General features: G+C 33.1%; 8 protein-coding genes across 8 annotated transcripts; 6 read left to right on the forward strand and 2 right to left on the reverse strand.

The window, feature by feature from the left end:
• Positions 1-1,127: 1,127 nt before the first annotated feature.
• Positions 1,128-4,004, forward strand: TRIADDRAFT_13008 (uncharacterized protein; the record flags this gene model as incomplete). The annotated part of the gene is made up of 9 exons (XM_002112575.1): positions 1,128-1,342; positions 1,544-1,721; positions 1,785-2,006; positions 2,495-2,607; positions 2,727-2,811; positions 3,164-3,282; positions 3,403-3,469; positions 3,532-3,791; positions 3,881-4,004. Coding segments are annotated over 9 exons (1,383 nt in total), but the record flags the coding sequence as incomplete, so codon positions are not given.
• An 818-nt stretch (positions 4,005-4,822) lies between these two features.
• Positions 4,823-11,079, reverse strand: TRIADDRAFT_25768 (uncharacterized protein; the record flags this gene model as incomplete). The annotated part of the gene is made up of 28 exons (XM_002113012.1): positions 4,823-4,958; positions 5,074-5,174; positions 5,246-5,347; positions 5,478-5,582; positions 5,728-5,814; positions 5,927-6,019; positions 6,105-6,193; positions 6,287-6,343; positions 6,420-6,491; positions 6,571-6,634; positions 6,749-6,823; positions 6,898-7,044; positions 7,162-7,210; positions 7,288-7,352; positions 7,505-7,701; positions 7,782-7,850; positions 7,974-8,070; positions 8,145-8,300; positions 8,440-8,520; positions 8,623-9,045; positions 9,183-9,329; positions 9,422-9,505; positions 9,611-9,701; positions 9,807-9,913; positions 10,105-10,239; positions 10,402-10,484; positions 10,745-10,830; positions 11,027-11,079. 28 exons carry the CDS (start codon positions 11,077-11,079, stop codon positions 4,823-4,825), a joined length of 3,051 nt encoding a protein of 1,016 aa, XP_002113048.1.
• Positions 11,080-25,246: 14,167 nt separating this feature from the next.
• TRIADDRAFT_25445 (uncharacterized protein) lies at positions 25,247-35,092 on the forward strand (the record flags this gene model as incomplete). The annotated part of the gene is made up of 3 exons (XM_002112576.1): positions 25,247-25,347; positions 30,155-30,291; positions 34,971-35,092. Coding segments are annotated over 3 exons (360 nt in total), but the record flags the coding sequence as incomplete, so codon positions are not given.
• Positions 35,093-37,783: 2,691 nt separating this feature from the next.
• On the forward strand, positions 37,784-38,884 carry TRIADDRAFT_24941 (uncharacterized protein; the record flags this gene model as incomplete). The annotated part of the gene is made up of 1 exon (XM_002112577.1): positions 37,784-38,884. A coding segment is annotated over one exon (1,101 nt), but the record flags the coding sequence as incomplete, so codon positions are not given.
• Positions 38,885-40,717: 1,833 nt separating this feature from the next.
• TRIADDRAFT_56813 (uncharacterized protein) lies at positions 40,718-45,366 on the forward strand (the record flags this gene model as incomplete). Its single annotated transcript, XM_002112578.1, has 12 exons — positions 40,718-40,738; positions 41,106-41,344; positions 43,054-43,135; positions 43,436-43,532; positions 43,732-43,801; positions 43,876-43,903; positions 44,086-44,187; positions 44,293-44,347; positions 44,446-44,510; positions 44,594-44,680; positions 44,769-44,866; positions 45,300-45,366. The coding sequence occupies 12 exons, from the start codon at positions 40,718-40,720 to the stop codon at positions 45,364-45,366; spliced, it is 1,011 nt and encodes a 336-aa protein (XP_002112614.1).
• A 488-nt stretch (positions 45,367-45,854) lies between these two features.
• TRIADDRAFT_56814 (uncharacterized protein) lies at positions 45,855-50,856 on the reverse strand (the record flags this gene model as incomplete). Its single annotated transcript, XM_002113013.1, has 16 exons — positions 45,855-46,027; positions 46,441-46,588; positions 47,133-47,240; positions 47,560-47,625; positions 47,742-47,834; positions 48,010-48,102; positions 48,233-48,415; positions 48,524-48,737; positions 48,950-49,027; positions 49,223-49,281; positions 49,423-49,535; positions 49,600-49,728; positions 49,860-50,038; positions 50,225-50,357; positions 50,526-50,654; positions 50,769-50,856. The coding sequence occupies 16 exons, from the start codon at positions 50,854-50,856 to the stop codon at positions 45,855-45,857; spliced, it is 1,986 nt and encodes a 661-aa protein (XP_002113049.1).
• Positions 50,857-54,816: 3,960 nt separating this feature from the next.
• On the forward strand, positions 54,817-55,857 carry TRIADDRAFT_56815 (uncharacterized protein; the record flags this gene model as incomplete). Its single annotated transcript, XM_002112579.1, has 1 exon — positions 54,817-55,857. The coding sequence occupies one exon, from the start codon at positions 54,817-54,819 to the stop codon at positions 55,855-55,857; it is 1,041 nt and encodes a 346-aa protein (XP_002112615.1).
• Positions 55,858-69,125: 13,268 nt separating this feature from the next.
• Positions 69,126-70,776, forward strand: TRIADDRAFT_24886 (uncharacterized protein; the record flags this gene model as incomplete). Its single annotated transcript, XM_002112580.1, has 8 exons — positions 69,126-69,222; positions 69,309-69,393; positions 69,499-69,675; positions 69,788-69,834; positions 69,959-70,077; positions 70,152-70,280; positions 70,355-70,489; positions 70,588-70,776. Coding segments are annotated over 8 exons (978 nt in total), but the record flags the coding sequence as incomplete, so codon positions are not given.
• Positions 70,777-72,089: the final 1,313 nt, after the last annotated feature.

A 72,089-nucleotide genomic window follows, 5' to 3' on the forward strand; every position in this document is an offset into this window, starting at 1 on the left:
TTTACTGATCTAATTATTATTTAATTACTATATGAACATGAGTATCAAAATTTAATGGTAATTATTGCTGATATTTTTACAAAAAGGCTCCAATGTATTGGTGGATATTGTTTGTAAATATTATCTGTTGATTCACTACTGATTATATAGACGATCATAATTGATAAAAAACGAGTATGCAGTTGAAATATTTTGGCATTTAGACTTCAAATCGTAAACATACAATTGTTAGACCTAACCATTAATTTACCATCCTTTGATTATATTTCTATCATGGCAAAAATAATATAGTTCTGTTTTACTTCAAGATCCGATTATTTGAGCAAAGATAATCTATCAAATGCAAAATTGATAGAGCTTTAAATGCATTATCATTAACCAAGCTAATGAATTAGAATAATGGAGCGATAATATTTTATCGTAATCGTTTGCTAAATTCTCATATCTCATCATCTATTTCAATGGCGAAGTTATCTATACCTGATCGAGTGGAAAATAATTTTACCAGACGTTTTCTCATAGTATTTGTTCATTAAACTTTCAGGATTAGCTCGTGTATATGTGAGAATTTCGAAGTACAACAAAAGTCTTGCCTGACTACTCTACTTTATAGGTATATAGCTTTAAAAATAATATTTAACTCATTGACACTCGAAGGTAATTAATTATATACTTTTTTTCATTTAACGATTACATTTAAAATCTCAATATGTGTGCATGTATATGAGCGCATTTTCTCGTAATAAAACTGTTCGGTCTATGCTTTTTCAATACTTGTTTTACGATACTAGTTAACAGCAACTATGAAAACAAAAATTTATTGATATTACGATTATATATTAATGCATCACTGTATATACCTGTAGTATATTAGTTGCCATGTTGATTACAGACTGCATCTCTTGAATAGTTGCTACTAACACTTTAGAATTCCTACCTAACTTAAATGACATTTTATCCGATATCTGCAGCTTAGTTTGGGTATTATAACAAAAATTTAGCTTCGTGTTCCATAATTTAACTATATTCAACTTCTTACTTTGCATAGAATAAAAGGCGCCGATTCTAGTACAAATTTTAAAAGTTTGTTCAAGTTGTGAAAGCGTAAAGATACTAACTACATCAAATCAATTGTTGATATCATGGGAGGCAAAGCCTCTATTCCTAGCCAACATAATCATCTTTCCAGTCAATCCTACGATTTCGCTCCAGCAAAGTTTCGTTATAATCGACCAGAATTCTTACGCTTAACAGAAGAAGATTTACAAAAATCTAAAGATCGTACTTGTCGTGAAATAATATCACCTAGTTATCAGTTACCGCGCTTTACAGGATTCGCTGAGTAAGTAATAACAAGATATAAATTAATTAATCTTAATTCTCTAGCACATTATATATTATATTAACCTGACGATCTTGCTATAAATGCAACTAATAAATATCATTAATTGCATAAAATTAATTGCATAAACTCAATGATACTAGAATATATCGGCATTCTTTCACCTAAGCTAACCTTCTATGTTATTTGTCTTTCCGATAGATGCATTAATTCTGGTAAAAGTCATTTAAATGAAGATCAAGCTGCCGTCGGTATTTACATGCTTCGTCTGCAGACATCCTTGAAATTACAATCGTTAAGTAACAAAAATGTAATGAAACTTGTTTATGACACATTGTATAATTATGATATCCTTGCAATGAAAGCATATAATACTTCTGTATGAAGATTAAAGGTCTAAGAGATAAAGTAGAAAAATAAAATAGTTATTTTCTCCCTTTAGCTGTCTCGAATCTTACCCTATCAATATTTTGCAATCTTTGATGGCCATGGTGGCACCGAGGCGGCGATTTACGCTGCAAATTCACTCCATTTAATAATTTATCAAAAATTAACAGAAGCTCATAATTTCTATGCAACACTACCATCCATTAATTCTGAATTATCTACTGTAAAATTGGAAGCATTGATTATAGGAGCAATAGAAGAAGCTTTTCGAGAGCTGGTAAGTTACTTATCGTTGATTAAAATACTGCAATCGGTCAACGCCGTGTTACTTTTTTAACGCTTGAACAGAATATTTCAGTTTCAATTTGCTTTCATGTTTGTGATTCATCTGCTATTAAATTTTGAGATTCTAAAATACAAAATATCTTCAAGGCATTTATTGATGTTCCGATTAGTAGCACTCTTTACCCCTTCGATTAATCTAATTTAGGAGATGCAATAATTTCAACATGAAATAATAACTACGAAATTATTCGTATCATCGTTACGAAAGCTATTTGAGATGATCGCAAATCTACATTACATCATTGAGTAGAATGTATGCCTTATTGTCCTATATTAGCTTCTGAAACTGAAGTAGCATAGTGTGAGATCTCAGCTAATATCTTAAAGTTGAGCTTTAGTTGTTTAAAGCTTTCCAAAACTAAGTTTCAAATCGTCACTAATTAAGCTCTAACCTAAGGTATCCTCAACTTTATAATTTAGGATCAACAAATTGGCAATGAGCGGCAGTCTTGCTCTATCAGTGGCGGCTGCACTGCCATAATGGCACTCTATTTTGAAAAGCATTTGTATGTAGCTAATGCAGGCGATTGCAGGTAAAGTGATCATAATGCGAGTAAACTTCGCACATTGTAATTAAATGTTACATCCATAATCTGGATATTATTTACCATTGAATTTAATACTTTTAACTATATCTGGTATAATCATCTAGGGCGCTAATAATAAAACAAGGCATTATGGAACAACTATCAACGGACTTTAATCCTATAACAGATAGACAGCGATTACAATATTTAGTAAGGATGCTTGCAAACTCTTAAACTTATCACAGATAATCTTTATAGGACTTGAATCCTGTATGATTTATTCATGATGGAACTATTAATCATTCAATTAAATGGACATGGTTATTGTTACTAATCGATAGTATTTGTTTGGAATCCGTTAAATTATATGATCATTCAATTTAAAATTCCTCGTTAATTTTAGTTTAATTGCTTGCTATTTTTCAATTTTGTACAGAGTGTACTGAAGTAATCTATTTGTTACACTTTAATGGCAGAAGTATGCAGTACCGTCTCTTAAAAGAGACTACCATTTGATTAAAAAATCGCTCAATAGCGTAATTTAATTCGTTTCAATATCTAGGCATATCTACAACCAGAACTACTTCATGCCTATTACAACAGATTGTACTTTAAGCAACGCATACGTAAAACTGATGTGGGTAAACCAGTCGTATATAAAGATATGGATATGGTGGGCTGGTAAGTTTTATAAACTTAGCTAATAGATAAATTTCTAGCCATATTTAGCGTAAGATGGTACTCTCATACAAGTATGCAATAGTTATAAATATCGATGTTAACCTCAACAATTAACTGTAGGGGTACAAAAATTGCCAGTGAAGAAGATTTCGAACTTGTTCCTATGATACGAGGAGGCGGAAAGCAGGTTGGTGACATAAATATCCTTTGCGTTACTATAACAACTTTAAATTAATATTACTCGAACAGTGTCGTTTATTAGATATTATAAGCACAACCCGAGGATTTGGTGACTTCGATTTAAAATGTCAAGAAGGAGGACCATATTTAAAGCCGTTCTTAACCTCATGTCCCGAAGTGAAGTCACTAGCATTGGATCAGGATAGCTATGGTCCTGATGATATTTTAATTTTGGGTTGTGACGGTTTATACGAAAGTCTAAGTAATGAAGAAATTGGGAAGATAGTTCTGGATTGTCTTCAGAAATGTGGTAGAGAAGATAATTTTAGGTAGAGATAATATAGTCAACCGTAATCTCGACCATTGTGGCAAATGTAAATTCAACTCATAATATTTCTTGTTCCATCCATGTTCCAAGATATGCAAAAGCTGCGAAAACCTTAGTCGAAACTTGTCGAGGAATGTATGATGGCCGTCATTGGATGAAAAATGATGTAGAATTAGCTTCTCAAGATGACATTTCCGCCTTCATAATTCCGTTAATTAATGAAGATCATCTTATGGAAATCAAAGAAGCGAACAACAATAGTACAGGTATAAATCATTGAAAAAATAAATGTGCAAAATTCTTCGACGCAGGTGTTAGTGGATTCCCTGTTTCAGCTTCAATCAAAGCCAGGCTATTAATTGTATACATTCATCATATCTTTGTGTGTGAATATTGTTATACTGGTCTACAATCATTATTTTTAAGGAAGAGAAAGTTTCACCACTAGTCTTGTTTATCATTTATACGTATATATACATATATACTAAATAATAACTGTACCGAATAATAAAGGCACTGTATCTCATTGGTATTTTAGTTAATTCAAGGTTGAATGGCCTTAAAAATATCAGCAAGGGCGTCTTCAACTATAGATACCCTACTGAGTTAACACACTTACTAGTCTCAAAAACATTTAGCAAGTTAAGTTAAAGTCTTTATAATCTATTAGAAATAGCAATCAACAAAGTAAGCAATGTGACTTTAAATAATTGCAATTGATGCTCAGATAAGATTGCGTATGGAATATTGTCCCATATCTAGCCTTGGTTACTAACACCAACTGTAAAGCATATCTAACAAAGTTATACTTCCAAATTGGATTACTAATAAATTTTTATTTAACTATAATTTTAACAAAATGTCTTAACTGTATGTAAATCAAGATAGAATTATAATTTCACCGTGAGCTTATTATAAAGCAATACTACTATTACATCCAAAAAAGGAAAGGATTCAAAACTACATACAAACATGGAACTAAATAAGTCCTTAAAAATATTATATTGCAACAATATCTGTTTTGCTAGGATTTTAACGGAAATTATATTTTATGTATGGAACTTCTACGTCTTCGCCATCAGTGTCATTGCAACATATCTCGAAAACAAGAGATTTAACATGGGACCGAATACGATGCTTCGAAACCTTTTGAACAAGTTCCGTCATTCTATTCAGTAAAAAGAAGTGTAGATTTAACTTATAGTTTTAAAAATTTTCTTTTAATGTCAATATCAAAGGTGCACATCGAGATTTCTATATTGCTTCACATATGAAATACTTACGGAAGAGGTAATCGCTCTTGCAATTTAGCCTTGGGAGTGAAAAATGAGTAAAGCATTGAAACTCCTTGAGACAGCATAGTAATCTCTAGATTATGATGTTTCTGTAGGTGTAAAAATATACAACGATCAGTAACTTAAAAAACTACCAACTTTTAGTATCAAATCGAAGAACCTTAAAGTATTCTAGGAATTCAGTAAGTGTCATTTCTTTCCCATCATCCTTAATACCATTAACTTCAAATCTATCCCATAGAGTAAATTCGACATCATTGTACTAAAATAGATTAAAAATTTTCCAAAATTAGATACCATAAGGGCACAGAGGCTAACATTTTCTAGTCAGTTAAGCTAAAAAAATTGTTGACATTCATACGATAATAGAGCAGCTGCCTAGATAAACTTACTTTATTTATAGGGGCAGCAATAGGTTCTGAGAATCCAAAGAAAGGCAAAGCAAGATTTAAAAAGCCATTCTTGAACGAATCAATGTCCTTTAAGCCCATTACGATCTTATCATAACAAACATTCAGGACAGAAAGAATTATACTTTTATTTGTAAAGACGTACGTATATAAGGCAACAGATACATGAATCTACTTTTATTTATCGCTAATGAAAAATTATTTCATGCTAACTACAGAAACTAAATCTTACCTTATACAACTCTAAACATACTAGTCCTGTAACCAGAGAAGTTGTAGTTGCAATCGCTGGGATAATTTTGCCAGCAATCAATTTACTCTATTGTAAGCAGAATAAAGTACCATTAGAGAATTCCATATAGTATCGCTCATGTTAAGCTTGATGGAAAAATATCGTGCGATACTCATTTAAAAATCTAGAGATCTCTTACCTTATGTCTATCAGCCTTTTCTATTTCATAATTTTCAGCTCGTAAGTTAGACGCCGCAACGATAAAGTCCATATGGAAATTAGTATCATCATCCTGACAAGTTATTAATAATTACATCAGCTTTTCAGAAAATACAATACATTGCATTAGCCGATTAAATGATGGGGCGGACAGCTACCTTTTCAAACTCGATATCGGCCAACTTAAATCCTTTGAGTGAGTCTGTAGATGGAAGCGCAGCAATGATCTTCTCCATTTCACTATGATCTACAAGGTTGTAATGAGCTTTAGTATCATTTTATCCAAGTCAATTCGTGGCGGTTATAGGTATTTACTACATATCTCTAGTCGTAAACATACCGATAGCAGCAGACATTCGAGCTTCAGCCTCCGCTTCAGTTACGTCAATCTTAATACCTACAACAGTAAATACATGACCACCGTCAAAAAAATGATAACTTTAAAGTTTTTACTGAGCTCATAACAAAATTACCGGATTTGGGAGTAAATTCTTTGATCTCAACTTTACGTAGTACGTTCTTTACTTCCTCTATATCTCTACTTCCTGTATTGTAAGACGTAGATATTTTAACATGTGCAACATACAGTGCATAAACGCATACATAACCAAATACAAGTTTTACCTGCCACACCATAGACCTCAGCTTTTAAGTTTGACGCAGCAATAACAAAATCCAAATGTAATTGCTACAAAAGTACGTTACATTAGTAAAAATTAAGCAAATATACTTAAGGAGTTAAAGCTAGTTGGAAATTATTTATATAAATATTCTGGCAAATACGGAATTGAAGAGTTCCTACATTTTCGACATCGAATTTTATAGGATGTGGGCACCTCTTTGGGCCAGACCAAAACATTGCTCCAGAACTAGTTTTCTATAAGAAATGATGTTCAAACTCATGACATCAATAAAACGCCGAATAATGGCATCGAATAAATCAAAGCATACCTGATCTGATGGAAAATTATATAGCAATTGCTTAATAGTATTGTAATAGTAATCTTGAAATAACGTCACAGCCCAACGTAAACAATCTTCAAAAGCTGCCGGTTTCTCATCCACGAGAGCTTTCTTGACAGCTTCAAGAATTTCCATCTAGGGTAAAGATGATGATAAATTTAATTATCGACGCGTACTTTGCTTCTCATTTACAATATTAACCATTCTGACAACAAACATGCTACATTTAATGAAGAGTAGCAGTCCACTTACAGGTTGGCTACCTTGCATCTTATTAAGTTTCTCCATAAATTTTGGATCACTAAATGATAAATGTGTAGAAGATTTCTTAGTACTTATGTAACGACAATCTCAATCTCATCCTTTGTGTTGACGTACCTGAGGTACTGATTGGCATAATCTGCAGGTTGCTTAAATAATCCTTCAAAAGCGTCTCTAGCCCACTGTTAAATAGTATTTATAAAATGACTGAGTATAATTTACATTGATGCTGGCTCATAAATTAAATTTCTTCTTTAAGATACCGCTATGGAAACGAAAAATATACCACATGCATGTATGTATAAAGCTAACCGTATTATTCGACTATATATACCTGTAATGTATGCTCTATAGCATTGGGAAAGTTCTTCAATGTGCAAATAGGTATAGACTTTTCGGGAGGATCCTGTGACGATGAGTAAGATTCGGTGACATACGGCAAAACAACCTGTACGTTACCCTTTGTTCCTAAAGTACCAGATTCCAATAACGGTTTTCGATAATATACGCAACGTCGATCCATATATTGCCCTAATCGTAGATGAATGATTTCAATTTTTCAAACAGATATCGTAACTTTGAAATACTGATAGACGTAGGAACAAACTTACGAGCTTCAACGTTATCTAGGGCGTTGATAACACCAGTCAACGCTTCGAAAAAATCATCGTTGTAAATCTCTGCAAATGGTCGTTAAGAAACATGCGCAGCGTAATATTTGATTTAGGCAAATTAAAATGTTTGCTTCAATGAAGTATTCTTCACAAATATAGACCAAGTCAGATATTTGTTATAAAGGATACTTTCCGTGTCCTGACCTACGCGATTTTCATGAGGGGTAATACGAACATTTGGATTTATTTGCTTTACAAAATTGGCTGCGGTAAGCGACTTTGGTTTCTGTATGTTTCAATAAATCAGCAGAAGATGTTAACTCAAGATTGTAAAATTATGAGTTTATATCAATTAATTACTTGAACATCCCAAGGCCGGAATAAGAATTGACGGTTTAAATTAGATTTTTCAATAATATCCATATCTGTTACGTAAATGTGACCATTAGATCCCGCACCAACACCTATCATAGCTAAATTCTTAAGAATTTCACATCCTATAGCACCGGCACCGACCTATTTCATCAAACATCAGAAAATTATTGATATCGTACGTTTAAGATAATCCGATTTAACAATTAGTAGCTAACAAAAGATACGGCCTACTACAATAACGTAAAATTGCAATATTCCTAGCGTGTTAAAAAGTGCATACCACGAAATATCGTAATGATTCCAATTTTTTCTGAAATTCTTTACCGAAAATAGCTACTTGCCCATCGTATCGGGAATCACTCTACAATTGAAACACCAATATAGGAAATGATCAATTTGCAAGTTATTGCCACAGCAATTTACGTGTTCAAAGATTAATTTTTGACTCTGGTAAGATCAATACCGGTTGAAAATCTTCTTCAGCTGCAGCTGGATTGACACCTTTGAGACACTCTGTAGCATCAAAATAAAACCATTGACGGATTGGAGAGAATTTACCACTACATGCTTTAAGAACTTCCTGCGCAGTTATACTACCAATAACGGCTTGCATAGGAGATAAATTTCCTTTCGCATTAAAAGCGAACAGCTTCAGCAAGTCATCATCAAATGAATCAACTTTGAACTCCGATTTTTCATTAATTTCTTTGACCACATTTAAAAAATTTAATGCATCCGCTTCATTTCTAGGTCTAGGCAATTGTCCATATCTACGCTGATATTCGGATAATGCTTGAAATGCAAGATGTAGTTGAGGAGGATGATCGAATTTAGCAAAATCGGAAACGAGAAAGTCAGGCTCAGATAACGCGGCCTTAATTGATTTCTAGGGATAATAATAAATGACATAACATTAAATAGTACTGCTAATGCTCTTCATATGATAGTAAAAGTGTAACTATTTCAGTTAGAAAGATAGATAATCCAGAATATCAAACGGTGAAAATTCAAATAATGACTTACAAATTTTAACGTTGTAGGCATTTTAACTTGTGTCACAACACCTTCCCTCTCGTAATTACTATAATTCTTCGTATCACCAATACTAAAAGTATATGGGCCTAGAGTTTTAATTTTACGAGGTTTACCATCATTCAGTTCAACCATCCCCTAAAATTCAAGTTTTCAGTCAATGAGTTAGATAAATTATGGTAGAAATTTTTATGAAACAAACATGAAATTAAGGGAAATAGTAATCTCACCCTGATTTCTTTAAATGTTACATAATCGCCATCTTCAAGGCCGTGCCTCTGTTCGTCAGCACACGTAACAACTCCTTCAGAATCCTGTAAAAGATATATAAATAGAGATCTTTATGAATTCTACTAAAACTAATACGTATATGGAATTGATTTAAAAGCAGGATACAAAGTTAACTTTGTTTACTATACCTTTGTAATCGATGAAACCAAACAACTTATTGGCCTTTCCCCATTCGTATCTAGTACTTGAAATTGAGCTCCAAAGTCACAAAATACTTGTCTGAATGTTAAAGAGAATCAATGAACCTTTTAATTCGTATTTCAATGCCTTACCACAAAACACCCATCTGTTTGGAAATATACAACGAAATCGAATTTGACTTACCCAAATAATCCCCTAGTATCAGCTACCAAGAAAGCTATCGAACTTTCATGTGCAAATTCACCAATTTTTAGTTGTTGACTAAGAGAAGCTTGTACTAAGATGATAACCTAATTAGGGACGTTTGACATTTATAAATATTAAAAATTGTACGATGCAAAGCAACACGGAAAGATTTTACGTAGATTTATTTATTTGATATAGTGTAATTTATATATTATTATTATTATGTTGCAATGATATACGATATCAAGATATGATCATCATTCAATGGCATCTGAGAATAAACTTAGATAGTTACTTTGAAGTGAGTTAAAAAGTCTTCTGTTAACGATCCAGTGTAAACGTTGACATTGACGTAATTGTTTAATTCACTTAACCGATCACACGACGCTTCCGCTCTATTTTTTCCGATGTCTCCTTCACGTAAGAAGAACTATTTTGATTTGAAAAGAAAAACAATCAAAATTACAGTTTATATCGAAAGTAATTGAAACGTTATTTTTTATACTAAATGGAGATAGCCCTTGAATAAAACGCATATACTACATGTATCTAAACTATGGGATTAGTATTCTACTAAATTTTCGTTATGAACCTGCGAAGATAAATCAGCAATTTCAACCACTTCAGTATCATGGATAGTTACAGACTTGACGCCAGCTAAAACTACATTTTTAGCTATAAAAGAGAGAGAGAGAGAGAGAGAACTATAAACGCATTGAATTTCATCTTACTTTAACTTCTATGGCACGTTGCCAATTGATATCAATGTACGTTACATTTATTTGGTATTAATCATAGTCAATCGTTAACGTGTATTGTATTTACATAACAAATTATAACTACGAACAATAATCCAATAGATTCCTAGTATAATGTCACGATAGCAATATCATGTTTTATCTATTAAATATCTGTTAGTAAAACTAGATCCATACCAATTTCAATTCCAAGACCATTCATGCCAGATATTAGGATGTCTGATGAACCCATTTTCTTCATAGCATCATGGCCAAGAACATAACTACAAATTAAAAGAGAATAGTCTGCTGCTTTAGCTGGCCCAGAAATAGCTAAAGAATTTATTAAGAAATAATTTATCTCCCAATCCATGTACTAAAATACATTCATGATTAAATAAAGAACAATAAACGAATGGTTAATTGTTAATGAGGTTGCGTTTTTACTAAAGCTCTGTCACATTTAGCGTTTTAACTTACAGCTGCCGCGAATACAAGCCCTCGTCTATTTGAGGCTCGGCGTGATCTGTCATGTTGTTATTTCTAACCTAAAGCAAGGCACAACAATATTGAGAAAATGAAATTAAGCTTAGCATTAGATTCAATCTCTTCCATACTAATTCAAATAGATTCGCCATGCAGTATCTAAATATTGTCTCATCATATTGAAATATCAACGAATAGAATCGGAAGTTCATTGCTCTGGTATTGTTACTATTTATTTTTCACTACTAGTAAGTATAAAAAGCACCGTGGTACTTGTTTAACATGATGGTAAGTGTATCTGGCATGCACCGAGAACAAAATCTTTGCCATATGCAAGCATTGAACGAATGATAGCTTACAATGTTCATCAATATTCCAAAAAAAAAATGACTTACTTGATGAGAAGAATTGAAATCCTTAGCGTTAGAATCGAAACCTGACAACGAATTGGAAGTCTTAGGCCTTTTAGCGGGAGGAGGCGATGACGGTGAGGTACTAGACATATAAAGGAGCTGTTTCAAATCTAATAGACTATGATCTTTTAATCCTTGTAGCAAGTATCTCTTTGTCGATATAGCGGGTTCCAATTTTTATGTAACTTAGCCAATGGATATCTAAGTTCTATCGATAGAATAAGCTGTCAAGAAAGGAGAAGGAAATCAATTTGAGTATCGCGAAGCCGTGTACATTGCCTAGTACTTATAGTAGAATCTCTATTCATTCACTTAAAAATAGACCATGCTTAGTGCAAATTTATACTGTGCACAGTACTTTACTGGGTGTTCAGTGTCACCAATTCACCAAATAAAGAAGATACTACAAGAATGATTTGTTCTGTCAATGATATACTGATAGACTCTTTCCAATAAAGAAAATGCTACAAGAATGATTTGTCCGGTCAATCATATACTGATAGACTCTATCCAATTAAGAAGATGCTACAAGAATGATTTGTCCGGTCAATCATATACTGATAGACTCTATCCAATAAAGGAGATACTACAAGAATGATTTGTCTGGTCAATCATATACTGATAGAATCTATCCAATTAAGAAGACGCTACAAGAATGATTTGTCCGGTCAATCATATACTCATCGACTCTATCCCTAGTTTGCCTACCATACATAGTCAGAAATACACTATAGAAACTGGTCGGTGGTCAGTGAATACTGCAACTACAGTGTTTAAACATGGATTGACTCGATATAGAATTTCCAATTGTATCATCAACCTAGCAGAACATCAAATTTAGCCTGAATAATGATTGCATCTCATTCATCGACCATTCTACTTGAATCCAATGACATTTGAATATATCGCATATAATAAAGAAGATACTACAAGAATGATTTGTCCGGTCAATCATATACTGATAGACTCTATCCAATAAAGAAGATGCTACAAGAATGATTTGTCCGGTCAATGATATACTGATAGACTCTGTCCAATAAAGAAGATGCTACAAGAATGATTTGTCCGGTCAATCATATACTGATAGACTCTATCCAATTAAGAAGATGCTACAAGAATGATTTGTCCGGTCAATCATATACTGATAGACTCTATCCAATAAAGAAGATACTACAAGAATGATTTGTCTGGTCAATCATATACTGATAGAATCTATCCAATTAAGAAGATGCTACAAGAATAATTTGTCGGGTCAATCATATATATACTCATCGACTCTCTTCCTAGTTTGCCTACCATACATAGTCAGAAATACACTATAGAAACTGGTCGGTGGTCAGTGAATACTGCAACTACAGTGTTTAAACATGGATTGACTCGATATAGAACTTCCAATTGTATCAACCTAGCAGAACATCAAATTTAGCCTGAATAATGATTGCATCTCATTCATCGACCATTCTACTTGAATCCAATGACATTTGAAATATATCTTATAGCCATAAAATGGATTTGAATGACCAATTTGGTCAGTTTCTCCTTTCAATGCAACTCACTGGTCAGTCCCCATAGAAACGAGGTTGTATGACTACTGCAAATCAACTTATTTCAAAGGGACAGTTTGAGTAGACGACGACACGTGTTTAAACTCTTTTTAACTGGCATAATCTGATGAAATTGTACGTCAACAGATCAAAGTATGTTGTCTATGGACTGATATCTAGTTGAAGATGTTATTAAACTAACTTGTATCGTCATTGGCGTCGATATTTCAAGTTGAAATCAATATTAAAATGGCCTAACTTACCTTTATCACAGAGATTAATTTGGAGCAAGAATCGGCAGATCAAGCCAACAAAAGTGACGACAGTGAATGGCAAAGTGGAAAGCTATGTAGCTTAGTTCGTACTGTACAGTACTATCTCATCCCATGCAATACTGTAGGACCGTACATAGTACTGTCGTCGTTTCTATTGTACTGAAGAGACCTTTTATTGTACGAGCTAGACAGCGAGCGTATCACGGTACAGTACCGTACAGGCGGGCTGTATTGTACTGCAGACAAATTTTGGCGACCCATGAACTTTCCTTTAACTAGTAGAAGAGTACGGCCGCAGCATGACTAAGCGTAACACAAGGCAAACCGTACTGTACCCGTACAGTACAATAGCTGAGGACCACTACTGTAGACCTACAGTACAGACTGTACACTGTACACTTGAACCTTAACAGGTCAGAGTACTGTACAGTACAGTGTACCGTACCGATACCGTAGACTGTCATAAGTACAAGTCGTGCGTGATGTCACGGTGAATTATCCAGTGGTGAATCGCCTGCGGTGAATGAACCGAGTCAGTGATGTTACGGCTAGTTTATCAAAAATGGCCTGTATAGACCAAAGATGCGATCATGTTCTAGTAATTTTTACAATATTAGATAAAAAAAGAACACAGCGGTACAAATTTTCATTAGTTAGTAAGAAGTAAGTAAAAGTCAACCAGGCAGAGCCCCAATTCATAGTCAAGCAGACTACCTACAGTACTGTACAGTACAGTACATTGTACCGCTAGTAGTCCACTGTGTACTGTATTGTACAGTATGCGACGTGAAACAACTGTAGATAAGGACAATTGTTCGCAGAATGAGTTGTATTGCCAATTGGCCATGACGTCACAAGAGTAATGTAGGAATGGAAGTGAATGGCAGGCAACATGACGCCTGCTTGCCATCAATGTAGACTGTACGACGTGTTACTGTACTGTATGATTACTTCAGATCATGATTAAACTCTCAAATAGCAACAGACTTTTCTATGAAATGATCACTTTTTACGGACAACCAACTAAAAAAAAAATCCAGAGTATAAAAACGCGTAGATTGTTAACAGACTCATCTCATGATATTGTTATTTATTAATTAATCATTTAATGTACCGTACTGTACATCTACGACCAAGACTGGATGCAGTCAGAAGAAATGTTCGTGGTTGACGCTACGTTTCAATGAACTTCCGCTGAATTAACTGGCCACGTACAAACTACTGTACCGAGTACAATGTACTGTACACTGTACAGTATAGCAGACAATTTACTTTACTCTGTAGTGATGATGCGACCTTCTCCAAAATGGCTAAGACGCGGTGCTTTGGTCCATAGAGCATAAGCGTTAACTGTTGTACACGTATTGTAGCTGTTGCATCGTCGAACACAACTACCATTCTGAGTATAAAATTAAACTATTTTATTAAAATACGAGCTCGATTCATTTCATGGATGCTCATATTGGTCCTACAAGGACAAATAGCAAACCAGGTGAGATGATGACGTGCAAGGTTCACCTTTGTTCACGGTGAAATGGTCAAAAAATTTCATTGATATCCAAGGGGCTTTGAAAGCGCGTAAAAGAGAAAATGGCGGCCTCAGGCCAGTTTCAAGTTCACTGAGGTGCCGTGCCATAAACTATCATACCGGAAGGAAATCGACATTACTAGCATACATTAAATCATTCCATTACTTGGCATATCATAAGCATATTTAGGAATGAATATCAAAAATTCATATAGCTGCTAATATGATGTGGGTCTACTAACGGATGGAGCGTTCGAATGCTTTCAAGTTCGTAAACATTGTAGACAAATCAAAAATACGAGACAAATTAATAAATTAATATTAATGCCGCTAATGGATTAAATTGCCGAAAAATACCATGATGCACTATTGGATGCTATTAGTGCACACATCATATTAGCAGCTATATGAATTTTTGATATTCATTCCTAAATAAGCTTGGCCTTGTAGTCTATCGGTCTGCGACATATTGGAAGCAGTAAAATAATTCTATGATAGCAAAGTATCTTTTTATCGTACTATAAGCAACAAGAAATATTAATTCTTTGTATCGCTTACACAATTTTTTAAATACTAAGACAGGACTACCGACAGTAAACTCTAAATTGGAAAAATCGATCAAGAAAAGCAAACATAGATTTTAGATTATCGAGTTTAGTAGTCCTTGGCTAAGGTTGCTTTTGTGCTGTACGCGTTCATATATACGTATATAAGAGTATTTACCTACTTACGCGTAGGTGAAATTACTACCAATGGCTGATTCGTTTTTGCTGAATTGAACTAGTCTGCACATTAGAATCGACGCGTAAAATGATTCTTCAAAAAATCTCAATCAAATGAACTAGGATTAATAAACTTCCAGTCCATCAAATTTCAATCTTACACTATCTCTTGAAAATTCTAACATAAAAATGATCAAAGTGGAGTTCTAAAAATTCTTGATTTCAGATGTGTGTAGGATTATTGTCGCTACCCCTACTACAGGGATCCATGGAGCAGTGACACAGATAGCTTTCAATTAAAGCAGGCGATTTAATATGCGGGTAATTTGAACACAAATGATCTACTGAAAATTCAGTTATGATCGATATAGTATGCATTTAGGAAATTAAGAACTGAAACGAGAAATCTCGTATTCTAGTCTCTTTCGCATCGACGAAAATGCGCATACGGGCCCGTATATGGCTTAAAATAGCGTTTTACATGCATACAAATGTATTGTCACAACCACACTTCGTATGACACAGAGATCAAACTAAAGTACCCTCTCTCTTAGCTATCTTACGTCTAAAGTGATCCCATGCAGTTCTAAGACTGTAAACGAGCTGAACTCACAATGAGTACGATATAACTGATGAACTATTTATTTATTTAATAGCGTGCCTTATTACTAACAGATCAAATACAGTAACTCCTTTAATGAATAGAGAACGGACTGATATACTTTCTTAAGCCAATTGGTACAATCTTCAAATTAATCACCAAACAAAATTAATAGCTTATTACACGCCGATTTGTACCTAGTTACTATAATATATTCATTGTTGAATTAAGTGCCTATAAATTAACTATTACCTGCGAGATTACACTATTCGTACCACATTCGCCATCTTAATTATAACACTATAATTCCTATATTAAATAACTTAAACCCACACAAATCCATGAACGACCCAACTTAGCACAGTTATAATACACGATTAACAACAAATACTTTTAAGTATCATAAGTAATTATTGACGACAAAACTAGGTCGTAACATGTATACTGCATATACGAGCACATATAATTGTAATGCAAATGGAATAACCATCGCATCTATTCTCTTGATATGAAGCATTACAATAAAATCTGTTAACCAACAATCTCTCTATAAATTTAATATTAGTTTATGTGATGGCGAATACTATAAAGGAAATGCTAAATTGTCGAATAAATCTTGTATGTGGGAATAGAATTGAATGAAACCTTCAATAGATATAGATTTGATTCTGCAAATAATGATCATTAAATATCAGTAATTGTTTCGATAGCGTTAAAGCGAGTTTTTGCTGGCGATAGCTTCATTTCCAGTGTCTCGTTTTCATTTTCATACCCTTGCTAGGATGGGAATGTTTAATTAATTAATTAGTAAATCTAATTCAATTTTATTCTAACTAGTATGACGATAGAAAATATACCAATTAGAAATAGCATTTCATACTGAGACGCTGTTAACCTTCGTCACATTTATAATTAGAAATTGTTGTATAAGCTTGAAATAGCCAATTGGAATGTAGCACTATGCAAATTTAACGAAATTAATACTGAGTTTCGAATGAAATCAATTATTTCCTTCAACTATAATGCTGACAGAGCTAGTAGCAATTTGAAATTATAGTAATAAACATCTATCAATATCATGAAGAAATTACTCGTCATGGAATATTTTGCAAGTCAAAACTTTGGTCCGAAATAATCATAACTTCAATAATTTTATTCAAATGTAAGTTAGAGTAAGGCTATACTGATTGACCATTCATTAACTTCAATAGTATTGATAAATTCCAAATAATGTTCAGATGACTCATTCTTGAAGAGGAAATTAGGATGAAAGTGCAAAATACGTATTTCAGTATATCAGAGTAATCAAATTACTTAGCTAAATACCACAATTAATTATCATGGCCAGTTGATGGGAACAATGATAAATGCAATTTACATCCATTAAAATGCCAATTTATTAAGTAGTATTATGACTGTCGTAATCTTCGCTAGTCACAGATCAAAATATTACAAATCGTTCGGATTAAGTTCACAAATAGTTAGAATTAGTAGAAATGGTACTGGGATAATAAATTCTTATTTGCAATTGAGAAGATAGAATGACCTTAGAGTTGCTATAAAGAGCATTTACAGTTTGTTACTTTTTTGTTTACTAACAATCGATATATTTTAAATTTTACTTTAGCCCATTGTGAAAGTTATAGTTAAAGTTATGACATATTAAGAATTGAACCAAAAGATTTTGAACTATCTCAGAAATTTTAGAAATCATAAATGCGGGTCCGTTCATGTTTATTTAATAAGGATTAAGTTCCCTAAACGGTATTATAGATAAAGTTTGCACCGTCATTATGTTGCATAAAAACAATCCCTCCCCAGTAGTGTAGCAAAGCTTTATATCAATTTTCTGTTCTACGACGATGGAGTACATGAAAAGAAAATGTTGTGTATTGAAGGTAAATAGCAATATAGATCATTGTTATCACGCCATTTTCCTTGTTAAGACTGAGAAAATGACAGTCGCACAATTCCGCTTCAATAGCGAAATTTTCGATTCTAACAATAAAAAGTAATAGATTATTCTTTGGAGGTCACGGGATTGCAAAATTATATTAATATTGCCTACTGTGATAAGACGTAACCTCGCGTAATATTTGCTTTACTTTCTTGATGTCCTGAAGAAATGGATACAAGGGAATAAATATCGAAGTTTAATCTTGCTATAGCATAATCTATCTTACATTATGAATTATTGATCAAAAAATTCAATCTTGTTTATAGTTATCAAGGTCATTAACATTATTTTGATATCAGAATTCCTTAATAATTTAATGCATTCAAAACATCTGCTTCCATTAAATATGAAACGCGTCCTAAGTATATTTTTAACTGCTGTAGTGTTAAAATTAATAACAATTCTTTCCATTGTATTAATCCCTAGCCTGTATTGAATTAACGTTCTTATTTCGTCATATCGAAAATATACCTGCGATAATACTACTACATTTAGTTTATTTTATCTTTCTCCCTATTGTTTCAATTGCCTTCAATGTATTTTATCTTCCGTTCACATACTAATAATTAAACAGATCTAAAAAATAGCCATTCAGATATCAGTGATCTGTAGTTTTTCCGTTTTTGTTATTACAGAATCCAACATTCGTCCGCCATTATCGCCACAACAATTAGCGAAGGCTAGAGGTGTCGGAGAAGTCTAACTGAAAAATTATTTCTAATCCATGACGCGTTCGCTGCTACCAATATCGCTAATAAAATTAGACTAATTATTAGTGGGAATTTGGTGCAGTACTAAAGAATTACTTAAAGGACTGGAAAATATTTTATTTAATGTTCAATATTGATTAAATTGAATGACCGATTTTATTATCTTATCTTTCCGATCCTCTATTTGGTCATCTCGTTGGATAAACAAGTCACTAAAAATATATTATATCGAAATTTGCATCCAGTAAACCAATCTACGTAATATATAGTCTATCGTAAGTACTATAAGTTAAACTAATAATGATGCTAATCTGCAATTAAATTTCGAAAGAGTTCTTAATAATGGAGCAATTTGTTTTTAAGCCATTAATTACTATCCATTTTGGGATTATGCATTATGAGATTACGATCGTATTATTACTAACAACGCATACTATACACTTAAACTTATTTTTTGAGTCATCATCGTCCGTCAACCTTCATACTAGTTGATATTAATTTAAGAATTGGATGGCCTTTGACTATAATATTTCTATCGAGTCTCGATTACCAATAATTATAACCATTAGTATAAATTGAGTCAAAAAATTAGTCCATATCGCAGCCAATTGACAAGAAGAAACAATCGTAATGCTATCCAATTTCTTAAAATACGACATACACGTACCCGTTCGTAAAACTTTTACCTAGGATATTTTGTGGACATTGCATGGTAATTGTTCCAGTTACAAACTGCACTATTAGCAATAATGGTAGATGACATAGAATGATATTACTAGGCTAATTAATCGTGCTAGTACCTATCATGACTTGTCGGCTATGATGTTAACTATTCCTCTACTCTTCTTTACTTTTAAGAAAGATTGAGTACGCAATTGTTTCCGCCTTAGAGCTTACATAGATTAGTTGGTAACTCGTATATTAATCCATAATCTCGCTGTTAAGCATTAATGTCCAATATTGAATTTTTAATTTAACGAATTTGATCTATAGTACTCCATGCAGGATTAATTATGGACGATGCTCACATACTAATGATACCATTTATACGAACGCTCTATGCTGTGAAGCAAACAACTATGATTTGAACAACTAATAGATTTACGATTCATCTAGAATCTAATTGTAGTTAGACTAGACACCACTGGTACTTAATAGATGTTTTCTCTCAATTTTTAACGATTTTGGATATAAACTCATAGCAACCTTAACTTTCAATGTACTCCCGGGTCTTACAAACATTTTAACAATGGCAATTTTTAGGCCCTGGCACTTAAAAGTACTATTTTGATACAAATTGATTTTAAATCGTATAATGTTATCAATCTTCATCGCACTAATATAAAAGTACATACTTATGTCGCACATTATGTTAGAGTTACGGCTAATAACTTAGTATATCCAGTTGCATTTAAGCTAGTTGCTTTTATTAAGAACCCTTTAAATTTGCTAATGTAGTTAAAATAATTATTATACGAACATAAATTGGCATTTTCTTGTCTAGAGATCCAAAATGATCAGACTGTTTCTCATATCATATCTAAAGTCTTCGTAATATCTTGCTATAGCATGGTAGTACGGCTATAGCGATGTAAGGTCATTATGTCACTTGCGACTTCAGTTCGATGGAGATAAAGGATAGTTTAACGCATTTCGTCGCCTATGTAAATCCAGGAGAAAAATGTTTACTTTAAAGTAATAGCTTAGTCGCGTATTATTACTTGAAGGCAAACACTTTTCCTGTCGAACGGATAGAATTAATGATTCCATAGTATACGCTTCTTTAACATATCAAGTTGTTTCCAACCTAAAAGTATTTTAATTTTTTTCTCGTTTTCATGCATAGTTGTAAGCATTATTTAGAATCCTTGTATCTTATTCTTGACTTCTATGTCTAATACACTGTATAGTTAACATGAATAATTGCAAGTAATCCCTTGTTACGCTTTTTCATGCTTATTTTAATCTTGCAACCATCTAACTATTTTGGCTATGGCACAAGTATTACTGTAAATAGCCTACAGATGTTTTATCACTTACTATTAAATACGTTCTTATTGGAACGATATCTACAGATGATTTTCCATTGATCATCTCAGATTTCGACAAATTTGAACAATCAACGTAAAGATTAGCCGAGTGCTATAGTCAATTAGCTAATTTTATTATTTTTCCTGATCCCTACGCCCTCTGTATTTGTATCATTAGCTTCCATGAGATTTTACTGCTCGATTTATAAGTAGTCAAATTATGAAATTACATTACTAACCTCTACTATCAGAATATCATTTCTGTATAGCATTTCTTTCCGTTTAATGATATCGTAGGCGTACAAATATTAATCAATGAACACTGTACAGCCTATCGCACCAATGATTTTTACTTAAAGTTGATGCTCTTTATAGGATTCAACTGTCGCGAGAGTTTCTTAAACTTTATCTATATCCAAATGAATACATTGCTGTAAAGCAGTGCCTTCCTGTAAGTTGAACGGAAGATCTAAGCAGTAATCAATAAAAATGCTAGTTTTTGATTATTTTCAGTACTATCAATTTCCATTTTTTTAATATTTGTGAACAGATTATTCTCTTTGGTATTAATTTGCATGGGTACGAAGTAAAATGGTGTATTCATAATTGTATCATTATTCTATCTCTCAATATATTCTCTTTTCTTCATTTATTATTTTAAAAGCATGATGTAACAAACTAATAAAAAATATCTAAATCACTTATATTTTATCACCCGCTGTCATCCTTAGCTTACATTAATCGGACGATGCTGTGTAATTATAATAGATTGAAAATTCTGTAGGTATACCCCGAACTACCTTAATAATTGACATATGCTAAACCATTTATGTATTTAACTGTTTCATAATTAATTTATTGAGTAAAAGATAAAATAAGTTACTAGGAAATCCGCTATTTTATTGACTGTTGCAATTGGGCCGATTTATAAATGATATAATACCATTATTTATTATTTAGTGATGCAATATACAAGATGATTAATGTATTGATGTCATAATTACAATTATTCAATATACCTGACTAAAAATTGCAGGTAAACGGGACAATATATTTCTCTTCTCAATTATATCGGTATTATTCGATTTCGGTATTGACCTAATCATATTAAATTAAATCTTTCATACGCTAATTACAGTTTTAAAGTTTGTAATTATAATCTCACTTACCAACAGGTATAAGACTGCTATGTGATCTTGATATTTACCAGTAGCATCGCTATCATAACGCTACTGAATCGTTGGTTCGCTAGTAGGAATCAAAATCGGCCTGTGTGTCTTTAAAAGTCAGATATCCGTATACGCGGAATTATCATATCGTTAAATATTATCTTCTCAGAATTGAATACTATAATTAGCTTAGAGCTATTGACAGTACTTTATTTTAAATCAATGGTAAGTACCTTAAGTATGATTTTATAATTGGAAATAACATTTAGTTTCATCGAGTTCGAACACTAATGTAATAATAAAACTCAATGTTTCATTAAATTTCTCATTATATCATTGACATATTACCATAGATACCTGTCACCAATATACATATATTCTTCTCGTGAAAAAAAATAAATCGGAAATATTTCTGAGTCTTCTGCTATCCCGAACTATTTATCAACATTAATTTCCCGTGAAAACTATGCACTTTCCCCTAAATTTCACATCAGAAATGATAAAATAGCGAACTCTCTTTATTGTAAACGTAACTTGCTATTATACTTGTTATCTATATTCGCGAGCATCTACAGAGTATATATATACATATGTGTACATGGAAATTAATACTAAAAAATGGCGTAGCTGGCGTATATGCTTAGATCAAAATTTGTTTCACTTTATGCTTTATTTTAAAATAAATTAGAACACGCGTATAACACGAGGCAGTCATGACCAGAAAACGATTTGACCTTTGAGCTCTCTTATAAATTAGGTATCTAACTAATTCTTTCGCCATTACTGGAAAATGGATAAGTTTCACAATCTACATATAACCTAATGACAAGATATCAACTGCATAGCGATCTTTACAACATATTTATACTAAATGGTAGCCTTTAACACCGTAACAATACCAAGAATACATAAGGACTAATAGCATCATGTATGTGATCAAACGTTTATAGTATTCCTAGCTAGTCCTTCGAAATAAATTTCTAACACAATCCAACTTTTATTATTGTAAAGCCAAAACAAACACATTGTAGGCTCTAAAATATTGTTTATAAATCTCATTGCGTTGGATCTTAGGGGCGGATTAAAGGGCGGGCCACCCCAGTAAATAAACGACATGATGACTAGTGTGTAGACGATAAATTAATGTCTTACCTAACAATAAATAGTCATTATTCATTAATAATTACACAATCTTTCGACTTCTATGCCATGAATGTTACATATACTACTAATTTTATCAACAAAAGGAAGCAACATCCAGTTATCGTTTTAATATATATGCGATACATTTTAATGGTTAACTTACAAGAGTACAATATTTCTTTCTTATAGTTCTGTTTATTTATTTATTTAATAAAGAACGAATAGCTCGCTGCATCTTTATCCTTATTAATTCTATACGTCTGGATTTATTACTTTCGTATTCATTTAGGCAGTTAATGAAAATGAAACGTTAAATTTGACGTAAGGACAGATAAATAGGTGAAATTACGTGGACGATATACCACCGTAAATTTAAAGATTATTTTTGAACTATATCCTACCGAAGGGAATAATCATTTATTGAAACTAGAATCCTAATCAACGCGAGCCAATTACAGTATATATTATAACTCTTCTAACAGTATTTAAACGATCGTTTTCCATCTGAAGGCAGTATTTTATTTATTTTTATACTAATTGGATAACTCACCAAGTAAGGCTTTTGCAATTATTGCATATCAGACATAGAATTAATCATATTTCATAAATCTACTCTTGATTCTAGAAAGCACCTTAGGGTGCATGCATTTTCTATAGAAAGTATCACAAATTATGCCGCTACATAAGCCGTGTAATTCAATATTGATTATATTATTCTTATATAGTATTGGATTATCAGGTTGTAAATTTGTCCAGACATCTCTACGAGCCAAAATATTGAACTACTAGAGCAGTAACCAACATCATGTCATGGTCCGATATACCTCAAATTTGGCCAAAAAACTGGTGTCATTGCTATGTATCATGCCTTGTTATCCTGTCTATAGCACAATGTAAGTTTAAATTGAGATTTAACGAATATTTAATAGAAAGATTCTATTGATTGTTTAACACCATCGTTTTTAAGTTATGGTACCTTCAATTATTGTCTGTATTCTATATTCTATCATATTTTATCCCATTTTTGATATAAACATGAATAAACCTTAATATTCCGTTCAATTTATAAATGTCAATAAAGTAAAACTTGCCGACTGCGTTGATCACTGCTACATTTCTACCTACTAGTAGGATTTATACGATTTTTACTGCTACATTACTTAAAAGTAATTGATGCAATAGTATTATCGGCTTCTTGGCTGTAAGAACTTTGATAGACCCCAGTATATGATTCGAATTCGTATTGCGTTCCTTTTGCTGCTACTTTCGACTGTTACTACAAAGCTACTAAAGCAGTAAATCACTCAGTTGAAATAAAATATAGTAGCCATGGATGTGTTCGATTCAAATTATAACATCTACTACCATACGGTATGAAATTGTTACTTTGCATTTTTCTGTGTATAGATAAATCTTTTTCGTCCAATCCATCTGTTGACTCGCTTTTAACTCTCAGTACCCAGTGATATTTATTATCTACAGTACCGTCACTAATACTTTCAATAATATCTAGACTCACTCTTATATTTTATGCTAAACTTTTCTTGTAACGTCATGCCAAGAATACAGCTTATTTTGCGATGCAGCAGTTAATTACTGTTCAATTATGTCGCCTATTTAGCTGCTATTTCTGAAAATCCCAAAGAAACCGTGAATGTACGTGAAGCTGGTGCAGTCAAACCATGCTTTACATCCATTGAAGACACAGAAGTTCAGAAACGTGAGTGATATTCCTTACCTAAAGTTAAAAATGAGCACAATTAAATAATAGCAGCTTATGCGAGATCTCGTGCTTTGTTAATACGAACTTGCAATCACTGACTTTGTAACGTTCAAGAATCTTTACTGCTATTAGAGTAAATTAAATTATTAAAAATTACAGCTCTTTAAATTATTAAAAATTACAACTCTTTATATACAGTGTTTTGCATTTCCTTAAAATTTTAAAGAAATCAAAGTCTTTGTTGATCGTGACTTATAATACTATTTACAATTTTATATAGTAAATTGAATTGCTTCCACTAAAAGATATCTCAAATAGTAATTATTCATCATTCTAGCTACATTTGTATCTGTTAACGAGGCGATATTTTTCATTTACGTAGGTGCTGAGAAATTCATATGTCCTGAAGACTATTTTCAATGCAATAATTTGAAGCGTGTTCCTTTTTATGTCCGGTGCGATCATAAGCCAGATTGCCTTGATGGTTCAGATGAAGAAATGTGTGGTAAGTAGTTAGCAGAAGGCTATGATTTACAACTATAAGGGATTGTAAAGCGAGATGGGTTTAAATGGCTCTGCTTCTGGAAATTTTTAGAGCTACTTTTAAATTTAGTACTATCGCATTTACACTATAATGTGTCTATGTAATTAATCCATGTACGTTCCTGTAACTAATATCAGATCATTAATATAGCATACGTATACTTTTCGTTTATGATCCAATATGTATATCTATAAATACATTTGTGTACATATTCCCCTAAAAATTGCAAAAAGGTTTTTAATATTGCATCAAACATGAAAATGATCTAGATTCTTGACCACATAGATAGTGTATTCATAGTACAATTTCTAATAGCACTGGCAATACCGTACGTATTCTTGAATATTACATGACCTCTGAAAGTTTGGGTAATACATTCAGAAGGATATATCTTAAGAATATAATAAGTGTATGATTTTATCGTGAAATACTCATAAGATTGTAATATCAAACTTATTATCGTTGTCGCCATAAATAAGTCTACAGGCAATGTAATAATAGCACCGAAATCGAATGCGGAAACGGACAGTGTATAAATCAAGCTACTGTATGTGATGGATTTGAAGATTGCCACGATAAAACAGATGAAAGCAGATGTGGTAATGTTATTTTTGCTTTGAAATAGGTTACGATTCGTAGCAAGCATAATAAAAAACAATCTATGTACACTACTGATAAGCTACAATGATGAACTTATTCGGCTGATTACTTTGGAATGGGTATTTAAGTTAATTGCATAAATCCGCAAATTGATTTATCAGTTACGCGTACTATTAATGTGTATTAAGGCCGATCTTAAGAACTTTGAAGCTATTTATTATTTACACCATTAGTTAACAAATTTATGTACTACGGCTACAACTGTTAGCGATCAACGCCTAGATTATATAGTTGACGTTTTAAAATATGAATCTAACCTTGTTACTGATACTTCGCGCCATTGCATTTCTAGACTATCCAGAATGTTTACTTGGTAATTTTACTTGTATCATGGGCCAGTGTGTAGATATCGTAAAGCATTGCATGAATAAACATGACTGTTGGGACTCTCGAAGACAACAGAATTGCAGTAAGTTCAAAAATTTAAGTATTTTACGTCATTTAAATGGTTAAAAAAATGAGCAATTTCTAAAGCATAAAATATTAGTGCGAATATTTTCTTCAATGCACTAATGATTTAAAGTTTGTTTTATTACCGTTAAATTCATTTACCCGTAGATCTTATTTTAATTGCTTCAGTAAATTGCTTACATCTTAGGTAGAAGCTTTATTGACCCTTGGGGTTGACAGAACGAATACTAATGTAGTTATACTTTCTGCTGCTATGATTTAATAGGCTGACGTCAAGATAAATTATTGTATTCATATACATTAGACTACTTTTTAAGTCTGTACTGCTTATTAATACAATTAATTTCTAGTACACCCGGAGAGTTGCAATCGATACTTAACTCAACGAAAAGGATACTTTGCAACACCAAATTACCCTTATCCATATCCTGCCTTCTCCAAGTGTACGTACACTATCGCAACCGAAAGTACCACTAATGTTATTATTGCATTCGGAGTCGTGCAACTAACTAGCTGCGATAGCACACACCTACATGTTTTCGATCATATGGGAGAGCGTAGATTAGATTTCTGCGGATATGAAATTATTAAACCATTAATTTTACAAGGAACTACTACAGTTGTATTTTCGACTGAAAGTACTATTACTAGCACAGGATTTCGTGCAACTTACTCTTTAATAACAAATCCAGGTAAGACTGAAAGCTAATTCGTATGAATGAAGATTATTAAGATGTGTTGCAAAGCATTCGGAAGTAATATTGCAATTTTTGATTTGATGAAATCAGATACATATTTCGTGTTCATATTAAAAGCTTACCTTTGCTACTGTACGTAATTTATGCTGATGCATATTTGAACCTTATAGTACGCAGTTGTCCAGATGGTAAATTTCTATGCAATAGTGGAGTTTGCGTTTCGTCCACAGCTAAGTGTGATGGCATTCTTGACTGTCCAGATTGGTCAGATGAATTCGGCTGCGGTCAGTGATCTACATAAAAATTCATCAGTTTCTGTTTCCTAGAAATTAGAGAAATTAATAATACAACTTGTGTAACTCTTTCAACGCCACAATTTGTATAATATTAATTTATGCTATCAATTTATAATTTCTTTTAGATCAATCTTGTAATCACATCTTCACCTCACTATCTGGTATAATTACGTCTCCAAATTATCCATCGCCATATCCGATTCACTCTTTATGCAATTACACCATTTTAATTGATAATGCACGATACCAGACCACTCTCAATTTTACATTTTATGATCTACGCGAAATTGATGATGTCATCCAGATATTAATTGCTGAGGAAAATGGCGATTACCAAACTTATAAAGTGAATACAAATATAACTTCTCAATCTAAAAGAAAAATTTTCAAGTTTCCATTACTTAACAGAGTTCGTTTACGATTCAAATCGGACTATCTTAATTCTGGAGGTGGTTTTAAATTGATCTATACAACGCAAGGTTAGTATCTTTACGTTCGTAGTCATCACCTATAATGAATTAATTTATTTGGAAACGTAGTTTGAATAAGCTTATTTACTACAAGCCATTAAGAACATAATTTCAATCGATTAATTTCAAGATTGCTAATTTCTTTGGATACATTAGTTGAGCCGTTTACTCATAGATTATAATACTTTGATAAATGATACAGAAAATCATAACCTGAAATGGCGATCCAAAAAACGAACAAATTATACAGAAAATCTTTGACAAGATTAAAATATTTTCGGTCTAGATAAGATTAGCAGCAAAATAAAGCTAAATTGTAAATAAAAGAATCGCGAAAACATGTAAAACATATAAAGAATTATATGATATTGTAATATAGCATCTTGAGAAAGTATTCACAACTACAGAATTTAAAATGATATGATAGTTCATAAACAGCAATATGGCGTTACAGTAGCTTTAATAGTAATGAATTTTTACAATGTTAATCCTACTAAAATGCAGGATTAACCTTTATTTTATTATTGAGACTAGTCCATTACCCGTTCAATTGAACGGGAACACATACTACACAAAATATTACACTGAAACAAAATTCAGAGCTAGGTTATCATACTATGTATTAATTCGTTTTATAAATCTTTCTTAAGATATCAAGAATATTAGTTTCCTTACATAAACTGAAAATTGAAGCTAATTTAATTACTAATTCTTTTTTTTTCGCTAGTTCCTTGCAAAAAAGAAATTATGGGAAATGGCATAATTACCTCACCAAATTACCCAGATAATTATCCAATAGGAGAATTTTGCATCTACACGATTAAAGCCTCAGCAAAGGCAAAATATGTAACGTTAAATTTTACTTCGTTCCGCTTGGAATCCATATCTAGCGTGTATGGTTGTACCTATGACTATGTCAGCATATACGATGGAGACATAGAAGATCAAGATCATTTAATTGGAACATTTTGCGACATTTATCCTGTTCCTAATATGCGATCAACTCACGATACATTGATCCTAGCTTTTAGATCAGATTATACTTTTGCAAGACCTGGATTTCATGCCATTATTAAAGAGCATGACCAAAATCCAGAAAGTAAGTGAGTGTATCGACGAAAAATGGAGTTAGGATATGATATTGATAATTAATCATCCTATCAACCAACTATTTTTCTTGTATACCAGATTAGAAAAATGATATTCGCATTTGTTATAGGTTCATAAAATTACGCTGTACTATACTTGTATAGAACACAACATATATATTCTAGAAATATTGCAGCTAATTATGAATATAATCATTTTAACATTTCATAGACTGTTCCTCCGTAACTTCAATCAACACAGTAGCTTGTCTTAGTGGCCAGATAATAAACGTGACAAGTGTTTGTGACCGTATCAAAGACTGTGATGATAACTCTGATGAACAATTTTGCAGTAAATTGAGTTCCAATCATTTAATTAAATTAAGAAAACACATTTATGAAACTTATTTAAATTATTTCACTTATTTTCAAACTGATTATCAAATATGACTAGATTTGGCAAATTGCCTCGACGGTAATTTTACTTGCTTCATGGGTAAATGCATCAATTTCCATCAAAAATGCCAAAATCCCTTTTATTGCCGTTATAATCACAATTCCAGTTGTAATTGTTGTAAGTTGCAAGGCAGACCGTAATAGATTTTCTACATTAAATTAATTAAGATGACAGATATGTCGTACAGTACTATGATTAAATGTTAGAAAAATGTTATGAATTTCCGGTAAGGCATTAAACAGAAATAATTTCAAGTTAGCCTTTCCAGTAAAGAAAGTTCAAAAGTTTTGCTACCGTATATTAGACTCTAACTTACATACTGAGCCCTCTCTTATTTTATATCTTGGCAAAGTGTACAACCGTTACAAGAATGTTCAAATCTTCGAACAAGATCATGGTATCATTGAAACGTCCGACCTGAGTGTACCTAATTCAAGTTGGCACTATATCATCCGAGTAAACTCAGGAAAGAAAATCTTGCTCCAGTTTGATGAATATATTCCCTACAGTAATCTTAGCATCACGACATTTAAATTCTATGGCAATATCAACAATCTAACAGATAGTTTTACGTTTCGCACGTTGCGCATACCAAAGCCATTCCTCACAACGGGTAATTTCCTCCATATTGAATTTATTTCCAAACCTCGCGCTGCTTATTTGAAATTGAAAGCAAAGTTTAGTGCTATCGATGTTCTAAACAAGGCGACTTGTAATGCTAACGAATACCAATGCAGCCTTAGCGGTAAATGTATTCCTCGAGATGCTATGTGCAACAACATTTATGACTGCGACGACTGGACTGATGAATTATATTGTCGTAAGTTCCTTTCGTAAACTAGAGTCAGTTTTTAAACTGTCGATTAAAAGTGTAACATTAAGTAATGCTATTACCTGATTTAAGACGTCAATTTTAAAGGTGATAGCCGTTCCGGGCATTTTACCGCATGCTGTAAAGTAGAATTTTGCTTTATAAGTAATAAGGCATTAATATTACCCTCAGCAGCCGTGATGACAATGGTCTAGTACTAATTCTGTTGTAAAACTCGCACGTCTCATTCGTTAATTAGACTTGGAGAAAAAATGAAATGTACCTTACCTGATCAGTAATATCTTTACATTGTATGATTCTTTAATGTACTATGGCGTAACCTCACTATAGCATCCTTGACAAACAATTTTTGTTAGGGTAACTGTTTACCCAAAATCTAGATATGATTCGCATCATTGAATATTCTTAATATCTGTTGATTGTTTCATAGAAGATCTAGTAATTTACGTAGATTTAGAGAATTAAATCAGGTTAAAATTATCTTATGGTTCTATTATTATCTAGAAGCAAAAAATTGCTCTAAAACCTTTGAAGCCGTAAAAGGAACAATTGAATCTCCAAATTATCCTTCCAATTATTGGAATAATCTCGATTGTACCTATACCATTATAGTAAATCCAGGCTACACGGTTGAAATTCGCTTGGATGAGCTAGATTTACCGAGAAAAGTTGCTTATAAGCATTCTAAAGATTACCTCACGGTCTATAAAAAAAATTCAACAGAAAGTTTAATCAGTTTTTTCGGTAAACTAGAAGATCTACCAAGAAAAGAAGCTGTTATTGATTATCATATTATGGTCATTAACTTTTCTACTGATTTACTGTACACTGGGAAAGGCTTTAAATTATCCTTCAGTCAAGGTAACTTGAGATCTAGTTTAAATCATTAGCTGATATTATTAAATCAATATCGAATTCAGTTAAGAGTATAATAAATATACCAGAATAGTGTGTAATCATGGCCAACGTTGTAGCTAAACCGTTTTGGCTCTTATATTGTTATCATCTAGGTGCCGAACAGTGCAATAAGAACTTTACCGGTGAAACTGGGGTAATAACTTCACCAGCATATCCAAACCGTTATCCTTCCAATATGGATTGTACATATGGAATTAATTTGCAAGTACGAGGATTCTATCTAGATTTTGAATACATATCTATGGAACCGTCTGCAATCTGCAGCTATGATCATATAGAAGTTTCCCATATGCGACGTACATATAAGGAATGCGGAAATAAGACCAATTTTATGGAACAAATTCCGTCTAATTCAGCCCAGATATCGTTTTTTTCTGATATGTTCATCAATTATTTCGGATTTCTAGCCATGTATTACCCAGACAAAGGTAGGAATGAATAACATCATAATCTACAGTAGTTGCTGAAGTAAAGTACTGCTGGCTACTTTCAACACAGCTAAAAGGTAGCTTCTAGGAAGTGAACTGACTGTTTATTTCAATAGCCAACAGCTAGGAAAAATGCTAATATTTCGTTGCTGTCATATTGCATGAAATAATTGGATTCCATAGTTTTCTGTAGATACGGCCCTCGGAAAGATAAGCCGTATGATATTATATTTATTACAGTTATATTTGAAATGTTGGTTAGGACAATCTTATATCTAAGAAATTCTTACCGTATATCCAATCGATGCTCTGATTCCATGTTTTAAGTTATTACCCTCTATAGCTACCTAATAGATATGTTTGTACTGTAAAAAATCGCTTACTATTAAAAACTATTAACAGCTTTTTCATTAATATTGTATGTTATAGCTCTACCAGATTGTCCCAAATGGGACGTATTAGAAGCTGGTAATTTGGCAAGTCCAAATTACCCATTTTATTATCAGGGCATTATCTATTGCCAATATACAATTAATGTCCAGGAACAGGAGTTATTAAAATTAGAATTTAATGAATTGAAACTTGGAAGCTTTGGTAAATTGCCTTATGGTGCTCGAACTTGCAATAATGGATACATCATCATTTCATTATTATCTAGACCGAAAGAATTTATTAAGTTATGTGAAAATTCAGCGATATCTCCTATACATGTTTATGGACAACCTATAAAGATAACCTTTAGATCGTTTAATAAAACCGTGCCATTCCTATTTAGTATTAAATATATAAAAGTAAAAGGTAACGCAAGAAATAAAATTGTAAATGCACTATTGTGACTTACTAATTGACGTAATATCATTAGCATGACGTTCGCAGTGTAAGTAATATACCGTCATCCTTTTACTGCAATCATAATTCTAAAATTAGCGAGTGTTTTTTGGAGATCTTGTATCTGTCTCAACAATCGTAGTAATCTTGGATTTGAGCTTTTAATGTTTTCATAAAACACTGTACATTGCCTGAAACAATAGGTTCTTTCTCTTTACAGTTTAATGGTATGCTTACGGTACGAAAACAAATCTACTAATTATGATAATCAAATTCTATCAGTTGAAACTAAAGATTTTAGCTACTTACAACACAATAGAAAAGAGAAAAGCATATTTTTTGTTAATCTATCACATAAGCTATAAAAGTGCTGTATATAATGAACTCGTAGTAATTATTGGTCCAAATATTATGCTACAATTGTCATATATGCGTTTTAGTTGAGCGTCTCATTGGTGAGCGTTATTGATCTATAACGCGCCTATTTGAGATCATCCCATCTTGATAGTGCCGTTAATTCAAAATTCTCAAAAATTTAATTAGCAAAATCCTTCCCACATGTCTTACTTTTAAAACTTAATCAATTTCTTCTTATTTAATTTGTTAATGACCTTGCTATATTTAACTTCTGAATATTTATAGATAGGGTGTTGGTTAAGCCAACGTCTCCATCAGGTTTACTAATTTCGCCAGGATTCAATCAGGGTTTCTTTATTTGCGGAAGCATCCATTATGAGATCACAACTAGTGGCTATTCAAAGATTTCACTCACGTTTAATAATATAAATATATCTACCGGTAGTATCGTAGTCAAAGATGGTATAAAAAAACACTCAAAAACATTGGATGAATTTCATCAGGACTCCTCTGGAGCTACATTAACATCGAGCGGTCCATCAATAATGATTATGTATAGATTTGCAACATTCAAAAAGTATCTAGGGTTTAACGCAACCTATAAAAGTATCCCAGGTTAGAAAAATAGTAACGTAAATGATTTAGTAAATTTTATTTGCCATTATCAAAATACTTCGATAATAAATACAGATAATTTACGTTGTCTACAAATTTTAGCTTAGCTGCAGTCTGATATTAAAATTGGAATGTTGTTATTTGTATCATTCATTGCAGCTACTACCTCGTGTCCGAAATATCCAATTTACTGCAATGATGGCTACTGCATCGATCAATTGAAGTTCTGTGATGGGAAAGTGGATTGCTTAGACAATTCAGATGAGACCGATTGCGGTAAGTTTAATCGTAATATTGCCTAGTTATCTAATATTTTATTAAATTTTTCATTGATGCAGCCTAATTAGCTTTTTTAAAACAGACCTTGCAGTCGTTGTCATTCGATTGTATAGTGATAACTCAATAACAGTCTACCGTACTTGATTACCTTATCTTATATCAATAGCTACGGCTATCAACTATGAATCCTATCATTTCAATAAATACAACACGAAAAATTTCATAGTAATATCCAGTATCTCAATTTACAGATTTTTTTCTCGTACAATTTGATAACGGTGCTTTGGTTGCAATCGAAGGCGGAATTACACATTTAATTTATGACTTTAACTGTTATCAACTTATACGACCGCTACCTAAATCCTTATTCATTTTCTGCTTCTATTCTTTACCAGTATTCTTGTTATGTATCTTTTAAGTTCTACTGCAACCATCCAATAGTATACAAACTAATTTTAAAATAAGTTACTATAATCTATCTTTGCAGACAGTTATAAGATCACATATCTATCGTATATGTTAATTTATTTGATTTTTGTGCTAAACATTGGTTATTTTACTACATAAATGCTTCAAATTAATTACATCTTACATATGATTCCTTTTGCGTTTGCTGATTTAGATATAATTGATAAATTTCGCTGTAATGAATTTTTTAATGGATCGCAAGGTGTTATCCAGTCATTCAACTATCCTAATACATATCCAAGCAATGTCGAATGTTTTTATGGTATTACTGTTCCACTAGGCAATACCGTTACTTTAAAATTTACTCGATTTTACGTGCATAAATCTGCTAAATGCCAAACCGAGTTTTTAGTAATTCGCGATGGATCTGATCGAACGTCACCAGTACTTCATAAACTCTGTGGTCAAAAATTACCACCAGTTATTCGATCAAGTTCTAACTCAATATTGTTACAGTTTCGATCGAGAAATATTAATCGACTAGGAGAGACAAGCGGCTTTTCCGCCTTTTTTATTGAAAGTGATGGTATGTTAAAACTAAATATGAAGTAAGAATACCTCATTATGGGCTACACTTGTCAAAATGACGATTATAATATAGTAATTACTCTTTTTATATGCCAATAATTGTTTAGAAATTTATATGCTTACTATGGTATTTACTAGCACTACATCTTTTTTAGAAATAAGTATCCTTTTTGAGATTAGAAACTAGAATGCAACCTATAAATTAGTATCTATATGTGTACTTAATTTATCTATCAATCTGTTTAGAATATCGACCATGCTCCGATAATCAGTTTACTTGCCAAAATGGTGCATGCATCCCTTTAAATAAAAGGTGCAATGGCTACGAAAACTGTTTAGACGGTTCTGATGAATTACTATGTGGTTAGTCTTGAATTTTTATATCAATTTAACATATTTTACTTAATTAGTGTTGACAGCTAATTATTGGAAATTCTTCTTTTATGTCTAAAAATAAAATCAAGGGAATTCGTCCTGTTTCAATTCAGAATTTCGTTGCCTTAGTGGCGAATGTGTTCCAGTGGAAACTATTTGCACATCAAATTATACGTGCCTCGATAGAAGTCATGATAAATTATGCGGTCAGTTTATCACGAAAATAACATAGTTTACTCTTTCAGATACTGCCTTCATCCCATCTAGGGCATATAAAATATATTATTTTTATTATTGCAGATGCAGAATTTTTCAAGTGCAGAAATGGATCAAGAATACCATGGAATCTAGTATGCAATAACATAAAAGAATGTCATGATGGTTCTGATGAAATACACTGTGGTATGTACTAAGTATGACAATGCGATAAACTAACAATTTATGATCTGATTACAACATTTGTAAATTTCGATTAGTTACAATCCAATGTCCAAAACACTGTACTTGCCGCAGTACTATTGTAAAATGTAGCTACCTTGGCTTCGTTGGTATTCCTCAAATTAATGAGCCCAGATCAATTACTAAGCTGTAAGCTATATCTTGTTCAAGAAATGTAATCTCTTATATTGATGATACTGCTACTACTTATGACTGTTACTACAAAATATATTATAAAAATTTATATCCTGCAAACAGAGATTTAAGCCATAATAATATCACTCAACTCTCCGTATCCAATTTTAAAAATATGAATATCCTTGGACACTTGTAAGTCCATATCTATAAAAATATCAAATAATTGATATTGTAGTCGGAATGATGTTTAAATTAAATTTTTACGATTGTGGTCGATATAACAGTATTTCACAATTATGTACTAATATGATCGATATTTATTATAGTAGGGCATTAGCTATAATATCGCTTTTACCAATTTTAGAGCGTATCAACCGGTTACTTATTGAATAATCTTTGATATATTTAGGGACTTAAGTTTCAACCATCTGAGATATATCGATACAATAGTTTTTTCTAGCCTTCAAAATCTTTATTCGCTGTAAGTTTGAGCTGCTTGGTACGGTGTTCAATAACTAGAACTATTACCCGTTTTCAAAATGTTAACAGCCATTTTTCATTTTATGATAGTAATTTACGCTATAACCAAATTATTAGCGTGAATGGTCCACCCTTAACAGCTTTGCAAAATCTTCAAACATTGTATGATTTCTATTTCTAACTTAAATACGTTTTCAGTAACACAATAACTCTTTCCTAGAATACAATGCCCGTAGCCATTAAACCGTGTCAATTAATTTACGTATAAGCAATGTCTTGTTCTTTATACTAATTTGATATACACTTATACTTAGGCTGTTAGATGACAACGTGATATCAATATTTGATGGCGAAGCGTTTAGTACAGCAAATAACTTGATGAATCTGTAAGTATTGTATGCTTAATGCGTATCTTCACACCTTAATTCTTAGAGCTGCAAGTTAGAGTTGGTATATGTACAATAAATGTAATAGATTCAGCAACAGTATCCTCTAAGTTGACTGGTTACCGCATACTTTATATGTTAGTCTATGTTTTAAGTTTAGCCTTTATTATTAAAATAAAGAAATTTGCAAAAACAAAATTTGACATCGATGGTTGGAGTTTCAAATGGCCTGACTAACTTACGTATCATGTAAGTTGGATATAACTAATAATAGAACTTTTTCATCACCATTCAAATAAAGGAAATATTCATATAATACGAAATTATGAATTTCAGGCGTTTGGATGACAATCAAATATCAACAATTAGTTGCCTGGATATTACTTCCGCGGAAAGCTTACAAATACTGTTAGTAGTTTCGCTCTTTTTTCCATACTATTTGCTATCTCAGGATCATTTACGTATTACAGTTTTGGTTACTATCTTAAATGTAGGAGTTTATCTGGCAATAAAATTGATGGTATTCCAAGTAGCTGTTTTGCTGGTCTTTCCAACCTATATTCTCTGTAAGAAGGAATTTTTACTTCGTTAATTATTGTGCTTTACTTCTAAAGAACAACAGAGCGTGAAATCTGAGCAAAATTAATATTACCCGTTAGGACGTAGCACCAAATGCCGAGCCAATCCAGCTATTAAGCCTAATCTTTTCTTGATATTTTAGGAATTTGGCATGTAATAAAATCAATGCCTTAACATCGGATTCATTTGACGGAGTAAGACAATCCTTGCGCTATTTGTAAGTAAAAAAATTATGTTTTTATCGTCAAATTTTGCTGCATTTATTGGAGAGCACAAATTTTATTTATTGTCAATCGTATTGCCAGAATTCTTTAGTTTGTATTTATGGCGAGCAAATGTTTATGTTTGAAATGATAGCTTAAGTCAGTGTTAAAATATTACGTAATAGTGGAACTTCACCGATTAACATCGATTGTACTTCGCAATATTATTAAGGTATTTGAAAAGTAACCCATTGCGTAACATTTCTCAAGATGCCTTTGATGGTTTACATTTGAACTTACTGTAAGTTTTCCCTTATTGAATTATTTTCAACCATGATATTATTGATATTGAATGCGAAAAAAATTTTAAGTTCATTTTGCTTTGTGCGTATGGAATGATATAATACTGCATGTTAACGACTGTTTTTTTCATTCTCTATATAGTGAATCCAGCAGTGTCCGCGTTTGTTGCTTAGCTAAAACGGCAAAACGATGTCTTCCTGAGCTAGATGCTTTTTCAAGCTGCGCTGATCTACTTGCTCATCCCATATTGCGAGTTGCGATATGGATTGTAGGTATCATAGCACTAATTGGAAACACATATGTTGCTTTATGGAGACTTAAAAGAAACATTAATACCGTCAATTCATTTCTTGTTGGGCAACTAGCAATTGCCGATTTCTTAATGGGAGTTTATTTAATTATAATCGCATCAGCTGATGCTTACTTTCGTGATAATTACAGCGAAAACGAACGAAATTGGATACGAAGCATAACATGTCAGATAGCTGGATTTTTGGCTACCTTGTCTAGTGAAGTTTCGGTCTATATCTTGGCTTGTATCACTACAGACCGTCTTATTTGTATAGTTTACCCTCATTCAAAGTCAAAAATAACATTAAGATTGGCCAAAATAATAGCAGCATGCGGCTGGATTTTAATTGCTATCATATTTGCGATTCCACTCTTTGACATACAATTTTTTAGATATTTCTATTCCAAATCTAGTGTATGCTTGCCGTTGCATATTGCAACCGGTCAAGTTAATGACTCTGATCGATCATGGCTGTACTCTATCGTCATGATTACTTTTACAAATATGGTAGGTTGCCTCTATATCTTGGGTGCTTATATTGCTATTTTTATTAAACTACATCAAAATAAGAAAGTCTTTAGCAATAAGCATACTAATAAGCAAGACCGCGTCGTAACACGAAATATGGTTCTAATTGTTGGCACTGATTTATGTTGTTGGATTCCGATTATTATCATGACTTATTTGACTTTAGCTAATATTCCAATCGATAAGACTATCTTCGCTTGGGTAGCTGTCTTTGTTTTGCCACTAAATTCTGCAGTTAATCCTATTATCTATACAATGTCATTGACTATCTTTCGTAAACAAACCATACAGCCTCATCCTAGTATAATTGATGTCCATCAACAACGACGGCGATCAACTCTAATGTTGTTTACGCGTTCACAAAATTCCAATTTTATCAAGCAGATATACGACAGTTCAAGTACAACCGTTACTAGTACTCGAAGTAAAAAATCGTAATTATAATATAATCATTGAACATCAACTCGATTGTAAACTAACTTCGGCTGTCATTTTATAATTGTACTCAAAATTTCAGAAAAGAAATTTATTCCATTTTAATAATATTTTAAATTGTTTTACTGGTATAATTTATAGAATGATCCATAGAGCATTCATTTCGTTCAAACTATGATCATAAGAACTATAGCAAGTAATAATATAATTCTACAAAACTATGTATAAGAATCATTTTATTCTAATCTAATAATCACTCACGAATCTAGCCTATTTTGCTACGATATCCTAACTGCAAATAATAAATAATTGCTATTGACAGGTCTACGACCAATGGTAATATACTATCTGTTAAATGAGCACATTATCGTAAACCGTCAGCAAAGCGACGGAAGTTTGCACTAGTAGCATCTAAAATGTAGCCTAATTTCGCATGACAATTAAACTTTGTAGTTAATATATGCATACACCTGTATCGTTGAGAGTTTCTATAAAATCCATTGCTGTATATTAGGTTACATAGCATTTATTCCTTAATTGGTATTGTAGTGTGTGTGTACTATATGTGTTCGTGTTTAAATAAATCATAGATTGTAATTAAATCTACATAAATCCTTTTCGATAACTGTAACATCCACGATAGAGGTATTTATACCATCAGGATAAAGTAATGCATGTACTAATAGCATGCCAAATGAAGCATTATTTCGTGTGACAATTGAACTTTATAGCTGTTATAGGCTTACGCCTGTATCGATTAGAGTTTCTGTAGAGTTCAATTCTAGAACCTTATTAATAGAACGTTTAGTTTTGATACTAGTGAACGCAAGATTATGCCTATATGGATGAAGGCGCCGTGCACTAGCATTTCAGAACTTCCCACTTAGCCTATAAGCTTGATCCTTAATAGAGATAGGTAGTGGAGCTCTTGTAGTACTAGTTTGATAGTCCCATTCACTTGCATACTACCCAATCTGATGCTCAAAGATTAGCAATGTACGCGTACTTTAACAATTCTAACCACAATTCTGCAATATACGACGCTACTCTATCAAACATCCAGATCATGATTGGTATGCAATATGCGAGCAAAAGAGCAGTTATAAAAGATCGTAGAAAGTTCGATGATCCATGTTAGTCATGCTGCTTAAAAGGAATTGATATCAGTGGATCCTGGATTCATGATGATTTATATCAGGTCATTGCCATCGGCAAAGGGCTAAAGAGAAGCAGGTAAGCTCGATTGTAGCCCCAAGAAAGCCTCCTCCAAGATACAGTGCTGTCGTTACTACCTAATGACCACAGTTCGTTACTACAGGTAGCTGTGCATGTGTCCTCATTGATGCAATTATCCTATTAAGCTATCGCGATGACTACATTGCAACGGATGAAATCTAGAGACCCTTAAGGGTTTCAGGATCAGGAATGAAATCTATCCTGCTACTGCCATTTCTGAGCAATTTGCTCCAGCTTGCATGCAGCCTCCAGCCAACATGATCTCAGCCTGACTACTGACTGTATAATCATGGATTATTCGATGAAATGTGTACTGTAATATGCCGTAGTCCATGGCCTATTCGATGCACCGTGTAGTGTGCAGTAGTCTATGGCATAATCACTCCTCAACTAATGGACAGTAGTATAAATAAATCGATTCTTTGCCGATTGCTTCTTCTCCAACCAAGGTAATTCGGAATTGCAGAGCCATGGACAGCAACAGGGTTACTACCGTATACAGTGTACAGAATAGAGTCAATAGTATGCGATCGATTGGTACGATCGTTTTCGATACTAGCCTAGATCAACGTGATAGAAAAGTAGCAGTGAGGCTGCGCGATGGGTGAAGGATTGGTCAAGGTAGGGGTCCTACACAAATAAGAGTTCATAATACCTAGTTCACTATCATCATAAATGGGACTGTCAAAGACTAGTAGGGTTAACAGGAACCACCCGGAAGCGGTCTCGATGGTCACGTCTCGGAACGGGTAGATCTACATTATCGCTAGTAAGTGTTTCAATCATGTCATTGCTAAACACATTGTGCTATCACACCGGAGGCCTATCGCGGACTTTCACGTCTGGCAAAAGGCGTTGCTGGCCAGAATAGAAATTGGAGATATACAAGGTGGAAATTGCCTTTCCTTTTCATCTTGCTTCTACTTATTCAACAGTTCAAGACGATTATTTGATCATTTCTTGGCTATAATCCACTTTCATTCATCAGGATTGGCTTGTGGTAGAAAAGAATAATTGCAATTACAATCAGTGCGATCATAGTATTGCAGCTACGGATGAGATTCTGATCATGTCGAGACAGCAAGTGAGATTAGTTAAGGTGATTTCGTTGGATCAGAATAATTATAGGATTTCGGAGAATAGTCTTACCGGTTCTCAACCTGAAACATCGACAAATCAAGCCAATAGAGCTGTAAATAAAGCTAAGGGCAAGAGAACTCCAACAAAGTAAGCGGATGTCAACTTGAATCCTTCACCAATTAGCCATATTCAATTTCTTCCTGCCCATTGTATTCACAAACACCTCTAGTTTATGGATAAATCCTACTCAAATACAATTATATATATACATATACAACGGAATGGATGATAGCTAATAGCTACGTTTAATGTTGTCTCTGTTAAGTACGACATATTTAATCGACCGCGTTTACAATGAAATTTTTTGATCCCTTTTAGCTTTTACAATAACATTTTAAATCATTTTTACTATTAACAAACAATGTCCACTTTACAGCAATCGTGCAATTCGATATACATGTAGCATACTGTAATGAGAGTTTAACCGATGCCGCTGCAATCATTTCTCGTTCCGCCACTGTTGCAGTTGTACGGGTCGATTGATTATTCTACATGCCGTAGCGTTATTATCTTCACCTTAATTTGAAGAGTATACATTAAACTCTAATTGTATGATTTTGTTGATTGCTATTCGCTAAACTCGATAATCCAGGGATAAGGCTTCATTCAATTTATCCCTGAGTGAATAATTTTAACTCTTATTATTGGTTTAACAACTGATCGTGTCCGTTATCATAATAGGATAAATTTTATTTTACTATATCGTATTTTAAACAAGCTTACGTTCAATTCTATCGCCCACTCTATTCAAGCCTATTGATAATACAAGACTAATGACTTTTCGTTTTCAATGTCATACGAGTATCTTAAAAAAGGTGCTTAGTATGTCTTATCCTTTAACTGACGTTCCTTCTAACCTAATAACAAGGAGTCCCTCCGTGGAAAACATACTATGCCTGTTGATCAATTTACTATTTTCTACCACTTTAGAAACATCCATGAACTCTTAACTCCTAGCATACAGTAATTAAACTCCTGAATTTCTAGTACTATAGCTAAGAATTAAGCTATAATTGAATGGAATCCTATCATCTGTGTACTAATGTTGCCAATAATGATCTATGATATTGCGCTTGATGTTATCTATTAATCCATTTGTTATCATTGATCCATTTTCATTCACCATTTAAAATTATCTACTATATTATAACAATAACCAGCTACATATCAGTTTTTTATCTCACACCATTATATCAGCATGTAGAACAAGTTTCTTTTCATTTAATGAATAGTAATTGGGCTATGAAAATAGTTATTATCTTTTCCCAATAAGATGGATAGATGTGTGCATCTCCGATGGCGTCGATATTTGAATTCTTGCTTGTCTTGTACCGCACTAATTCTGTAATCTCCTCACATGATCTACATTTTATTTTATTTTGATCGGCCATTTTTTACTGATGTTTCCCATCAAAATGATTAATCTAGGAAGTATATTTTATCCAATTTGGGGATTGTTGAGCTCTTTCAGTACTATTACTACAGATACAGGATGTAATAATTTCATTTATGTTTTCATCAACAATTTCTCACCCTACCCTCCTGTGAAGATCCGTTACTTAAATAAACATCGATACATAGAATGACAAGCAATTTGCTTTAGCTTCATTCAGACAATTCTGCTATTGTTATCGGTACTTTAACGATAATAAACAGTACTTTTCACCTTGTACAGTATTGCTCTTAAATGATGATTTCGTAGCGGTTTCTAGCTGGTCCTTGAACATTAGCAGTTATAAAGTATGAAAAATGAAACGAGTATGCATCAACATTAAGTATGTCCTTCTTTTTTATAGGCAGGAAATTTTAGCTCGACTTTCTCTGTATAATAAATACCACGAAAAAGGTTCTCCACATTATAAATTGACGTACATCCAGGTAAGTTGACACTATATGAAACATTTACTGGTATATTCTATAGCCTTTAAGCTGAACTAAATGTAGAAAAATGCCCTATTCAAAACTGTCGAATGAAAGTCTATGCACACAGCATTGGCCTATTGTAGAACTTTAATATTGTTAAGCAAATTATTGATATAGTTTTCTGTTTTGAAAGGTATGAGAAACCTCTACGGTATCTAACTCTCGTAAAAATATGTACAGTCATAACGATCTCCAAAAATTATTAATTTACGGTATAAAAACAAAACGAAAGCTTTGGATCTCTTTCACATTCAGGACGCCAATGGAATCTTAATTAGTGGTAATCTCCGCGTCCATTGGGGATTAAAGAGACCTATCAAACAAGCCCTTTCATCTACTCAATCACTATATGGTAAGCTAGATTGCGATTTTTAGAACTTTTTATTACAAAAAGATGCAAGTTTTGAATTCTCGGACACTAAAACTTGCAAAATAACAGTAACAAGCGCCCGTCTACCCTTCATTTTACCATATTACCCCTAATAATTGCGAAATTCGCGTAAAGAGGTTTTGATAATTTTTATAATTAAATATAATATAATCGATGATAGGCAGCAGCTCTCAATCTCCATTACCCACTAGAAAGTTGGCTAAGAACCAAGTCAGCGATGCTGTATCTCGGTAAGATTAAAACAACTTGACGCATTACTTAATCCGATCGAATATATAAATATTTAAATTTCTTATTGATTTAGACCTATATCACTTATGGATGAAGATTTGGTTAGTTAACAGCTTGCATGAGTAATAGTACTACAACGCCGTGCGTGCATTACTTGACTATTGCATAATTACAATTCTAGCCACACCAATACAAACTATAATCACGATACTGCGTATTTTATGATACGATATAATATCGTAACTTTTAATAATCATTACCTATCACCTTCTAATCCGTACAGGAATCAACGTTTACTCCTCAGTTCGACTCTGCTGCCGCAGTAAATGCTACTAGTCGAACAACGACACCATTCGTGATCAAAAATTTGTTTCATAAATTTCGTGTAAGCGTGAAATAGTTGCTAGAATCAAATTTCATAGTATACTCGTATGATAATTATGGCAGCACCGGTGGGTAATTGATTTTGATATCATTTCTAATAAAATAGATTATCAATAACCCGAAAGAATTTGCATTATTCATAAAACGACCGAAAACAGGAGGTAAAGTTACTTGCATAAGATATCCAAACTTAATGCCTTCATTTTTATTCATCATGCGAGGAATCTTTTAATTTTTAAATTGATACGTTCTCATTTAGACTGTCGACGATTGAGTGACGTAGAATGTCCATTGCTAGCCAGACTAATGCTGGGTCCTAATGAAGTAATTACTAGTCTTATAGTTGCTATTACTTAGAAAATAATGTTCGATGACTACTTAATACAAAATTTGCCTTTCAAAATCAGGAAACTTTTCGGATTTTTGTGTGCGAAGTCAATGACCCCAAACCAGCTGTAAATCCGCAACAGCAAGCGATTGTTTTATCACCAGAAGTTCGTTTTATTGTTATTTAAAGTGTTGTTTTTATCTATGTATGATGATATAGTCTTGTACTAAAAAAACTCTGGATACAATCTACAGGCTGCACAATATATCAATTTCTCCTTAACGGAACTATCCAATATTATTGAAATGTACAAAATCGAAGAAGAAAAAGAAAAACTGAAAATAAAGGAAAAGTAAGTTGGAATAGTAATATCTAATAAGCAGGAAAGAATTATTCAATAATGTTTTTTGCTATTATTACGGCAGGTACAGCAAGCAAAGGGAACTTTTACAAGACTATCTTGCCAATGCTAGCACGACGTTATAAATTTCCAATCAATCACAAAAATGATTCTTTCATAAATTTGCACTTTATTTGGATTGTAAATAATTTATATTTAATTATTATCACTATTCACTTGTACATTTTTTGTTATATAGTATCTAGCGTAGTTTGAGTTTGTTCAATGGGTAACATATGAAACCAGGACTTTATATAGTTCACCTCGTTACATACCTAACCACAAATATAGCTACATATTTTTTTTATTTATCTGATGCATTTCTATGTATTATCATTTTTTATTATTTTTTAATTATGTTTTAAGCAAATTGGATTCAATTTAGGTGTTATTTCTTTGTTTTTTTCTTTATTGCACGCTTGGGAGTTGCATCACGATCGGGTCATGACTAATTCTGGTTCGACGAAACTATTTACTAGGTTATAATACAATCACGTTGGGATTAATATGTACAATATTGCTTACAACCTCGTGCTTAATCCTTCATTCTGCTATAGGAGTAAGGTTATTAAGATGTTGCCTAGAATAGGTAGTCCATTTTTAAATAAAAAGTAATAGTTTCATAAATTAAACGAAACTATTTATAGCTATTTATAATTGTAAGTAATGAGACCCGAAAAGCCGGCAACGAACGCGATTAGCCTCATATAGAATACATGAAATTCTGCTTAAAATATTGTGGCAAGCCATGATCAAGTATTTAAATTATAAATTATGCAAAATACCTAGATGACCTTAATGAAATAGAATATCTATGAAAAGACCTGCTCTCTAAATATCAGTTACTACGAACTTTACAGTTGCATAAAATTCATATTAACTACAAAATTATAAATTTCTTTCGTAATTCTATACAATTTCTTCTCTGCTAGCAGTAGTTTTAGGTCGCAGGAGCTGTAAAGTAGTTTTTAAGTGCCGATTCTAGTCCCGAAGTCCGTTTTACTTCCGATCTTGCCTTTTCTAACTCAATATCACGATCTTTCAATAGATTCTTGAGGGCTCGTAATTCATTATCCTTTTTACCGATCTCTGATTGATATCGTAGCGTATTATCTAAAGATATATCGCAGAAATTAAAATTGCACCTTTACTATTGAAGTAAGCACATATAAAATTTTCATTTAAATTTTAGCGATATATCGCTTGTAGCTATAAGTAAAAATCGTCGATCAAAATAAATTAGAAATTACTAAAGTTATGAGAAAGTGAAGGATAAACTATTTATTGTTTCGCTGTGGGTTTCTTGCAAATCCCATTAAACATCAAACCTTTAATTAAAGTATAATTCTATTAAATTAGTACAACTGCAAAATCTTGCTAGATGTAACTAATTTCTGAGTAATTGGATTATAAGTTAAGCGACTAACTCCTATAAACTGTACTGTAGCTTTAAAATCAACTATAGTTACAAAATTACAGCGTATCTAATTTATATCAGATGCCTAAAAGTATTTGTAAAATTTAACCTTGAGCATTTTGATTTAAAGTATAAATTTTTTGCTTTAATTCGTCTTCTAGTTTGCCTTTCTGACGCATTTCTTCTCGAAGTTGCTCATTATCCTGGTTTACTTTCTTAAATAAAGATCGTGTCGATAATTCGTTTTCTTCCTTTTCCTATCAGCCGGATACAGCATCAACAAAAGCGTTAATATTCATATTTATCTAATTATTTAATACCGTATCGTTTATAAATGCTATACAAGAATTTTTTACATTCACTTTTTTGGGTTTAATGACCACCTTCACTACCTTTACTTGTAGGTTACGATTATGAATAAGAAATATTTTTTAATATCTTAGTTCAAACTAATGGAATACGGTGTTGATGATCAGTGCTAGCTTTCAATATTTTTTATTCTATTTTAGCTAGGGTAGAGAGTATATTCGGCTACTATCTTTTCTAGTTGTACGCCTACTAACTCAAGACTAACATATAGTTAGATTAATGTCGCTCAATCAGTAAGTTAATTCATTTCAGCGCATTTATAAATAATGGAAAAAGTATAGAATAGCTGTTATTTCAGTCGAACGATAGACCAGCATTCATACCTACTTTAATGGACTATCATGTACGCTTATAGAATGTAATTCAACCGAGACTGCTATACAATAGAACACTCTAGCAAAGCGGTAAAAATAGGTTTAAATTTCTCAATACCATTTCCAAGGACCTTATTTTCTTCTTCAAAGAATCAATTTCATTACTTGCTTGCTCTCCTTCCTTCTTAAAATCGTCAATTAATTTTTTCTGTTGCTGTGCGTAGTCCTATAGTATTTGATATAAATAAGAAGCCAGCCTTACTAAATCGATTTCTATCTCAATTCAAGCCACTACTTTGGAGATGAATTTCATAAGAGATTTACTTCTTATTGTATCATGTATCTTAAATATCTTGGAAAAATACATTCTATTCAACTATCTCTAATAACTTCTCCTTTCGATATAATTCGAACCATATATTCTTAATCTATTTCTAATACTTTCTAACATTAACTAAAATTAATAAGATACTCTTGAGATTATTCAAAAATCTGCATTGATAATGTTACATTCATATAAAGCAATCTACTTATTTTATTCTTACCGTTAACTCATTCTTAGATCGTGTTAAAATATCAATTCTTTCTCCAATTTGTCTCATCTTTTCTTGCTATTAAATTAAGTCCATTTTCAAATTAAACTACTGCATATCCGAGCATCTTTTAAATTATCGTAAAATAATGAAAGTGTAAATGACAGTTATAATTTCTAGTTATGCAATCTAACCTCTTCCTTATGCAGGCTTAATCTGATTTCGTTAATTTCTTCTTCGGATTTCATCTTTAGCGTAGTAATTAATTTCTTAGTGTTGACAAGGCTCTATATTACCAAATTAAAATGGCAAAAATGTGCAATCTATCTCATTAATCTGTAGTATTAGCTGATTTATCTAGAGAAAAATGTGCTTATTACAAGGTAATTAAATTGATTTATTACTTAAAAACCGAGGACGAATACAATATAGCGTGATCGTCAAAAATAAATATAGTAAAACCTGTTCAGATTCGTTTCTTTCTTCCTCTAATTTTTCAATACGTTCAAGCAGCAGCTTTTCTCGTTTATTAAAATCCTTGTGCGTGATTTCATTCTGATAATGTTGAACGGTTAAAAACAAATATTAATTACCTAAAGATCCAGTATTTTCGTCGTATATTTAAAGGTTTATTTTACACGAGCGATAGATTGTAAATCTAAAACCGCAACCACTATCAACATACTTCGTCAGTGAAACTATCTTGCATCTCTTTAATCCGTTTCTGACAATGTCTCTTAGTCCTATCTAATCGATCTTGCACATCATTTACTTTTTCTTCGCTCTCTTGCTTTAATATTTGAATTTCTTGTTTTAGTTCTTCTATAGTCAACTCCTTTTTATCACTTACTCTCTCAACATCAGTACACTAAATGTTGAATAATACATTTGCCGATTACTATAAATGAAATCTTTCCACCTATAAATGTTGAAACTTTCAAGCAATAGAATATCAATCTATATTTGTATCCCCTACTTTATTCAGTAACGATTGCAGCTGCTCTTTTAGAGTATCAATTTCTTCTTGCTTTCTAAATTCCATTTCTTCCCTTTTCTTTCTCTCCAGTGCTAGTTCTTGGCCATGTTGATTCATGGCATTGGATAAATCATCCTTTAATCGGGTTACTAAATTGCCAAAATCGAAGGATTTCTGATTAGCAAGGGAAAGGGCTGTATTTGCCACTACCAGCCTAGAGATTAAATCAAATATTCGTTTTTAAAATTAGTATCGACAAATCTGATGTACCAGTTGAATGATCATAAAGAAAAATTAGCGAGAAGAATTTCAGGTTGCACTCCATTCAAAATTGCTACAATGGGCGCAGTGGTTGTTAATCCTTCATCAATCCTGAGTATAGTGCTATGCAATAAAAGGAATGCAGTAATTTATTCATTGAATTACTTCGCTTCCAGGGTTTTGATAGTGATAGACTTGTTGTTCAACTCATTTAGAGTACCGTCCATTTTCTTATTAAATGTCCTAATTGTCAAAATTCAGAACAAGGATAAACTTAGCTAGTATAAAGCGCAGTTAAATTTTTTCAACAAAAAATTAATCATGAATAGTAAGCATAACTACCAGTAACCGTATATTTTTTCTATCTATGATGTGTTGCCGCTGTCTATATCGAAAAGTTGAATTTTTAATTGAAAAGTAATTCTATCCGATACTAACTGTTGCAGTTGATCGAAAAGAGCTTCCTGTTTATCAATTCTATCCAGTAAATCGTGAATCTGTTAGTAAGTAAAAAGTTTAAAATTTTAGTATAGCGAGAAGCAATTCCAAGTAAAATATTTTTATGAACCTATCTACAACCTATAATAGGATATTGCGTTATGATTACAAGAGCAAAATCACAGAAATGAGATGCCTACCTGTAAATCACGATTGTAATGTAATTTCTCAAGTCCTTTATTTAAAACTCCTAAACGCTTTTGGTACTCTTCGGAAACGATTTTACACTCTTCATTTTTGTGCACAGAAGAAGCTGTAATATAATATTCATATTTAGAAATATCATATAATGCTACTGTGAATAAAGTTAATCTAACCGATAGCCTGCATAATATCAGTGGGGATATTATTGCCATCAATTTTTATATTATGTATAACTTTGTTCGTTTGCAGAGCAGTTAATAATGCCCTGCTGCCAATTAAGCCAATATGATTCCAGCGTATATCTACAGTACATAGTGATATAAAAAGTCTTAGAATGAAGGAATAAAATTTATATGTCTGCATTCCGACTATAATCAGTTCAATTTCATCAATATCCTTTGTGCAGTACATTGGAATCAAAGGTTGAAATTACCTAGAGTTTGCAAGCATTTATTATTCCCTAAGACCAGAGCTAATTCTTTAGCTTCGCTTTGGCCTATCTGACAATTGGTAATGTCCAAATGTTGGAGTGTCTTATTAACAGATAAACCCTCAACTAAATTTGAAAATCCACTTTTGGTGGAAGTTATTGAATTCCAGTCTAACTTTAGCCTAGAAAACAAGGAAAAAATTATATTACTCGATCCCTTTCATAATGGTTTTGCCAAAAGTAATCTTTTTGGCTGGTATAGATTTGCAGAAAATAACTCTTCCTTGAGGGATAATTTAGAACTTAAATGTATAATTGACAAGTCACATCAAGCTCTTCAGTTAATAAATGCTATTTTATATTTATACCTTAGCAGAGTTTGTGTATCTTTCAGCATTAATCCAATCATTTCTGCCCCGATTCCTTTAATGTTATTTCCCTTCAGATTGATATCAGTTATTACTGCATTCTGACCCAAAGCAGGCGCAATGATGCTACATCCTGAGTAGTACAGAACAAGTTATTAGAGTCAAATTCACTACTTAATATCTTCTCTACGATCAGCATTAATTGATCTGGTAAGGGAAATGTTTCCCTACCGTTAATTAACAGATTTGTTTGATGAGATAGACTATAAATTGATCTACTATGTACGTGTATACATCTTACCTTCATCACCTAGCATACAGTCACTTAAATTTATAACTCGAAACCAATTATCTTTCCGTAAAAATTCTGCTAATGCTACACATGATCTTAGTGTTATATTGCAACCTTCCAGTTCTAACTTGTGAGTTTCTGTAATAATTAAGTAAAAGTAACGATAATTGGTCTTAATTTTAGTCAACACTTATCTAACTAATTCATTAATTTATCGTTGGCAATTATAGTATCAAAGTATTCTGGTCATACCCGTATCGAAATGTTGCATCACTTCAGGTATAGGATCGCAGTCGTATTGGTCGCATAATTTAAGATAATAATTTCGTGCATGTTCCATTATAACTATATAAAAATCAGTGGTAATCTATTCGTTAAAGTACTATCATTTAGTCTTGAAAAGACGGATGTCGAAAGCCTTCCAGCAATATAGTGTCTTGTTGACTACAAGAACGGTATTAAGCTACTTCTCAGTAACTTATTACATTAGTATCCTAGTAAGATGATCGCTTCTAAGGCTGTATAGTAAGCACACTACGAATCGATAAGCGCTTTGGCTGTCTTGACCAAGTAAACGAAAGAAATCAATAAAAAATTTTAACAACGCACTATCAGGTTAGAATTCAAATTTTGGTCTCCATAGCGACAGCCAAAAGCCTCGCCCTTACCCCTCCACTCTCATAATAACTTTCCTTCTTACTCGGCTTACTTGCTGTCTTATTACTGAGTTCTCCGGCCCATTTCTCTTTAAATAAATCTCTTCACTTTTTATTTGATTGTTATACGCTCTTATTTTGTGCCCTACTGTGAACTTTCAGTCACACTCTTCCTGTAATAAAATGCTGTTCTACTGTACATCACTCCATATGTGATTACTGACATAGAGCCAGCGTAGACGAATGCTATAGAAATAGCCTATAGATCCACATCCAGGGCACGAGAGCCTTAGTGCAAAAGTTTTCTCCTTACCTATGGTAGTAGTAGTATATTACGAGCCGAATAAGCTGGATATACTGCGACGAAATATGCTGTATACAGTACGCCGTATTTTGTACTAATATAAGAACCTGTTGGTGGGGTGCCCGTCCATAGTTTAAGTTTTTCTTATACACTGCATTAAAAACGATAATTATAGGCATACCGATCAAATGTTAAGGTAATTATCCATGATAGTGTCCTACAATACAAGCTGTACTATCAAATAAACAGTAGCTAAAGCGTGTGAAACTAGATTCTCAAATTAGGCATTAACTACTCATATGCTCACATTTTGTTATAAATAATTCAGTAGTGAGGATAGTCCACAGACACGTTCTCATAATCGTACATGTATAAAACGAAGTTTGCTTTGATATTGAGTGAAGAATTTAGGGTATGGTAGAATACAACAAGGCTTTGAGTTGAGAATTGTATAAACTATGATAATTGTACTACTGTACAGTAGATCTTAATTAGCGACTGCTTGGATTTGGGCAGTGATATAAGCTATTTATCTAGTACTGTCCAAAATATAGACTTATTCCAATGTATGAACAATTTTACTGCATAAACGAGTGGAATGGAATTAATATTTGATATTCCATATTCACCACATGTAAATATAAATTATTTCCAATATCTAATTATTAATGTCGATATCAAATCCTATTAAAGTCCTAAAATTATTTTTTTTAAGTTGATGCGGTACAGTTTGAGAGGAAATGCCTCGCTACACCGATGCAGATATTTTAATGAAATATAGGTGTTCCTATTAGGACAATTTGCAATCATTCTAATCTCAATCAGCTCCGATATATTGGTTGTAATTACATTTGTAATACAGAATTTTATCCTTATTAACCCATTTCGCTGCTATTTTCCGGCTGCTTTACTAATAAAATTTACTGCATAGTCTATAACAACGACATACAGAGTGCCATCATTATAAGATGCAAGATATAGACTATCTTTTTATAAGCATTGCACAAACATCTAATAATATATACTGCTAATATATCGAGAAAATCAATTCTGCAGAGGCTGCTGTATTCAAAAGTTATATCCCCAAAACTTCTCAATACTTATTAAGCAATTAAAACATCTAAATAAGTTTCCATTACTGAGATATCATTAACGATACATTATCAAAACAAAAAATTTCTCTTAAAAATAGTAAACCCTTCTTTAAGGTGCGTTAACGTTTCACACGGATGAAGATCAAACCTTTAAATAAAATTTCCTACGCTCTTAAACTTCTTAAAATGTTATTGTATGATATATAGCTGTACTTGGGCGCTTGTTCTGAGAAGATTAAAAAATGATTTCAGCAGTTATGCAAAGGTACATTAATGTTTGTAACTTAGCAATATCTTACTCCAATACAATTGAGCTGTACATGTACAAATGAGAATAAAATATGATTATTAGACAAAAATGTTGGGATATAGTAATAAATAATAAAACAGACTTTAGATCTGGCTATATTCAACTTATTAGTTGGGAAATAGAGGTTACTAACGAGTAACTGAACAGCAGCTAAATCATAGCGATATATTACCAACGAGTAACAAGTTCAGATCTAAACAATAATTCTTCGCTAACTCTCCTCTTCGTGCTTAGCTTGTACAGCCTTAAATACTGTTTCTTTTATATACTCATATTTAGTACAAGTTACTAAATTTAAATAACTACACTAGATAACGAGTCATATCTCAATCTTGACAATTAAGACTAACGTTGGTCATTGTATCAGCAGTGAACACCGTAACATGGACATGATATACCTTCACCTATAGTTAAAACTACCGGGATAGTGAAAATAAATTATACAAGTAATTTATAAATCATAGTCCACCTTAATTGGAGTCTAGACAAACAATCAGCATTCCAATTATCAGTACCTATTTTATAATGAAGTTATATTAAAATTACTAATCAATAATGAACATCTCATTCTACGCTTACTAAGATCATTTGCAGTAAACAATCAAGTCAAAGGCTTATAGTTAGTTTATAAAGCGATTTTACTACCTTGCGATGCTTATTCCTAGAAGATTAAAAAATTATTTTTCAGCAGTCACTGTCAAAGTACATTTAATATTGTAACTTAGCAATATGTTACATCTATGCAATTAAGCTGTATATGTACAAATGAGAATAAAATATAATTATTAGACAAAACTGTAATAAAGGTGAGTAAATTAAAGTTCCAAAATTCCGGTAATATTAATACAAATACAAACATAGTATGTATCCTGTATATTAATATACTAAAATATTCATGTTATCACTGCCAAAATGGACTAATTTCACTGGCTGGTCTATGCTACGGCAGGAATTCGTTTACAAAAGTTGGCGGTTCACATATACGCGTACGTGCTATCACAACTCTACATCAAATCATATAAACACCAATTGGAATATTTCTATTACATGTTTATTCTGCAATAAAATATTATGTTGTCAACATTTGCTAATACTGATAAGAATATTATATAATTACTGTACAATAACAAGGAAGTGGTTAAAGTAGCTCGCACTTGTATTTAACAAGTCTTCGGTTAGTATATGCCGTAGTAGTAAGAATAAAGCTCTCAAGGTTAAAAATTTCATTAAAATTACAAAAATGTACAAAAGTGATTTGAATGAGAGATTTGTTATACAATTTAATCCCGGTATCAATTCTAGGATTATACTAAAGATGGCTGATTGACGTATTGGCAAATCTTATGAAAAATATCCGTCGGTACAATCATGAAATTTAAATTTTACTTTGAATACATTAAGTGCTAGAGCGCAGCTGATATTACACAGTGTCCTATTGTAGAATTGCAAAAGTGCAGGTGGTAGAAAAATTATTTCAGGATCACTTAAGGAATATTTCATAGAATAGATGTCTAAAATTGCAATGATACATAAAGATGCCCCCTACCAATATTGCTATTATAGAAATATTTCACACTTCAGATAATCCACCTGCAAGATATAAAGTTTGACCTCTATCTTTCTTATTGCCCAAAATAATAGCAACCTTAATGCATTATCTCTTACTCTATTGACATAGCTAAAGAGAAAGTCTAGCTATAACGTCCCTTAATGCAAAAGGATTTCCTAGCCAATATTATTAAAATGAAAAAAATTTATTTTAAATCAAAATTTTATGAATTACGAGAGTTGGCATATTGCTATGGCAATGATTGGATTATGAAATATGTTTGGATATCTCAGTAAATAACGCAAAATATCATTGTAAGTATTCACATAATGTGCTTATTTAAATGCTAGACTTGTGAGACTGTTAATTACTATTATTGCAGTCATCATGGCTAACGAGAGCCTCCAATGTGCATACTCTCAAGATGAACTCCAAACAGACCGTCTACCGGTGATGCACCAATGGATTAACAGCTTATGTTATATTATCATAGCCTTGATCATTTTATTTGCAAATTCTCTAGTCACTATCGTCTTGTCAAAACAACAATATACCGACCGAAATAACAACGAGAATGATAGTAGGAAATCATTTAATTTACTAATGATCAATTTATCAGTAGCTGGACTGCTACTTGACGTTTTACTATTAATCACACCTGGTTATATTATCCCATCTTCACATTATGAATTCCCAAAGGGTGAATTAGGTGATTTTTTCTGCCGTCTAATCGACTCAGAATATTTTATACATATTTTATCCTATACCTCATTAATGATTGTTACAATAATCAGCTTTAAAAGATGGCTAGCTGTGGCTCGACCCCATATCTTTCAATCGTCTGTTAAAAAGTTTAAAGTTCAAATTGTTATAACTACTATCTGGATTTTACAGCCCTTTCTATGCATCGAATTTGTTTTAGGAGACGCTTTCGTCAAAACAGCCTACCCACCATGCCGATGGAAATATGTTATATGCGATAGCGTATTAGCAGAAAGTGTTTTTTTTACCGTCTTGGAAATAATACGCTTTTACTTTCCGTCTACTTTGATCATTTTACTTACTAGCGATACAGCTAGGCGGATGCAAATCTTTCAATTTCGCGAAGATCCAGAAATGAATCGCTCTGATACAAGATTATTTAAGAGGATTGCAGCTACAGCTATCACAGCCTGGTTGATGGTTGCTTTATGTTTGCCCGATCAACTATACTTTACGCTGTCAGTATTCTCCGTAATACGTCCCTATCGCTATAGCATTCATAGTATAGCCCGAATATTCTTTATTACTGGCTCCAGCTGTGCACCATTTATGTATTCCTTATTCAGTCCTGAATTCAAATTGACTATAAAAAAAAAGTGCCAAAGTCTTCGATGTAATCATAGTTGTCATCATAGTAATCGAAGAAGAGTTACTTTTACTGCTTAGAAAGCTTAACACCTTGTGCCAGTCTAGCTCGTCAAACAATCTTCCATTACGGATTGAGTATTCTGTAGGTAAATTAAATATTATCGTCATTAGATCGATTCGGTTTGTACCATCAGAGAATAACGTAAGCGATTAGCGTTTTCATTACAAAGATCCATTTGATACAATAATCAAAGAATCTATCCTATATCATTCGCCTTAAATTGTCCATTTTTTGTCTATGCTATAAACTGAAAAATATAAAAACAGTCTATACGTATATGAAAAATCGAACGTTTACGCTGCAAAAAATTGAAGATAACTCTGTTTAACAAAATATTATTTCGGATAGTTTAAGAACACTAAGAAACATGTTGTAAAATTGATATGATTAGAATGTTTCTACTGCTGCTGTAATAGTGCAGGATAGTAAGCTGTAATTTAAATTTATGTTTATGTAAGGCATTGGCCTAAGCATACCCGTAGTTAATGGTAGCCAAATTGACTTTGTTGTCTATAATATTAATTCCTTTATACACAAAGCGTAGAATAGGTTAGTACTCTACCATGAAAGAATTACGCTTAAACCAAATTCTATTGAAGACTAAACTGATGCTAGTAATTGTAAATTTTTTTTATCAGCCATTTCTTCAAAACTCCCCTTTAATATTATTTCAATTAGTTGATATCCTCCAATCGAATGATTAGGATTTAAGAATTGAATAAAAAATTTAATATCTACCTGGTTTATTCCGCTGATTATTATCTTAACAGCCAAAGTCATGTGTATTTATAGTATTAGTATAAGAATTCATGTTCTATATCGTTTTGAACAATTAATAAAGTGATGATAGCTTGGACGATATCATATACAGGGATGCTGTTTCATTTTTGCTAGCGATTGATATCAGCTGTCATCTAATGCAATATACTGCTTCTGTAATACGCGTCTACGTCTATTTAGCTAGTAATTAGTAAGAAATGATAGCATTGACTAATATGCATCTTCAGTACTATTACAAAGTCGACGATTAGATCAATTTATTATATTAGGTTAACAATTCAAATAGTACTGATTTTAGGTTTTCGTTCTATGCGTATCGTGGTAATCCATTTGGATTTAATGGCTCTAGGTATGGACTACTAGAAGAAAACCTCTAGTAGTCCTGCTTTAGGATACTTATTATACTGGCATTTGAAAGAAGGATAAAAAAACTGTCTATAACCTGTGAAATTATTACCGCGCACTTTCGTCTTTTCATCCATACCAGCATGCTGGTGTAAATAATTAATTGTCCAGTACTCATCATATTATTGAATTTTTAAAGTGGTGTTGTTTATTGACTTTTATGTACCACAAAATAGTATTGACTGGCGCTGATGGTATCAAAACTGACTAGTTATTTGAGAGGTGATATAATCATGATCTAGAAACGATTTGATTTTGTTGCCGCGAGTATAGCATGAATGAATTTATAATAACTATCAGTAAATTGACATTGAATTCTCTTTCTACTTGATGTTAAGTCAAGCTTAACTTTAAACCCTCCTTACTGTCCATCTAATAAAATCCCTAAATATATATACCTCAAGATAGAGGTATTGAATTCCTCTTTCATTGGCTCTGCATCATTTTACAAAGTTGTAATTTGATGTTCTATCATTGCCTTTGGACTGTTTGAGATTCTTATTTTGGAGCTATGTGGCATGCTGAATCAAGTAGAAGCACACATTACTTAATTTGTTTGATGCTGTCTTACTTTTCTACCATTTTAGAGGTAGTGGATTGCACAGTAGTCCATCACTAGCTAGGCGAATGCCGTCTCGTTTTCAAACCGGTGCATTTGCTAAAGATGATCCAAGTTGGTGTTACTGCATTTGTTCTATTTTAAATGATTGATGTAGTCACCCAAGGTACTCAACCTTACTCTCAGTCACTTGTACTGGTAGCTTGGAAAGTGTTATTTCCACTTAATACTGTTATCATGGACTTTTAGAAATATAACCGGAGTATATTTGTAGAAGTCCATGCTAATAGCTTGAATTTTGAAGTGCTCTTTCATTGCGCCATAGTGGTCTACAAGGTAAACTCAGGAGGTCGCACCAATGGCACTCTGCACAGGTACTGCTGTTTGCCTACAGTATACAGACGTACACTCGTACAGATGAAGGTCTGGACTGATCACTCTTGGACGGACAGATCTTTTCGGCCACATCTTGTCAAAATATTGCGCCAAACACTTGGTTGTGACAGTACTTTAGTATGTAGAAGATTGATTTTGACTGAAGTACTTTTTTGTCAATGAAGTAATATCGTAAAGCAAAGACATTCAAAGAAAGTTCACAGGCAAATGATTTCTTACTAATGTATCTATGCTCAGTCTATTATGCATTACTAAGTTCTACTTGGAAAGAGTTGTATAAAATCGTCGAAGTTATTTACTGTAAATGAATATGAGTAATTTTAGACAGCAGCCATTGGAAGATCTTCAAGATCTATACTAAGTAACCATTCTTGGATATTTACGGTCTGATTTGGTCCGAAAGTCCGTCTGTCCAAGGCGGCGATCGGTCCATTCCATAGTAGTACTGTTGCTACTGTATACAGTACTTTAATAATATTTAAGTTGACACTGAAGTATACAGCACACTACTATGGTGTTGTCGATTACTGAATTACTAGTAATTTCCAGTAGTCCATGGCAGTGTATGGGTATATCTTTTAAAAATAAACAAACAACAACAACCCCGTTTGAAGATCAAGGAGGTAAATGAAAACTTGTAGGCGATAGAGATAGACATACAGTAGAGAAACACATTAGACAGTGGACCGTGAGCGTACGGTACCTTACCGTAAAGCAAGCACCTGCGCCTGTCCACTTTTGTGCTACTAAATCAACAAAAAAGCGAGACAAGTGTTGATCTTGAAAATGGGGAGGCGATCAGACTAGGAGCTTGTAATAAGAGAGATAGGTTACTGACCAAACTAAGCTGCTCTGAAGGGTTGTTTGAATGAATATTTTATTGATTTTCTATTTATTAAAGCCACTTTAGCCAGACCAGACAGTCTACCCCATGACTAAAATTGTTTTACAGTGTACAGTACTGTCCAGTACAGTATGATACTGTACTGGATGTACTGTACAAGTGTACTGTACATGTCCAGCCCTAGGCAGACTAGGTAGTTGCAAACCAGCTGAAACCAGAGTCTTGTGCCGGTAAAAATACTGGATACCTTTCTGAGTACAAGGTACAGTACCGAATACCTTGCAACCAGCGAAATGGAACGCGTCAAGCGCTATGCAGTACGACGGACGTACAGTGTACAGTCTAAAAGCAGCTGTACTGTACTACAGTACTGCATACTGTATGTATGCCAGCGCTCTTGCTATCATTGTACATTTGCAACAATAGCTAGGAGACAGCAAGATGGCTTCGTCGGGAAAGACGGCGGAGCAGCTCTACCCCGAGAGCGGTGGTTCTACTACACCTGATGCTGCAAATAACTCCAATTTAAGTGAAGAAGTAAGTAATATGGAGGTATCACCATGGATAAATCAATTCTAATCGTATATTCGATCACAGTTGACTGTTGTACACTTGCATTTTGTTGCAAGTTTCGTCTTCTCTTCTGCTCCATATTCCATCTGCAAACGTGAATGAATTATTCCATGATCCTTCACTGCTAGAATACTCATTTTATACATCATCAATGCTCCGTAAAACAAAATGACTTATTTTATTTATTTTATGGTTCTTTTTTCCCCCTTCTCTCTTCATTCCTCGATCGACGTTCGAGTTTTATATATACTGTATATATAACGAGTATCGACGCCATCCCATACGAGCAGGCGCTGGAAAGATTATATATTGTAAATACTTTTAGTCTGTTGCCTATTCAACACATGACTCTAGTTCCTACAAATTGAAATCAAGTCGATCGATTGAGATGATAACTTGGATTAGGACAGGCTAAAACTGCTGACCAATTTTGATTTTAAACTTGCATCAAGGATAACCCTTGCAATGTGTTTTCATTTAGCCTTCGGCATGGACGGTCATTTTCAAAATTTCAAAATAAACTGCAGTCCATCAATACCTCATCGTCAATACCGGCATGTCATGTTTGGCCATGGTCTTGCCGTGCATCAATCATGTCGCAGCATTTGTGGAAATGTTTCTCTTGCGATCTTCGTAGCGGGTGTCATTAACCTACAATTCGATAACTCGATTTCAATCATTTCCCATGACTATTTGACTGAGAATGGTCTACAAGTACTTTTGATTACAGTACATGCTCTGTACAAAACAATACAATTCGAGTAAAGCTGGTGATCAAACGTTGATGATAGCCAAGATGATACTTTACTGCATTGTTTGTTGCAGTCTTCATCGTCATGATGATTCTTGCAGCATGTTCATTTTCAATCTCCACTCGTATGATTCACTCTTGTCATCATCATTCCATCCATACAGGCATAGTATTGATCTATGTTTCAAACTGATACCGATGCTAAGGATACATCCATCCAACATATATGTAAACGCATTACTGCAACTAGGCTAGACATAGTTTTACTGTGTACAGCAAGAAATTCCTTGATCACATACTGTACTATACTGTATCAAGGACATGTTCATTGCTCCATCATTCTGCATTACCCCAACTCAAATTGGCAATAACATGCAAAGCGACAGATCTTCTTTATTATTTCTACGATGCTTCCTCAAGGGCCAATAAGGTACAGTAACTGCAGCACTTTATAGCACGACATGGCATGCAGCCGCTGCTAACATCTTTTGCTTTCATCTGCTGCTATCTTGAACATGTAGCACACAACGATTACTTAATGTACTTTCTCTTATTGCCCATTTCGGGCTTTATGAGTGCTCTCCAGCAATTAGAATAGGTATTTCCCTGTATCAACAGCGTCAATAAGCAAAGATGCATTTGCAATGACTACAGTCTCGATTATGGTAACCTGCAAAGTGAAAAACATCCCTTGACTCTTTGAAATTGTGAGACTACTAGTACGTCCAGTATGAAGGAAAACTTTCACTTCGATTGCTAGTTTGTGTCATATCCTTTATACATACAGTACTTGTCGAAGGTTAGATGGACACTAGCGGAGCAAATAGTGTTGGAATAACTGTAGTGCGTAAGGCTCACTAAATCATTTCAAAGGGAAAGCTTGACTTGAAAGTTCCATTGTGTCGTTTATCGTCGTTTGTCGGTTGGTATACGCCAGATCGTAGTGGATTGAACGAATGGACACGCAATCAATGCTATTCGTTCTACTACTGATCAATCGCTAATGGAGAGGTTTAAATTCCATTTAACTCTGTAGATAGATCCATTAATATTGTAAGAATGGAGTAGGCAATCTCAGCATCTTTCTTATTACTTTCTGATCGAATGAATTGGTTGCGCAACAGAGCTAAACATACTCGTTATGTCCTACTGTGTTTGATATACATATTGTAGAAGGCAGATTGGAACTGTGCTAGGCACGCTGGTTCAACAGTCCATTCTATTTCAACTTGTATTGCACTGTAGAATTGATCATTCATGTGTATTTTATAGTACAATGGATCGATCGCATTTGTTTTTGATTTTGTTCTCTTCGCCTACTACTAATGCTGACGTAACAAGAGAGAGAGAGGAAGAGGGAGGAAAAAACTACACGGTCCAGTTCTTATATTAACAAGGCAATGCTGGAAATTATTTTCCAAAGTTGAGGTGGGAGTTTGAAATGTTTGTTACGACAAGAACCAAGTTATTGCATTGAGAAGTTTGTAGACAGTCGATCTTGACGTCCTGTTGATCTCTACCACTCTATCCAATTCAATGTCCAGTATGAAACGCTCAACGGGATAGTTTGGGCTGTCTGTAGGATAGAATAGCTATTTTACTAGTGTAATTGAATGGATTGCCTGGTAACTTGTACAGTAGAAAATGATCAGCAGTGATCCAAGATGAACATTTGATGGAGTTGCTGTGGAGAAGACCGCAGCGTTGATGTTGAACTGATAGATTAACCGATAGGCTAACTTGATTTGTTAGGGTTAGGGTTAGGGTAGAATAGGTATTCTACTACTATAGTTGAATCGATTGGATGGTAACTTGTACAGTCGAAAATGATCAGCAGTGATCCAGGATGAACATTTGATTGAGTTACTGTGGAGAAGACCACTGCGTTGATGTTGAACTCATAGAATAGACGAAACGATAGCCAACTTGACATGTTTTTATTGCATTGACAATACATTTTCACTGCCATTTTACGACAGTTGTCCTGTTTACAGTCAGAAAGACTATTCCTTCAATAGCCTGTTGGTAGCAATCCCTAGCCCCTGACTTATTTTAAGGGGAATCATCATTTTGGGGATTTCTTGTACTACTACGGTAATCAAAGTGTATTTTGAAGGACAAAATTGCCTACAAACTCGCCACCATGATCATGAATCAATCAAAGTATACTATTCAAAATGTGCAATGTCGGCATTCATTTTGAGTGTAATCAGCCCCCTAATAATCATGATTGACTGGAAATAATCTTATTCAATATCGTCCATAACATGATGTCATGGTTGTAGCCTAGAAGAGTCATAATTATGCTGTAATAATGTTGGCTACAGAGTGCAATGGATTTAGCACAAAGGTTGGCTGTTGTTGATCTCAGCTCTTGACGTCGTTGATTCTTTTTTTTTTTTTTTATTTTTCAACTTTTTCTTCCACTTACCAGCTGCATCCAGTGGTCGTATCGTGTTGTTTTACTACTGAACATTTGCATTCTACTCCATTAGACTTGATATAGAACACAAGTAGAAGTAATTGAACGCAACTAATTTCTTATTTGGCTGTTGTTGATCTCAGCTCTTGGCGTCGTTGATTCTTTTTTTTTATTTTATTTTTCAACTTTTTTTCCCACTTACCAGCTGCATCCAGTGGTCGTATCGTGTTGTTTTACTACTGAACATTTGCATTCTACTCCATTAGACTTGATATAGAACACAAGTAGAAGTAATTGAACGCAACTAATTTCTTATTTGGCTGTTGTTGATCTCAGCTCTTGACGTCGTTGATTCTTTTTTTTATTTTATTTTTTAACTTTTTTTCCCACTACTGAACATTTGCATTCTACTCCATTAGACTGGATATAGAACACAAGTAGAAGTAATTGAACGCTGCTAATTTGTCATTTTGACCACCATCATTAGTCTAATTTTGTAGCCTGCAAAGGTAGGGGGTAAATTGACAATACCCAGGGTATTCTTGACTCACCAGGAGTGGATTCAAGACAACGTTCCAGTATAGGAATGGATCTGCTGTATCATACGCCTAGTGATGGATCATCTGGCTTGATTTTAATTGCCACTTGATAGTGTTGTCTATGGGATTACTAGTCCTGTATTCGACGCTTGACTGCCTATTTTCAGGCGATGCACCGCGACTGGTCTTGGATACCCCCCCCCCCAGAGAACAATGCTATAGCAGGTATATGTTTCATACGACAGCGATCATACCAGTCTGTACCATAGAAATGGGATCGCTGTCGTCCATGCAAACTCCATGGCAAGAAAACCTTCTACAATGGATGTCATTGGAACGGCATTGAGCAAACCCTTATGGCGAATCGTTGACAGGTGTTGCACTTAAGCAGCAACTTTGACAAGAGAATAAACTATTGAAACGGATTAAACTAATGATATTCAGCCCTGCCACAATGGCTGTCTGTTCACAAGTCAGAAAATTGTTTCTTCTCTTTACAAATGAGTGAAAAATTCCATCCAAATACATGCCAATTCCTAGTTGTATAAAGTAAATGGACTGCGGTCGGTTGTATAATCTGTGTCAAGATTGTAACCAAGACTACAAAATGCAATTTTTCTGTTCAAAGCAATAGCATACAATTCTGCAGTATCAAATATGTCTAATCTTCAACAAGAGGATAAACTAGCTATTGAAACGGATTGAACTAATGATATTCAGCCCTGCCACAATGGCTGTCTGTTCACAAGTCAGAAAATTGTTTCTTCTCTTACAAATGAGTGAAAAATTCCATCCAAATACATGCCAATTCCTCGTTGTAGTAAGTAAATGGACTGCGGTCGGTTGTATAATCTGTGTCAAGATTGTAACCAAGACTACAAAATGCAATTTTTCTGTTCAAAGCAATAACATACAATTCTGCAGTATCAAATATGTCTAATCTTCAACAAGAGGATAAACTAGCTAGTGAAACGGATTGAACTAATGATATTCAGCCCTGCCACAATGGCTGTCTGTTCACAAGTCAGAAAATTGTTTCTTCTCTTTACAAATGAGTGAAAAATTCCATCCAAATACATGCCAATTCCTCGTTGTAGTAAGCAAATGGACTGCGGTCGGTTGTATAATCTGTGTCAAGATTGTAACCAAGACTACAAAATGCAATTTTTCTGTTCAAAGCATAACATACAATTCTGCAGTATCAAGGAAATAACTACAACAACTTTCAGTCTGGCTTGAATTCCATTTCTATCCAACGGTCATGACCGTCAATGCTGTCTTGCATGGCAGACGTTTATGTCTAATCTTGGACAGGTGTTGAACTCAAGCAGGAACTTGGACATGAGGATAAAGTGTTGAAACTGATTTTATTATGATATTCAACACTGTCACAATGGCTGTCTATTGAGAAGTGAGCAGATTGTCTCTTGACCTTAAAATGAGTGGAAAATTGTATCCCAAATAATTCTCATTCCTAGTCATACAAAGGAAATCGACTATTGTCGGTTATACACTCTCTCTGTCAAGATTGTAACCAAGACTACAAATGCTTTCACACAATCATTTTATTCAAGGGAATAATATACAACACAGTAGTATCAGGTAAACAAGTAGAATAACTTTCAACCTGGCTTGAACTGATTTCCATCCACTGGTCACGATCGTTTTAATGCTGTATAGTAGTATAATGTCTTCCATTGCGGACGGTTGAGCTGGTTGCACCAGGGTACATATTTGTAAAAACTGCAGTAAGAAGGTGTTATTGGATCGTTGATAATCCTATCAAAATAACTTGAATAGGAAACCACTTCTTATTGCTTTAATTAACCTTTAATTTCTCTTCCAAACAAGACGTCTCCTTTTTTCTGTTCGAAATCAAATATCAGCATACTGTTATGATTGTTTGTGGTCTATTTCTCATACTAGTGCTTGAACTTGGACGACAAGGATAAAATAACGCTTAGTCAAATGACGCCTATCAGTGACGAATTGCGTCCACTTTTTTTGACTAATAATCAGTATCTTAGACACCTAGGCGAGGAATCATCGATACATTGACCTACCGAATTTGGACATCATTTTGATATCCTGTAATATTGGCTATGAGGCAATCAACAATGAAAGACAATCTTGCTAGCTACGCTTTATTAATGGATTGCATTATTTTACTTTGATACTTTTAGATTCGTAGCCTACGGTATACTATCAATTTAACTGAAAATAGTATTGAATCATTGAATCAACGATTTTCGGGTGGAAGACAAAATTCACCGAACTATTCTGAGGTAAGTTGAATTGTACATTTACCCTGCTTACACTATATTCAAATAGAAATCTACTACATGAACGATCACTGCCTATTTTAATGTACAATGATATCGTCCCAAATGCGTTACTGTAAATTGTATGAATTTCCTTACTATTGCCTAATATGCGTAAATGAATCGATAATATCACGTCTTAACTAGTCAAATATCCAGAATCAAAAATTTACAAATCATATGGCCCTAAAACTTACAACACTTACTCTCATTGTTGTATCTCTTCTGTTCGTCTTTCTGCTCTTTATGATGGGTTACAGTTACACCTGTAAAGTACAATAAAATTAGCTTGCGTCATAGTACTTACATTTTAACTAATCAATATCAACTGAACATAGAAATATAGATTATGATATCGTTATACGTTCAATAAACTCTTGTATTTTGTTTATTATATCTTTTACCAATAGGAAATCAACGATTTACAAAATAGACTAGCTGCTTTAAAAGCACGCTTACGCCATCTAACTGATCAAAGAAGTAATGGTCGTGCTCCTACAAGTACTACCAATAGCTGGAACAGCAATGATAGTAGTCAAGGTAATTCAACGTCTCAATCATTGCCACCAATAAAGCGTGGCCAATTACGAGCCTACCTACCAAATGAGCAAAGGACTGTGGTAAGCATTGTAAAACTTAGTGTACGTTTCTATTATGGTCTTAATAATAGTTGATAAATAAGACTCATTTCAATTCATAACAGACTATAAACCCTGTTCTTGTTAGCTGACCTAGCAAAAGCTCTACACATTTGATATTTAACTGGTAATGTAGTGTTGTACTGCATACTTTTAAAATAATCTAGCGTCACTGTGATGTCACTCTAAAATATGATTATAGCAGTTTTTCAATTTGGCTAATTTTTTTTATGAACCGTTAGTTGCTCAACATAATAAGTCATAGGGGCCCTAAGAAAGTAACCATACGTATATGTTGTTGCGCGTGTATGATGATAGTTTTAAAAACCAAGTATACTTGTATTGAAAATTTTGCTCTGTAAAATATTCACTACTACATATGTTAGATAGAAAGCATGTACAGTCCAATCTTTTAAGGATTGATAATATATCAACAATATTAAATTATGAATGATATGGCAAAACTATTTCTACCAAGTCATTTTCTATACTTTCAGAACACTAACTGACTTTCACTATGCTCACTATTGAAGTACTAATTTGCGCTCATTAACATATTTTACATTGTGCAGCATATGTCGTCTAATTAAATTATCACGTCAACATAATTCTTAAATAAATAATCTCTTGTTAAATTTGTTAGCATCACTAGATTATGTAGGCTTACAGCGAAGTATAAATTGATCATATCGTGCAGTTTCAATGATGTTTCATCCAATGACTTATCTACTATATACTTCATTTTATTCTTATTGGTAGTTTATGCAGTTGGTAACAATGTCACAACGCAAATTAGGCACTAGAAATAATAGTATCACCTTTTAAAACTAGGTACAAGTTAAACCTGGCGTAACCTTGCGTTCCGCATTGACTAAAGCGATGAAAATGCGTGGATTGCAACCTGAAACTTGCGAAGTTTATAAATTTCGATCGCGGTAAGTCAGTCACCTGGTAATGTTTGGATAATGTACCCGTATTCACTTGCTAGACCCATACTGCACTTGAATGTAATTCAACAGCCCTAGAAATTGGACTGAGCTGGAGATATCGTTATAATACAATATCTTCATGCAAGAATGTCATGTATTACAACGATATAGTGACACTATGGTCTCAGTTACATGATGGTGTATTATATACTGAAGCAATAAAAAGACTTCTAATTAGTACGGTGTTATAATTCAATCGATTATCATGTAGGACTCCTATCGATTGGGAAACTGACATGGCGGTCCTTGAAGGTGGAGAGGTAAGAAACAATCGCTGCAATCTTTTTTCCAGTTTATCGATTTAAGTACAGCACATTTTACAACTTTATTACGTTTCATTTAAATCAAAAGAATTAAAAAACTATAGATCTGCTTTCACATAGATCATAAATTCGATATTTAAATATGATTGCTGTTTCTTTCCGATAAATACCTTATCTATTTCTAACTTCAAAAGCCCTCTCAAACACTTTCTAGGAAAAGAGAATTTGTCGTTAACTATTAGTTCCGTTATCTCATGTTTCTTTTTTATCTGCTTACAGTAAAAATGTATGCTTTGCCAGATCTCGGATCACATGAATATTAATTTGCTCTGTTATGTCCATTTTCACGTGTAGATTTCAGTTGAAATTAGAGAACAGTTCTTAGAAGCCACTGGCATAAAACATTACTTTGTAAGTACCTTGTATCGCTTGTTATCCTAGTAAAATTGAGCATGGCTGATTATAATTTATTGATTAAGTTGCATGATTGGCGCTTACTAAATTGCAATGTAACTTACCTTTTTCTAACCAACTGCAGGTAAAGAAAACCTTTTTAACACCTACTTTATGTAACAGTTGTCATCGCTTACTCATTCAAGGATACAGGTTTAATTACATATAATATAACTTTAAATCACCATATGTATGATTACATGATACTTGAATTAAAAAAATCTGCCTACATCAAACCAACTCTTAACGTAATCTAGATAATAGATCATACAAATCAAAATTATTATGATTTACTTTGTATCATTATAATTTTGCAATAGATGCCAACGTTGTGGATTTCGATTCCATCCCAAATGTGATGCTTATGTACCAGCGATATGCGTTCAAAATGGAAATAGCCACGTCATTCAGTGGTGAGTTAATCAATCCATTCATGGTTGTAATTTTATAGTGGAAACATAAATTTATTGTAAATGATTTCAATTTTTATGTTGTTGTGATCACACTAGGATGTTAGCTAATGAAAATAGGGCTGTTAAAATAAAGACGGTTGAAGACCCTAATCGTCCTGTCCCTGCACTTCCATTAACTCCTGAATCACGTATTCGGTCAACTTCTTCACCCAATGTTAATATGGATATAGATCAGGTAAGGGTATTGATTGTTTTCATTTTCTTTTCAATAGTTTTAATTAATTCTACGTATCAAGAATTTGTGTTACTTCTATTTATCGTTGGATAAAGAACTAAATAATAACTAGAGTATTTTTGCTACTTGTAGAAAAATTTGAGAAATACGGTGCCGTTACAAGGTATTGAATTTATTTAAATAGTTAATATACATAATTTATAATGAATTTGCATTCAAATCAAGATTGTCCTTTATGATGTATACCATGTGTTTGGTAGTAGAAAGAATCTCTTATCATGGTTTTATAATTTATCTCAGTAGGAATACGTTCAACAGATACAAAGCTTTCCACTGTTGATTCGATAACTCTTCCCAGGCCAAATAACATTCCAATACGCTCCCAATCACGGCCGCCCACCAATCTCATTAGGCCGACGGTAATAATTTCTCCTAATGAATCATCAAATCCTACGCAAGTATCTTTCGCAGATGCTAAAGCAGCCGAACGTGTGATAGTTTCAAAAGAGACTTTATTACCAAAACCTGAAGATGATGCAAATTCTGGACGATCAAGGTCCAAATCAAGTCCAGACGAAATGCGTCTTGTTAGTACAAAATTATTTAATCTTTTTCTCTATAGGAGAAATAGCATTGGCTAAATTATCTAAGTACTTACAATTTAAATCATTCCTGTTACATAGCCTCGCAAGCGACATGCGAGAACAAGTGATGACTGGGAAATTGCACAATCCGATATTACAATTGGACCAAGGATTGGATCCGGTTCATATGGAACAGTATTCAAAGGACATTGGCATGGTTCGAATTAAAACTGAATTTCGAAATGCTACTGATAGATAGACGAATATATCGGTTATAACTTCTATCTGATCTTTCTATTATAGGACCTGTTGCAATAAAAAAGCTTAATGTTACAGATCCTACCCCATCCCAACTACAGGCTTTTAAGAATGAAGTTACGGTTTTAAGGTGAACTAAATTTACTTAGCAATGTTGCAATGATCAAATATTGAAGAGTAATATGTCCTCATATATTGCTGTACGTTCTTTATTCATATTATTATTTATACCTAGGAAAACACGACATGTAAACGTTTTATTGTTCATGGGTGTAATGTCCAAACCCTTCTTAGCCATCGTTACACAGTGGTGTGAAGGATCAAGTCTTTATCGCCACTTGCATGTAATGGAAACTAAATTTGAAATGCTACAGATTACGGAAATAGCCAGGCAGACAGCGCAAGGAATGGAGTATGTTATCAAAGTCTCGATTTAATCTTAAAATAATAAATGTTACTTTATGATTGGCTATCTATATACAGAGTATTAATTTTATTGTCTGTCGTAAAATCTTATCTTACAGTTATTTACATGCGAAGTTCATCATTCATCGGGATTTAAAATCAAATAGTATCCTAAAACTGTTAATAGACCGTATATGTTTGCAAATACTACTGATTATACTTTTAAATTTGCTCTCTAATTTTATTTGATCCAATCGCATTATTTTATTGTATTTCTTAACGATTCGAAGACATCTTTTTACATGATGATTTAACTGTAAAAATTGGAGATTTTGGTTTAGCAACTGTGAAATCAAGATGGAGCACATGTCAAGATAGTGAACAACCGTCTGGCTCTATATTATGGATGGTAGATGCATTTTCACTCAACTTAATTTCACGTTATAGATTTAGTCACTATTTAACATGAATATGTTTGTGCAGGCGCCGGAGGTCATGAGGATGCAGGACGTTACACCGTACACGGTCAGGTCAGATATCTATAGCTTTGGCATGGTGTTACTTGAATTAACAACAGGAGAACTGCCGTATTCTCAAAAGAGCAGAGATCAGGTAAATGCAGATGAATGTATAATATCGATATTACAATTACTAAAAAATGTAAATTCATACTTTATCTATACAAGATAATATTTATGGTTGGATGTGGACTTTTGAAGCCAAACTTGAATCAGTGTAGACCGGAAACACCTAAACATTTGAAAGCAATAATATCAGACTGTTGTAAATATTCTCGAGATGAGCGCCCAGATTTTGCTCAGGTAAGATATATCTATTTTCGTCAATACGAAGCGAATTGCTAATTGCATTTCGTAGAAGGATTTTAACACCGATAATATCTGTCGCTTCTGCAATTTAGGTGTTGGGGGTACTGGAAAATTTGGCGCAAGATATCCCAAAAATCCATCGTAGTATGTCAGAACCGATGATAAACAGACCAGATGATGCATTAAGTATTGTTGGCACTCCAAAATCGCCAATTCCCAGTGCTTATGGGAACTTTTCATTTTTATCCAATACGAATACAATTGATAGCAAAATGACTTAAGTATTATGATACTATATCCGTTTTATATTAAACTCATGTAAAATCGCGAAAAAATCATATTTTAAACTTCTGTACTAATTCTGTAAAATAAGATACGTTTGTTAGATAGTGTAATGGGAAAATTTACTTTCCCGTGCGAAGGATTAAAAGATTTCCTATCTTCAAGATGAAATGTAATATAAAAATTTAAAGACAAAGAGTTTTTAATTATTTATTCAGTATGACACGTAATCATAACTTTTTTCCTAGCCGGGAACATTACGACGGTAATTTTACATAATTACTGCATTATTAACGAAATACGCAGTGCTTTAAGAAAAAAAATTGAAAATAATTTACTCTATTAATCAATTGTAAATGATACCAAATTTGCTGATATAACTTTACGAAGGTGAGGAATAATTATTATAGGACTCTGCTGCATTTTTGCACAGAGTGATGAAATTTACTACCGATATTACATTATACCGTACTATTTATAACAACTTTATTACAAGATATACATTATTATCGCAGATGCTTATTTTAAGATGTGTTACTTATCATCGTGATGTTGTTTCTGCGCAATTTACTGCTTACTATATATGTATTTTAACTGTTCGGATAAAGTTAATGTGGCGCTGCCTGTTTTACCGCAACATTAATTCTCTACTATTATACGCCTATGTACATGAATAAGACTATGAATACCGTGGGTTAAATATGTATAGCTCTTTAAGCCTGATTCTTAACCCGAACTAAGTAAAATTACACTTCTCTCTATTGAAATGCTATAAAACTATTAAATGGTGTTACTTGTCTACAATATCATCGTTCCTAGACGAAATTAATGACACGAGATCTGTATAGTTTCTTATTTGATGAAATCATTACATAAGAAATTATACAGACCCCCTATCATTAGTTTACCTTATTAATTAAATTTCAAATAGGAACATATCGACACTATTCGTAAGCTAACATCGTTAACCTAAAAGATTGAAATCTGCTATTTCTGGCTAGCTTAAAAAATTTGAAGCGCTACCTATATTGTTGTATTTGAAAATAGTAATATTTATATGTTTCCGAATTCTAAGTTGTTTCGTCTGCATTTGTAATAAACCCTTTACAATTTGTCTGTAATATATGCGTTGACGTTAGTATTGTTCAACAGTTTTGGAGTATTGTTGCCTAGTTGACGTACATACCCGTATGTGGATTTAAGAGGAGAATCATAATTCTCTTAGCAGGAATAGCTTTAATTTACTTTCTATAACTTCGGTAGAAAATACGAATGAATTACTTTGTAATGGTATTTATTATATACGTATCAA

Source organism: Trichoplax adhaerens, genomic scaffold (assembly GCF_000150275.1).
Source record: "Trichoplax adhaerens TRIADscaffold_5 genomic scaffold, whole genome shotgun sequence".
In the NCBI taxonomy this organism is placed as follows: Eukaryota; Metazoa; Placozoa; class Uniplacotomia; order Trichoplacea; family Trichoplacidae; genus Trichoplax; species Trichoplax adhaerens.